This window comes from Suncus etruscus, chromosome 11, assembly GCF_024139225.1.
Source record: "Suncus etruscus isolate mSunEtr1 chromosome 11, mSunEtr1.pri.cur, whole genome shotgun sequence".
In the NCBI taxonomy this organism is placed as follows: Eukaryota; Metazoa; Chordata; class Mammalia; order Eulipotyphla; family Soricidae; genus Suncus; species Suncus etruscus.
Window position 1 is genome coordinate 76,157,125 of NC_064858.1, and position 66,134 is coordinate 76,223,258.

A 66,134-nucleotide genomic window follows, 5' to 3' on the forward strand; every position below is an offset into this window, starting at 1 on the left:
TGTGGTTTGATCCCCCAGCATCCTATATGGTCCTCCAAGCCAGGAGCAATCTGAGCACATAGCCAGGAGCATCACCGGGTGTGGCCCAAAAACAAACAAACAAAAAAAGCACTTTTTTTCTATTTCACAATAACTAGTTAGCAATAAGGCAAATTGAGGATCTCAGGATAACTTTTAATCTTCCTGACAAGCTCTGACCAAATTATGATAAAAACACTTTTGGGGGGAAGAGTTGGCCACACCTGGCAGTGTACAGGGGTTACTCCTGGCAGTTTCAGGGGACCATATGAAATGCCAAAGATCAAAGCAGTTTGACCATGTGCAAGGCACCTACCTACTCTGCTATCACTCTGGCCACCCCAGAAGTATTTTAAAAACACAGCCATTCATAGGCATTGGTTGAAAATCACCTCTGACTTTGCCTGTAGCCATGGATGAGATTCAGAACCCAGAGCCAGTGGGGCCTCCCCTTACAGTCTACTCTCCAGTGTGAGGTGAAACACAGGTCCTGACAAGCTACCAGCCCCCTCTCATCCAACCTAGTCTTCTGCCTACAAGAGTGTTTGAGCTGAGGCAACACTCCACCAAGGAGGGAGGGCGTGTGGGCCCACAGGATTACTCCTGGTTCTGTGCTCAGAAATAGCCACTGGCAGGCTTGAGGGACCATATGGAATGCAGGGAATCAAAACCAGGTTTGACCTTGGTCAGCAAGCTAAATGCCCTTCCCACTGTGCTATCTCTCTGACCCCATGCTTCTCCCCTTTTCAATAAAGTTGATGATCAGGGAGAGAAAACGAAACAAAAATGAAAGAATCAGCCATTCGGCTAATCACCTAATAGGAATCAGTACCTCAATAATATCAGTTAATAGTTAACTAGTTGATTCTTAGAATTATACTTCCTGTATTTTAATTTTCCATATATACCCGGGTATTAAGCACTCTATATTTAGTTTCTTTGTGCCAGGGATTGAACACAAAACCCACATGCTAAGTATGCAACTGACCACTGAGCCATATTCCCATGCGTCCATGTGTTAATTGGCCCAAGAGCGTATGTTTTGACAAATATGAGTAAAAACCATTGCTAAAAGAGAAAAAAATCAGTTTAGGATGATTTATTGCAATTATTTATTTTGATTTGGGGTTACACTAGGCAGTGGGGGGGGGGTTTGGGGGACAGCTACTCCTGGAAGTGGTTCAGATGGTGCCAGAGATTGAACCTGGATTCCCAGTCTATTATCTCCCTGATTCAGCTTTATTACATCCTTAAAATGGTAACTTAAAATGATGACTGTATTCTGCGAAGTGGGATATAAAGGTGTCTCAAGTCTTGGTTCTTCAGCCAGTCTTTGCTGTTTTAGTGAGATATATGGTTTTAACTGCACAGTATTTCTTGAGGTCATTATGTTTGTTTATTTTATTTTCCTTAAGCTATACACCTGATGGTGCTAAGGGCTTACTCTTCGCTCTATGTTCAGGGACCACTCTTGGTGGTTTTGGGAGGCAATAAGGGTGGCTAGAGATCAAACTCGGGTTAGTAGTGTCAAGGCAAATACCCTACCACTATACTATCACTCGGGTCCTATCACTAAAATATAACACACATAAAGACCTTAGGGACCGCAGAGATGAATCAAGGGGCTAAGCATGCAAGCTCTGTGATGCCCAAAATCAATCCCTGGCACTACACTGTCCCCCTAATATTGCCAAAAGTGATCACTGAGCACCAAGATCAGAGTAAGCCCAGAATACCATGGTGTGTGGCAGAAAAATCACAAGACAAGGGGACCCGGGCTCAATTCCTGGCATCCCATATGAACCCCCAAGCCTGCCAGGAGTGATTTCTGAGTGCAGAGCCAGGAGTAACCCCTGAGCACTGCTGAGTGTGGCCCAAAAAAAAAACCAAAAGGGAAAAAAATCACAACAAAAAAACAAACCACAAGGGGCTGGAATGATAGCATCGTGGTTAGAGCATTTGCCTTGCACTCAATTGATTTGGGTTTGATCCCTGACATCCTATATGGTCCCCCAAGCCTGTTATGAGGGATTTCTGAGCAGAGAGCCAGGAACCCCTGAATGCTGCCAGGTGTGGCCCAAAAGCCAACAAGCAAACCACCCAACCAATAAAACAAAACAAAACCCACAAAAACCCCAACTACCAATTAAAAAAGAAAAACTGTAAAGCCCTAGGATTGTGGCTCAATGGCAAAACATACATCACATGTGTGAGGCTGGATCCTCAGAATTACAAACAATAAAACAAAACAAACACAATACTCCCTCCAATCCTCCCCAGAGCCAACACAAAGTGCTAACATTTAGGGCACTCTTTTCCCAGCAGTGTTAAGAAAGAACATTTTGGTGTTTAAAAGTCTCTAGAATAGGACTCGAAAAAATTCCTTTTCCTTTGTTTCTAGGCTATACCTACAGGTGTTGCCCTTTGAGCTCTCTCTCTAGTATAAGAACTTAAAACATTTCTCTCTCTCTTTTCTTTTTTTGTTTTTTTTTTTGGCCACACCCGGTGATGCTCAGGGCTTACTCCTGGCTATGTGCTCAGAAATTGCTCCTGGCTTGGGGGACTATATAGGACACAGGGGGAATTGAACTTTGGTCTGTCCTAGGCTGGTGTGCACAAGGCACACCTACAGCTAGCACCACCACTCTGGCCCAACTTAAAACATTTCTGAGGGGATGCCTACGGTGGTGCTAGAGACAGAACCCAGATGAGGTATATGCAAGACTAGTGCCTTAACTTACTCTCTCCAGCCCTAAAGAGGTTCTTCATTAGCTCACAGATTCAGTGATTTGGTAACAGACTCACCGAAGAGGTGAGACAGGAGAGGTGGGTTGAAGCACTTTTAATCACAGAAGAGTAAACATAGTAAAAACCGTTAACAGCTCATCAGTGGCTGTTGTCCTCCTCCAGCCCTCTGCTCCGTCTCTCCCACCCTCCTCCCCTCCCTGCGTACCATAGCGTAAGGAACAGGATTTCAGCAGCTGTCCATGTCACTTCAGGTGGCAGGTAGAGGATCTAGCAAGGAACACAGTAATCCTGGCCATCCATCTTGGTTGTCTGTTTCGAATATCTTCATATGAAAGATTCCAGCACTCATGGAGAAAATGGTACAGAAACTTGGAAATGAACTTGATATGCTTCATTCAGATGGCTAGGGCCTCAAGAGCCATGGGCAATAAGGGAGGGAGATAGTCCAGAGTCAGCATGAATTAAGGTGCAGCCAAATCTGGGATTGAGATGGGTTCAAAGGTGGACCAGGCAGGACTTAGCCCAGAACTGTGCCCCAACCCAGACAATGGAACTCATGCATATGCACAAATGTACATATACATGCATAAACACAAACACACACACAGAGCAAATAACATTACTGAAAACCTGGAGACTATTAAATATAAAACGGCAAAGTTTAAAAAAAGTGAAAATATCTGTTTCTCTGATTTTTTTCTGTGCCTTGCAGACCCTCTAGTCAAATGAGTAAAGGTGGTGGTGGGCTCCAAGGGTAGGCTGCCAGTGGCCCTACAAGTTCATGTGTGCTGAAGTTCCCAGACTATTTTCTTCACTCTTCAGCCCAGTAGCTGCCTCTCACAAGACCATTCAACCGATTGGCACCATTGCTGGAGCTGCTACCACAGGGTTTTTTAGCGTTGGTGGTTGTATCTTCTTCCTCTGAGCTGCTCTCTACATCACTTCGATCATCCTTGGATACCTGATTGAGATGATGTTAAAGGCAAGAAAGGTGAGGATAGAATTTTTCTAGATTTGTAAGCAAAGTTCACAGGACCATGCTTGGGCACTGTCCCCAACCTGGTCTATAACAACTTCCTCATTATCTGCACCATGGCTAGTCTGCTATCTAGGTTTGCCTCCTATCATCTCTAATCCTTTTCTTTATGGAATAAGGAACTGCTTTGGAAGGGGTATTATCTTTTGGAATTGTCTAAGAGAGTTGAAATCATTCACTGAATAAATGTTTAGATGTGATGGAAACTCCAGATACCCTTTTTTCCTTTCTACCTCATAAAACAGGAAAGGCCAACATAAAAAATAATAAAAAACCAGGGGCCGGGCGGTGGCGCTAAAGGTAAGGTGCCTGCCTTGCCTGCGCTAACCTTGGACGGACTGCGGTTCGATCCCCCGGTGTCCCATATGGTTCCCCAAGCCAGGAGCAACTTCTGAGCACATAGCCAGGAGTAACCCCTGAGCGTTACTGGGTGTGGCCCAAAAACCAAAAAAAAATAAATAAATAAAAAATAAAAAAACAAATAAAAACAAGTACATAAATTTTATCCCTGCCAAATGCAAGAGAATATATGAGATGACAGGGATTAAACCTGGGTTAGCTGTGTGCAAGACAAATTCCGGTCCCCACTGTGCTATCATTCTGGTGCCAGTTTCATTTTTTAGGGGGCAGGAACGAGGACCCATATTATAGGCCACTAAACTAACTTCAGGAATATTAAATTAAAATTAAATTCAGGGGGCCCGGAAAGATAGCTCAGCGGCGTTTGCCTTGCAAGCAGCTGATCCAGGACCTAAGGTGGTTGGTTTGAATCCCGGTGTCCCATATGGTCCCCCGTGCCTGCGAGGAGCTATTTCTAAGCAGACAGCCAGGAGTAACCCCTTGAGCACCGCCGGGTGTGACCCAAAAACTTAAAAAAAAAAAAAAATTTAAATTCAGGAAAAGCAATGTGCAAGGCCTAATTCTGGTACACGAGTAACACCTGCCAGGGCAGTGTGAAGGGTCATGACTGCATTAGCTGTACTGCAAGACAAGTGCCCTCTTTTTTTTTGGTTTTTGGGCCACATTTGGCGGTGCTCAGGGGTTTCTCCTGGCTGTGTGTTCAGAAATAGCTCCTGGCAGGCACAGGGGACCATATAGGACACCAGGATTCGAACCAACCACCTTTGGTCCTGGATCGGCTGCTTGCAAGGCAAACACCGCTGTGCTATCTCTCCGGGCCCGCCCTAACTCTTACATTCTCTCTCTGGTCCCTTATTACTTCTGACTTAAGATAACTGTAGCCAGTGCAGTTATTTATATTAGTAACTCTTCATTTTCTTTATCCCCAAAGCTCATGCATAAGGAGGACTTTTTAGTAATTCTATTCTTTCTAGATTCAACAGTCTTTCTCCATTCTTCTTCCTTTTAGTAGCAAGAGCACTTTCTCGTGCAAGCTTCAACATCCCCAAGAAAACACTGGTATGCTGGAAATAAAAGTGGGTTGCAATCAGTGAGTAAAGGATTCTATGCCCAAAATGAGCCAGACTAGCCAATAGCACAGCAGTAGGGCATTTGCCTTGCAGGCTGCTGACCTGGGACAGACCTGGGTTCAATCCCCAGCATTCCATATGGTCCCCTGAGCCTGCCTGGAGTGATCTGTGCACACAGAGCTAGAGTAACCCCCGAGTTTGGCTGGGTGTGCCCCCCCAAAAAATCAAAACAAAACAAAACCAAAACAAACAAAAGCAAAGTGAGCCGAGAGATAGGACAGTGGGTAAGGTGCTTGCCTTGCACAGGGCCAACCTGGGTTAGATCTTCATCATCCTATATGGTTCCCTAAGCCCTTCAAGAATAAGCTATGAGCATCACCAGGTGGCCCAAAACAGAAACCAAAATCAGTTCTAAGGCCAATCATGTTTCTATCTGTAAAACTTTATATTTTAATTCTGCTTTTAAAACTACGTTTTATTTACTTTTTTAAAATAGGCCACAAATGGCAGTGCTCAAGGCATACTCCTGGCTCTATACTCAGATATCACTCCTGACAGGCTCAGAGGATCATATGGTGCCAGAGATAGAACCTGAGTAGGGCATGTACAAGGCAAGTGTCCTACCTACTACTGTACTATCTCCCCAGTACTCTAAATTATGTTTTAAAATAGTATTTGGATTAGAGCAGTATTTTGTTTTTGTTTTTTGGGTCACACCCGGCAGTGCTCAGGGGTTCCTCCTGGCTCTACGCTCAGAAATTGCTCCTGGCAGGCTCGGGGGACCATATGGGATGCCAGGATTCGTGCCACCGTCCTTCTGCATGCAAGGCAAATGCCTTACCTCCAAGCTATCTCTCCAGCCCCTAGAGCAGTATTTTATAACTTGTGGTAGAACACATGTGTGGGGTTCTGACTTAAATACCTGTTTCCCTGGAGGAATGAGATAGAAAACAAAAGAACCAATTATTGCCTCAATTAGGAAAAAGAGTCTAGCAATCTAAGCTAGTCAACAAAGGTCCCACAGGGTTAGGAAAGGACATGCTCTGAGACAAAGGGGAACAGAAAAGAAAGCAGGAAAGAAAAGAAACACACTCAGACATGCTTCACTTAATACTAGAAGCACATATTCACTTACATGCAAGAGATGAAACTGTCCAGCTCCCACCAGGAACAGAAAAAAGGAAGGAGGTGAGAAAAGAGCGGAGAATACAGAGTCTGGGTCTAATCCTTGGTAAAGGCACCTGGTCAGGAAAGAAAAGCCGGGAAAAGAAAGATGTCCAAGAGCTACAGAAAGATGCGCAGGCAAACCAAGCAAGTCACAACCATTGCTTTGGCCCTTTTCATTATTTAAAGTCAACTTCTTTCTCTGTTTCTTTTGTGAGGTGGAGGTAGATTTGTGTGTGAAGGGCATTCTCCCTGCTTAGTCTGGGCTCAGAGCTCACTCCTGGCAGTGCTAAGGGGACCACAGTGATGCTGGGAATTGAATTGGGGTTTGGTCACATACACGGCAAGCACCTTAATCCAATACTATCTCCCCAGCCCCAAATACTGAATATCTAAGGAATGGAAAGAAATCAGATTCTTACTCATGCCTAAGTCATATCTTAAAGACAACTGTCATAGCCAAAAAAGTAAGGAGCCCTAGCGTTCTTTCTGGGTCTGTTTGGTAAATGGGACTCAGCAGGATAGACAGAAAAACATAATTTATTGACCACCTGTCTCCTGGTTCTACTTTCCTTCTCAGCAATAAGAAGCCATCTCTCATCCTTACCTTTCCCCGAGCCAAAGCTTTGAAAGCAATTCGTGCGATCAGGTAGGACCAGATGACATGCAGAACCTGCAGAATCAGGAGAAGGCCATTGAAGAACCACCAAGACGGATAAGGCCCAATGATCTCCCAACTCTCAAAGAGTGTCGTGTTCAGAATCCTAGAAAAGGAAAGTCAATGATCAGATACTAGTCATCGAAGTCAGACAAACAGGATGAAGCTGTGTTCCTTGGGAAGCAGAGTTCAATGTAGTTTTTTTTTTCTTTCTCTCAGTAGAATTTCTAGGAATATTTATCCATAATAAGAAGATAAAGGAGGCCCACAGAAATCTTAATCTCTAGGAATGGGGAAACACATCAATCTAAGGAATTTGAGGCCTGGTATGTGCAAAGCCTTGGGTTGGTGCCAAAACACAAAACAACAACAAAAAACCCCAAAATAGACCTATCCATGTCCTTGCATAGCTCTGAACCTGTTTCAAATCCCTGGTACAACATATGGGTCCCTGAATAATTTGAATAATTCCAAGGGTAACTTATAAGCACAAAGCCTGGAATAGTTTCATAGTACCACTGGATGTGATCCAACAAACAAAAACTAAAAAACACAAAACAGAGCAAGGAAACAAGTGAGAAGACCACAATTTTGTAATCAGCCAAAAGAAAACAAAGGCATAAGATGAGTTTTCTTAAAAGGAAAGCAAAAGCAAAGTTAGATCCTACTTATTTTTATTTTATTTATTTATTTTTTTGGTTTTTGGGTCATATCTGGCAGCACTCAGGGGCTATTCCTGGCTCTATGCTCAGAAATTGCCCCTGGCAGGCACAGGGGACCATATGGAATGCTGGGATTCGAACCACTGTCCTTCTGCATGAAAGGCAAACGCCTTACCTCCATGCTATCTCTCTGGCCCAAGATCCTATTTCTTGTATGACAGTGTTGTTGTTTTTGTCTGTTTCTTAAATAGCCAAAAATCTGTCATTAGCAATAAACTTACCACAGCTCCAGCTACCTAATACTTACCAAAACGGATAGATTCCTAGTCGAGTGACCACAAAAACAGCACTGAAGATGATGAAAAGGGTGTCACAAAGTCGCTGATACTTGGCATAATTGGCCAGCTTGGCTGCCTAGAGAAAGTAGAATAAGAACTGCATTGGGAGAAAGCACTTTTCAGAAAGGAAGAAAGGAAGAGAAAAGAGGAAATGAGTAAAACAAGGAAAGAGGGGTTAGGTCTTACTTCTAGCAAAACGTCTGAGACATCATGTAGACACATGACCAGTGTTCCCACACGAACCATGTTATTGATGTAGGAGAAGGTGATGAGCCCAATGGTGGCCAAGTGATGCACAAACATGATCAGGAAATCCTAGGAAGGAGAATAGAAGGTAAAAACAAGGTCAAAGAGATGTTGGTTAACTCAACACCTGTTTTATTCTATCAGGTTTTTACCATTCCTAGTCCCTCGGCCCAATCCTGAATGGACCCATTCTATTTAGACCAGTGGTTCTCAAATAATGGGGCGTGTCTTGGAGGGGGGGCTCAATGCTCCGCATTTGACCTCAGCAAACACTGTCATAACAAGCTAAGCCCCGTGTTTATGTCTCTGTATGCTTCTGGAGCTGAGATTTGCTTCAAACCCCGCTTCAAAAAGTTATGCATTGCAAAATATGCTCATTGTAGCCACTCATCCAGACATCACCTCTGATTTAAAAATCAGCTCAAATTATTTTATATATATATTTTTTGCAGGTTAAAGATTTTTTTGTTTTTTTTGTTTTTGGGTCACACCCAGCAGCACTCAGGGGTTACTCCTGGCTCCACACTCAGAAATCACTCCTGGCAGGCTCGGGGGACCATATGGGATGCCGGGATTCGAACCAATGACCTGTATGAAAGGCAAATGCCTTACACCTCCATGCTATCTCTCTGGCCCTAAAGTTTTTATTTATTTTTTTAATAAAGATACTATTTACAGTCTCACGGGAGAATCGAAAAATGTTTTTTTCTCCCTAGGGGGCATGACAGAAAATAATTGAGAAGCACTGATTTAGACTGTTAAGAAGCTGCCTAAGGAGAGATAGCACAGTGGTAGTGCCTTTGCCTTGCAAGCGGCCAACCCAGGGCCAACGATGCTTTGAATCCTGGCATCCCATATAGTCCCCATGCCTTCCAGAAGTAATTTCTGAGCAGAGAGCCAGAAGTAACCCCTGAACGCTGCCAGGTGTGCCCCCCCCCAAAAAAAGGCAGCTGCCTAAGATTAACCTAAAAACCCAAAAACTCTAGGTCAATGACTAACCTATAACCTGTTAAAATTGCTCAAAAACAACAGCTAAAGTGTGAAAAAATTTCGCCATGACCACTAAGAATGACTCAGGGGTTGGACAACCTAGTATGCCTGGAGCCCAAAGTCAGTCTTATGCAAGAGAACTTCAGGGATAAGGTCTCTTTGTATTTAGGACAAGGTTTTTTTTTTTTTTTTTTCATTTTACCCATATTTTGCTGGGCTTATGCAAACAATTGCCACTCTCACACCATTATTGCTGTATTTTTTTTAACTCTTATCTTTAAAAAAAAAAAAAGAGCTAACTAAACTTTCTGCTTGTGCTTCAATGAATTCATTGTGAGTCAATAGTTTTCAAAAATATTCTTTCCTTTCTCTTCCATCTCTTTAGTTTTTTTTTTTTGGTTTTTGGGTCACACTCTGCAGCGCCCAGGGGTTACTACTGGCTTCACGCTCAGAAATCGCCCCCGGCAGGCTTGGGGGACCATATAGGATGCTGGGATTCAAACCACCGGCCTTCTCCATGTAAGGCAAACGCCTTATCGCTGTGCTATCTATCTGGCCCCTCAATTTTCTTTATTTTTTTTATTTTTATTTTTTATTTTTTTGGTTTTGGGGTCACACCCAGTGGTGCTCAGGGGTTACTCCTGGCTGTCTGCTCAGAAATAGCTCCTGGCAGGCATGGGGGAACCATATGGGACACTGGGATTCGAACCAACCACCTTTGGTCCTGGATCGGCAACTTGCAAGGAAACGCCACTGTGCTATCTCTCCGGGCCCAGATCTGGAAAATGTCTTTAAGAACCCAAGTTAGGGGCCAGAGAGATAGAATGGAGGTAAGGTGTTTGCCTTGCATACAGAAGGACAGTGGTTGGAATCCTGGCATCCCATATGGTCACTAGAGTCTGCCAGGAGCGATTTCTGAGCATAGAGCCAGGAGAGACCCCTGAGTGCTGACAGATGTGACCCAAAAACCAAAATAAATAAATAAATAAATAAACAAACAAACAAAATAAAAAGAACCCAAGTTAGGGCTGAAGCTATAGTACAATGGTAGGGCATTTATGTCTTGCACCTGGCCAACCCAAGACAGAAATGGATTTGATCCCCGGCATCCCATATGGTCCCCCAAGCCTTCCAGGAGAGAATATTTTGTTTTGTTTTGGGGTCATGCCCAGCGGCGCTCAGGGGTTACTTCTGGTTCTGTACTCAGAAATCGCTCCTGGCAGGCACGGTGGACCATACAGGATGCCGGGATTTGAACCACCGTCCATCTTACGTGAAAGGCAAACACCCTACTGCTGTGCTATCTCTATAGATGCCCACACACCCAGAAAGATTTCTAAGTTCAGAGCCAGGAGTAGCCCCGGAACGCTACTGGGTATGGCTCCAAAACAAAACAAAACAAAACAAAACAAAACAAAACAAAAGAACCCAAGTTAGCAGGCACTCATTAATAATTATTCATCCAGAGAAAGAGAGAACTGGGTAGATAAACTAGGAGCAAAGAAACTAAGATGGAAAGTCTGTTTCTTGAGCTGGAGCGACATTACAGTGAGAAAGGTGCTAACCAACTCAGGTTTGACCCTCCCCCCCCCCCCAATCTGGTACCACGACAAAAGTAAGCCCCTGAGTATGCTGGTTGTAGCCTAACACCAAACTAAAACAATTTTTTTTCTTTTCTTCACACAGACAAACCCACAGCCTGCAGTGCTCAGGATCACTCCTGGTGTGCTGGGGAACTATGCGTGGTGCTAGGAATAGAACCTGACTTTAGCCCATTGAGCTGTTTCCTGGGTTGCCTGTATGCTTTTTCTCACCATACAAAAAAAAAAACGTGAAGTTATTTCCCCTAAGAGTGTTCACCACTCTTTGTGGTGAGCTTCAAATTGTGAGCGGGTCCTTCCGACCCTTCCAGCTTAATTCTATTGTCTCTGGACCTTATTACAACAGAGTCTTTAATTTTCTAGCATGACAATGTTAAAGAATGAGAGAAGTAGAATACCTGTCGAGAATACAGGCAGGGGGGGCATTGGTGGTGGGAATGTTGCACTGGTGAAGGAGGGGTATTCTGCTTATGACTGAAACCCAACAACAAACATGCTAGTAGTCATGGTGCTTAAATATTTATTTTAGAAAATTAAATTAAAGTAAAAAAAAAAAACCAAACCATGAAGAGGCCAGAGCGATAGCACAGCAGACAGGGCATAATGCCTCAAACCGGCCAACCTGGGTTTGGTTCCCAGCATCCCAAATAGTTCCCTCGGCCTGCCACAAAGTCAGAAATAACCCTTGAGCAGAATAACCCTTGAGTGCTGCCGGGTATGGCCCAAAAAACAAAAAATTAAAAACAATGAGAGGGGACCGGAGAGATAGCATGGAGGTAAGGACGATGCAGAAGGACGATGGTTCAAAACCAGGACTCCCATATGTTTCCCTGTGCCTGCCAGGGGCGATTTCTGAGCATAGAGCCAGGAATAACCCCTGAGCTCTGCCAGGTGTGACCCAAAAACCAAAAAAACAAAACAAAACAAACAAACAAAAAAACAATGAGAGGCTGGAATGATAATACAATAAATGGATAAGGGTTTGATTTTCAGCATCCTATATGGTCCCTAGAGCCTCGCCAGGAGTTACCTCTAAGCAAGGAGCCAGAACTAAGCCCTGACCGTTGCTATGTGTGCCCAACCCTTGGGGGAAGGGCAAGGAAGGTGACTATGAATTAGGGTGAAAGCCACTGAAACCTATTATGTCAGATAGGTACAACAAGTAAGTGAAGATTCTGGGTTTTTTTTTCCTGTCTGATTTATACTAACAGTAAGATATTCCCAACTTCATCACTATGTGGCAAGTTAATTCACTTCTTTAAATCTGTTTCTGATCAGTAATGAGGAAAAATTAAGCAATCTAAAAGTCTCCCAGGCCCCACTTTCTTCCAGTGGACTGTCTTTAGTGGGATAATTAAGCAGGAAGAATATAGAGATAACAAGGTCTAATAATGTCAAACAGAAACCAAACCAGCTTTTCTGGAATTAGGCCTTTTCCTGGGTCAGGCTTATAAAATGTAAGGCCAGGGTCTCAAACTCAATTTACCTGGGGGCCGCAGGGGGCAAAGTCGAGGTGAGGCAGGGCTGCATAAGGGAACACTTACCGAATATTGGCAATAAAAAAATTGCATTAGTAAGAAAAAAAATCGCATTAAACATTTGCATACCCCGAACGGAACTGCTCGGGGTATGCGAATGTTTAATGTGATTTTTTTCTTACTAATGCGGTTTTTATTGCGATTATTCGGTAAGTAAATAATCGCGAATACTGAGATATTTGAAGGCCGGCCGCGGGCCACAAAATGTTGTACGGAGAACCCTGATGTAAGGTCAATTAATCTTCTATATGTAAACACTGGAAAAACGTAAGGAAAGGGCACCTTCCCCACCCCTATCCTTGAATTTTTTAGATTTTAACAGGCTATATTCAGGCTTTCTTTCTAGCTGCCTGTGCTCAGAGACTGTTACTGGCAATGCTCAAGGGACCATATGCAGTACCAGGGACAAGTCAGAGTCAATCACAAGCAAAGTTAGCATCCTTATGCCTATAGTAACTCTACGGTTAAAGGGTATGCTTTTTATTTACTTATTTGAAGATACAGGGCTCCTAGAGATCCTTAGAAGCCATCAGTATACAGTGGTACTGAATGTGGGGTTGGGGCTACTGGTAACACGGAGATCAGGGGCCGGAGAGATAGCACAGTGGCATTTGCCTTGCAAGCAGCCGATCCAGGACCTAAGGTGGTTGGTTCGAATCCCGGCGTCCCATATGGTCCCCCGTGCCTGCCAGGAGCGATTTCTGAGCAGATAGCCAGGAGTAACCCCTGAGCACCGCTGGGTGTGGCCCAAAAACAAAAACAAAACAAAAAACATGGAGATCAAATCAGGGCCACTTTGGTCATAAGGGTTCATTTCTAGGGTGGTTAGCTGTTCCAACCTGAGATGTCCTACATCTCAAATATATTACATCGCTTTAGTCAAACTTCATTATAAAAAGCTTCATTATAAAAGTTCATGGGTCTGGATGGGGGCCAGAAAGATAGCACAGTGCATTTGCCTTGCAAGCAGCTGACCCAGGATCAATGGTGGTTTGAATCCCGGCACCCCATATGGTCCCAAGTCCTGCCAGGAGCGATTTCGGAGCACAGAGCCAAGAGTAACCCCTGAGCACAGCCAGGTGTGGCCCAAAAACAAACATAAAGTTCATGGGTCTGGAGCTTCATTATAAAAATTCATGTGGCCGAAGAGAGCACAGCAGTAGGGCATTTGCCTTGCAAGCGGCCGAACCAGGACCAACGGTGGTTCAAATCCCAGCATCCCATATGGTCCCCCATGCCTACTATGAGGGATTTCTGAGTGTAGAGCCAGGAGTAACTTCAGAGCACCACCAGGTGTGGCCCCAAAACACAACCCCCACAAAAAAATACGGGGCTGGAGCGATAGCACTGTGCTAAGGTGTTTGCCTTGCACGCGGCCAATACAGAACAGACTACAGTTCAAATCCTGGCATCCCATATGGTCCCTGGAGCCTATCAGGAATGACTTCTGAGCACAGAACAAGTAGCACCCTGAGCACCAATGGGTGTGACCTAGAAACCAAAAACAAACAACAAAAGATAAAAACAAAAAGAAAAAAAATTCTAACCATTGTAGTACTGCTCCAGCCCCCTTTCTTGCTCTTTTGTAGCTCAAGTTAAAGCAAAGAATCCATCAGAACTCAATAAAAGTAGCTTAAAAATGAAGGATTAAAAAAAAAAAAAAAAAATAGGGGCCGGGCGGTGGCACTGGAGGTAAGGTGCCTTCCTTGCCTGCGCTAGCCTTGGACGGACCGAGGTTCGATCCCCCGGCATCCCATATGGTCCCCCAAGCCAGGAGCAACTTCTGAGCACATAGCCAGGAGTAACCCCTGAGCGTTACCGGGTGTGGCCCAAAAACTAAAAAAAAAAAAAAAAAAAAAAACAAAAAAAAAAAAAAAAAAAATAAGGGGCGGAGAGATAAGCATGGAGGTAAGGTGTTTGCCTTGCATGCAGAAGGATGGTGGTTCAAATCCTGGCATCCCATATGGTCCCCCGAGCATGCCAGGGAGCGATTTCTAAGCATAGAACCAGAAGTAACCCCTGAGCGATGCTGGGTGTGACCCAACACCCCCCCACCCCCAGTAACAAAATAAGGAAATAGGCTGGAGAGATAGCATGGAGATAGGGTGTTTGCCTTGCATGTAGAAGGACTGGGTGCTTAGAGTTTTTATTTTGACCCCAAAAACAGAAACAAAAACAAACAAACAAAAAACGGGTTGAGAGAACAAAAATTCTTACCTTTCTCTTAATGTCTGTAAACTGAGAAAACATAAGAGACCAATAAAAGGCCAATTCCATGATATAATAGTAATAAAGTCCACTTGTGAGAGGCTGGAAGAAGAGAAAGTAGTAGTTAGAAAATCAACTGGTCGCCTGGAGAGATAGCACAGTGGTGTTTGCCTTGCAAGCAGTCGATCCAGGACCTAAGGTTGTTGGTTCGAATCCCGATGTCCCATATGGTCCCCCGTGCCTGCCAGGAGCTATTTATGAGCACACAGCCAGGAGTAACCCCTGAGCAACACTGGGTGTGGCCCAAAATCCAAGAAAAAAAAAAAAAAAGGAAAAAAGAAAAAGAAAAAGAAAATCAACTGGTCAAAGATTTCTTTAATTTTTGTAACTCTGGAAGGATCAATATCGAAAATTGTTAGATGTCTTCCTTTTTTTTTTTTTTTGGTTTTTGGTTTTTGGTTCACACCCGGCAGTGCTCAGAGGTTACTCCTGGCTCCATGCTTAGAAATCACTCCTGGCAGGTTCGGGGGACCATATGGGATGCCGGGATTTGAACCAATGACCTTCTGCATGAAAGGCAAATGCCTTACCTCCATGCTATCTCTCCGGCCCCTAGATGTCTTTCTTTCCCCAAGTCTGAGATGCAAAATACGTAGCAAACTTGGGGTTGATATGAAGACTTAAATCTTTATCCTCTACACATACAATCATCTTTTTAAAAAATTAGAAAAGAGGGCCCCAAGAGATAGTACAGTGGTGTTTGCCTTGCAAGCAGCCAATCCAGGACCTAATGTGGTTGGTTTGAATCCCGGTGTCCCATATGGTCCTCCGTGCCTGCCAGGAGCTATTTCTGAGCAGACAGCCAGGAGTAAACCCTGAGCACCGCCGGGTGTGGCCCAAAAACAAAAACAAAAACAAAAGATAAAAAAGAAAAGAAAAGATTAATACACTCAATATGCCTAGAATTCTGAGTTATTAGGGCTCTCAGAGACTTATATATAAAGCCTTTTGTTATTCAATTTATCAGAATCCTAATTTACTTTTTTTTTTTTTTTTTTTGGTTTTTTTTGGGTCACACCAGGCAGTGCTCAGGGGTTATTCCTGGCTCCAGGCTCAGAAATTGCTCCTGGCAGGCACGGGGGACCATATGGGACGCCGGGATTCGAACCGATGACCTCCTGCATGAAAGGCAAACGCTTTACCTCCATGCTATCTCTCCGGCCCTAATTTACTTATTTTTAGTATGTATTAAAACCAAGGTGTTCAAGAGACTTGAATAATAAAAGGAACATCTGGGGCCGGGCGGTGGCACTAGAGGTAAGGTGTCTGCCTTGCCTGCACTAGCCTTGGATGGACCGCGGTTCGATCCCCTGGTGTCCCATATGGTCCCCCAAGCCAGGAGCGACTTCTGAGCGCATAGCCAGGAGTAACCCCTGAGCATCACTGGGTGTGGCCCAAAAACCCAACCCCCCCCCAAAAAAAAAAGAACATCTGAAAAAGAAAGTACCTCATTTAGTGCCAGGAAGCAATTTTTGCTTTCCAGCCCAATTAGGAATAATATGACGGGAGAGTTTAGAACAAAAAAGCTCACTGGATTTTACTGCTGAGCAGACCCCAGAAGCAGACATCCTAAATGTAAGATTTATGGGAATTCAGGCCCTAATATCTCAAAAATTCCAAGGAAATGTGTCATTTTTTCCAGGACTGGCAATGTGCTCCCCTCCCTAACCCCATGTCTTGAAAATCAGATCCTACCTGATATGGATAGCTATGCCAGCACTGTCGAGTGTCCCATAACCAAGAAGACTAAGAGAAAATACATAATCCTTGTGTTAGTCTTCAGGATTCTCTTTTGGTTTATTTACATAGCACCCTCTCTCTGGGCTAGAGGCAAAAGAGATGGGGAAGAAAAGGAAATCTCCCTTGGCAGGATTAGGATTAAAGAATAATGAATGCTATGTTTTTCTTTTATAATAACAAACAAAAAAGATAAATACAAAGAGAAAAATCATGCTCTAAGGTAAACAAGAGAAGACAGTCTAGTAAATATCACTACTCTGATATAAGAATTAAGGCAGTAGGAAGATAATACTCTCATATTGGTAACAGAAATTTCTATGCCAAAAATTCAAAGTCATACATAATAATTTCTAATAAAACTTCCAAAGTATGTCCTTTAATTTCATCTAAGTGCTGATTATCAGTAAACTGTTCATGATATTGTCTTATTTTCTCATTTTTGGAAGGTGGGGGCAGGATGGATTTGCGTCATACCCAGTTCTGCTCAGGTGCTATTTCTGGCTCTGTGTTCAAAAGTGACCCCTGAGGTGCTGAGGGATCATTTGCTCTAAGGGGGCCTAAAGTTGGATTATATACAAGGCAAAGCTCCTTTATTCTTGTCTCATCTCCCTGGGACCTATTTTATATTTTTAAAGGAAAAACAGGTTTTGTTTGGAGCTACTGAAGAAAGAGAGGGAAAGGATAAGAAAATGAGAGTGTGTGGGCCAGAGTGATAGCACAGTGGTAGGGAGTTTGCCTTGGATGCCACAGACCCAAGATGGAGTCAGGTTCAATTCCCAGCATCCCATATGGTCTTCCCAGTCTGCCAGGGGTGATTTCTGAGTGCAGAGCCAGGAATGACCTCTAAGCACCACTGTATGTGGCCCTAACACTCCTCCCAAAATAAAAAGAAAGAAAAAAGAAGAAGAAAAGGAGACAGTGAAGCTAGAGATAATACAGTGGGTAAGGTGTGTTTGCCTTGCATGCTGTTGACCTGGGTTCAATCCCCAGCATAATCATATGGTCCCTTCAGCATTGCCAGGAGTGATTTTGAGTGTAGATAGGTGTGGTCCAAAAGAAAAAAAAAATGGAGAGAGTAACATGCTCAATAGAGAATGTGAGCTTTTCCAAAAAAAGTAGGAAAGTACACATCGCAAGATGGGAGATGTGGGGCCGGAGAAATAGCATGGAGGTAAGGCATTTGCCTTGTATGCAGAAAGACAGTGGTTCAAATCCCGACATCCCATATGGTTCCTGAGCCTGCCAGGAACAATTTCTAAGCAGAGAGCCAGGAGGAACCCCTAAGTGAGCACTGCCGGGTGTGACCCAAAAACCAAAAACCAAAAAAAAAAAAAAAAAAAAAGAGAGGGAGATGTGGGTGACATGTGCATGTGCCCTTATTTTCCTTTCAATGGTACAGGACTGGTAGAACCAGAAAAAAAGCTCAAAGGGTTTGAGTACATGCATGAATCTCTGAGGGTTTTTTGGCTACATCAAGCTGTACTTAGGGCTTACTCCTGGTTCTGTGCTCAAGGATCACTTCTAATGAGGCTCAGGGATGCTGGAGATCAAATGAAAGTAAGATGCTTGATGTGAGGATCAGTAAAACAATAAAAAAGAATAAAAAAAAAAAGAGAGAATCAGTAAAACAAACAAACAAAAACCAAACAAACCCGAAAGAACCAGGAATATTCCTTGAACACCACCAGGTCCAGTCCAACAATTCCTACTCTACTCCCAGCCCCAAATTCTACCATAAAGATAAAAAGAGGGGGCCGGCGAAATGGCGCTAGAGGTAAGGTGTCTGCCTTGCAAGCGCTAGCCAATAGCCAAGGAAGGACTGCGGTTCGATCCCCCAGCATCCCATATGGTCCCCCCAAGGCAGGGGCAATTTTTGAGTACTTAGCCAGGAGTAATCCCTGAGCGTTTGGGTGTGGACTAAAACAACAACAACAAAAAAAAGATAAAAAGAGTATGGTAAAGTAAAAATAAACATGCATGCATACATGAAAAATGAAATCAAAAGCTAACATATTTCTGTTCTGACAATTAAAGGAAAGAGGGAATACCTGTTTTATCTACTTTAAAGGATTACCGACTTTTTCTGTAACATTTCTTCCATTGAAAAGCAAAATTGGGGGCCGGCGAGATAGCATGGAGGTAAGACGTTTGCCTTCCATGCAGGAAGACGGTGGTTCGAATCCCGGCATCCCACATGGTCCCCCGTGCCTGCCAGGGGCGATTTCTGAGACTAGAGCTAGGAGTAACCCCTGAGCGCTGCCGGGTGTGACCAAAAAAAAAAAAAAAAAAAAAAAGAAAAGCAAGATCGAAGGATGGTGGTAGTGAGGTGGTGATGTGTTGGTGGGGGGAGCAGGAGGGAGAATACAGCAGGTAAAGCACTTCTATCCCATGTAGCTGAGCACATTTCATCCCTAGCACTTTATGTGGTCCCAAGGACAATATGGAGGAAAGTCCTGAACAGGTGGATGTGGCCTTTCTATTTATCTATTTAGCATACATCTGAATTATGGATGACAGAGAGAATAGAAATCTAAAGGAATTAAAAATCTAAAGGAATTTATACCTACAATTCTAGAGATGTAGGCACCATTACCAATAGAGACCAGAGATGTTCAGACTCACCAACCAGAGAAATCTAATTCCGTAGCAAAACATACATAAATAAAAAGTGAGTCTCCACCTAGAGGGGGGCGAACACAAAGAATAGAAGTTAAATGAATATCCTTTTAAAGGACAATCTTTGAGTCTAGGGAGATCAAAAGAGCAAATCTGTGAATTACAACTAGTGAGAAACAGAATATGAACAAATACTGGTACCTAAAATGCAAAGATAGAGATAGCTTCTAGACTCTGGTTAAAAGAGATTCCCACGAGTGTTTACTGATCTAAAATTCCCATATACCAGGCTCCTGATGACAGAGCCTGCTATATAATAAATACTCTCAGAATTCTGTTTCTAAAGGACAATTAGTAAAAACCCAGAGAAATTATCATATGTCCAGAAAAAGAATGCTTCCCACCAAAATGTACATTTAGGGTAAGCTGGCATTATGTATATAAAAACAAAGATGTATATATTTATCTATATAAGTTCAGACAGTTATAGAAATTTATTCCCATATACTTGGGAAAGGAAAACTACATCTGATCGACTGGCAAACACCTGGGATTTTTGCCAGTAAGTTAGAAACAGGTTTTGTTTTGTTTTGTTTTGTTTTGGTTACTGGGTCACAACCGGCATCGCTCAGGGGTTACTCCTGGCTCTAAGCTCAGAAATCACTCCTGGCAGGCTCGGGGACCATATGGGATGCCGGGATTCGAACCACCAACCTTCTGCATGCAAGGCAAACACCTTACTTCCATGCTACTTACTTCTCCAGCCCCAGAAACAAGTTTTTTAAAATCAGTTTTCCAGTTCTCTTTTTCAAAGAATTAAGCCATATTTGCTATATAAATTAGCCCATAACACCCACTGACTATTGTCCTAAAAACAGAAGAGATTTCCACCAAGAGATTTCTCAAAACAAAACAAAAAAACAAACAAAAAAACCCCCTCTGTCTGGCCATTTTCCACCCCTTCTCACTCCCCACCTTCTTCTGCACACCTACATGCTTTCACAGAATTTAGTGAGCGTTGGAGGCTTTTCCTGATTCCTCCGGTGACGAAACCAGCACTGGATTTTTCGAACATCCCAGTCCAGTTGCTTTGACAGGCCCTCCAGCCTTTTCTCATCAGGATACTGTAGATGTATGACCAGAGTCAGAACAACCTTTACTCTTTATACCTCTCATTAAATTCCTTTGACTAACTGAGTAGAAAATGGGGGTTAACCAGTGATGTTTATTTTTCCAGTTTCCACTGCAAAATCATTTTTAGACAGAAATTTTTACACATTTGGACATTTACCATTCAACCTACACATATCTTGCTTGGTTTTCTCTCTTTAGCCCAAGATGTGTGTTTAGGTAGATACTAAAAAATCCTAAACAGCAAAAGCTATCAGTAATAACTTTGTGATCTCGGTTATGTTACTAGGTTATGTTACATTCTAGTATGAAAAAATAAAGATATGCCAGGTGTCAGGGAGAGATGAGGAGAAGGTGGCTCAGGAGTCTAAAATATAAAATTTATGTTGACCCAAAAAAACTGCTTAAAAGTTTATGGGAACATGAGAGAGAAAGGAGAGAGAGAGGGAGAGAGGGAGAGTGAGGGAGGAGAGAGGTTCTGAATCAAAGGTATTTCTTTAAGGACATAAAGTTCTCCTTAAGCTACTCTGACTAGCCCCAAATGTGAAAAATCATTCTACCCTATCGTTAACTCTTATGAGCAAATTGCTCTTGATCTTCCTCTGCCCTACAAGGGAACTCATGATTTTTCCTGTTTCTTTGCCTACTTACCTTGGTAACAGATATGAACACCTTCTCAAGGATAGCATTGGGCTGGACCAAATATGGAACACTGTCCTGGATGCCAACATGGAGTGCACAAGGTTTGGCAATAAACCTGCAATGGAAAAACCAAAAGTATATTCTAAGTATAGTTTGCTAAGTATGAAAGATACATGATTAAGGAACTGATGAGAAGAAAAGGGGTGAAGAAAATGGGTAAATACCTGGCTAGAAGGCAAACCTTTTTCATATTCTGGACTTACTTAAGAGGTAACCCATTTAAATAAATATTGGAACATGGCACACAGTATATAAACCCCCCCGCCCAGTCTCACAAAAGGGAGGGAGGATGGAAATATAACTGCTATTCCTATTTTTCCCTGGCTTTCCTGATCACACCTATTTAGAACCAAAAAAATTTCTATCCAGGTGGGGGCCCGAGTGGTGGCGCAAGTGGTAGGGTGTTTGCCTTGCACACAGCTAACCCAAGGAGGAACCACAGTTTGATCCCCCAGCGTCCAATATGGTCCCCAAAGCCAGGGGCAATTTCTGAGTGCATAGCCAGGAGTAACGAGGTTACCAGATGTGGTCCAAAAACAATAACAACAACAACAAAACATCTATCAGAGTAAGAGACAGCACACAATGAGGAGTAAATGGTACATATTCAGGAAATCCAGGTTCAATATCTGCCACCTCAGGGTCTCCTCAGCACCATTAGAAATGATCCCTGAGCACTGAGTCTCATTGGGTGAGGCTCAAACACGTCTTGTTTTCCCCTATCTATAAAATCTGCTATTCAGGGGCCGGCGAGGTGACACTAGAGGTAAGGTGTCTGCCTTGCAAACGCTAGCCAAGGAAGGACACACGGTTTGATCCCTCGGCGTCCCATATGGTCCCATGTCAGGGGCAATTTCTGAGCGCTTAGCCAGGAGTAACCCCTGAGTATCAAACGGGTGTGGCCCGAAAAACAGAAAAACAAAACAAAACAAAAATCTGCTATTCAAAGTATGGCACACAAGACCAAATGTGTCAAGACCAAAACTTTTTTCTTGAAACTTTTTTTTTTTGTTTTTGTTTTGGGCCACACCCGGCAGTGCTCAGGGGTTACTCCTGGCTCTACGCTCAGGAATAGCTCCTGGCAGGCACAGGGGACCATATGGGACGCCAGGATTCGAACCAACCACCTTAGATCCTGGATCAGCTGCTTGCAAGGCAAACACCGCTGTGCTATCTCCCCGGTCCCTTTAAAGCTTTTTTTATTTTCATTTATATTTATTTATTTTTGGTTTTTGGGCCACACCCGGTGGTGCTCAGGGGTTACTCCTGGCTATCTGCTCAGAAACAGCTCCTGGCAGGCACGGGGGACCATAATGGGATGCCGGGATTCGAACCAACCACGTTAGATCCTGGATCAGCTGCTTGCAAGGCAAACGCCACTGTGCTATCTCTCCGGCCCCGCTTTTTTATTTTTATTTTTTGGAGCCAGCAATGTTTGAGTTTATTCCTTTTTTTTTTTTTTTTTTTTTTTTTTTTTTGTTTTTGGGCCACACCCGGTGACGCTCAGGGGTTACTCCTGGCTATGCGCTCAGAAGTCGCTCCTGGCTTGGGGGACCATATGGGACGCCGGGGGATCGAACCGCGGTCCGTCTCCTAGGCTAGCGCAGGTAAGGCAGGCACCTTACCTCGAGCGCCACCGCCCGGCCCCGGGTTTATTCCTTTTTATGATGCTTCAGGACCACTTGATGCTGGCACCTCCATCAGGCAAAACATGCCTTTAGTCCATTGAGCTAACCCTCTTTGAGCTTTGGACCCTCCCAGAAATGTATAATCTTGAGATTGTATATCCCAGATGTACAAAGTTGGAATTGTCATTAACAAAATCCCTATGTGATCTCAGGAGGTGTACCTCCACATCTCCTAAACCTCTGCTTACTCCTTCAACCCTTCCAGTTGACATCCCAGAAGTGGATTCCCCTTCCCTTCCACATGGGTACCAGCAGTTTTTACGCTTGACATCTGCCATCTATGTCTCCAGACCCATCTCCACATCTTCTGAAGCAGTAACTCTACTCACTACACCTCATAGTACATACTTACACTTCCACACTGGAGGAAGACAGGTATGGAAGGAAAAGATGAATACCCAACCTAATCTCTTAGAGACTTCCAGGAGCTAACTGCAAAGATTCACCCTTAGTTGCAGCAGGAACACAGAAAACACAATGGACTCAAAGAAGCCCAACAAACTAAATAAGCAAAAATAATGACACGGAAGGGTCTTATAGTACCAACCAGCTCAGTTAGCTCTCAAAGAAAGACTAGTGACATGTTGAAGATGTTTAAAGCTCAAAGAAACAATGGCGCGGGGGCCAGAGCAATAGCACAGCAGTAGGACATTTCCCTTGCACGTGGCTAACCCATGACAGACCCTGGTTCGATTTCCGGCATCCCATATGGTCCTCCGAGACTGCCAAGAGCAATTTCTGAGTGCAGAGTCAGGAGTAAACCCTGAGTGCCACCAGGTGTGACACACATCCCTCCAAAAAGAAACAATGGCGGAGATAGTACAGTGGGTAAAGCACTGGCCTTGCATGTGACCAACTCAGATCAATCCCTGGCACCGCTGATTCCTGCATACAGAACCAGGAGTAACACCTGAGCAATGCCAGGTGTGACCTCAAAACAAATAAACAGAACAAGAAAAAAGAGAGAAACAATGGCATATGAGGTCAGCAAAGCAAAAGGAAGTATGAAAGGACAATAGAACAGCAGGTAGGGCACTACCTTTACATGTGGTAGTTAGAGGTTTGTTCCCAGCATCACATATGGCCCTGTAGGAGTGATCACTGAGCATCACCAGGATAGGATGGAGGATTCTCCCATCCCCAAGTATAACAGCAGAAATGAGAAACTACAATCAGAAGTCCCTGTGTATTGTTTTTAAAAGGAATTTAAACATTGGGGCCAGAGAGATAGCATGGAGGTGGGGTGTTTGCGATGCATGCAGAAGGACGGTGGTTCAAATCCTGGCATCCCATATGGTCCCCCGAGCCTACCAGGAGCAATTTCTGAGCGTAGAGCCAGAAGTAACCTGAGTGCTGCCAGGTGTGACCACCCAAAAACCGAAAAAAAAAAAAAAAAATTAAAGAGTTCAAACATGACTAAAATGTTTGTACATATGAATCAGAATAATTCAAAGAATTGAGACACGGGCCCGGAGAGATAGCACAGCGGTGTTTGCCTTGCAAGCAGCCGATCCAGGACCAAAGGTGATTGGTTCGAATCCCGGTGTCCCATATGGTCCCCCGTGCCTGCCAGGAGCTATTTCTGAGCAGACAGCCAGGAGTAATTCCTGAGCACTGCCGGGTGTGACCCAAAAACAAAAACAAAAAACAAAAAAGGGCCCGGGCGGTGGCGCTAAAGGTAAGGTGCCTGCCTTGCCTGCGCTAGCCTTGGACGGACCACGGTTCGATCCCCCGGTGTCCCATATGGTCCCCCAAGCCAGGAGCAACTTCTGAGCACATAGCCAGGAGTAACCCCTGAGCGTTACCGGGTGTGGCCCAAAAACCAAAAAAAAAAAAAAAAAAAAAAAAAAAGAATTGAGACACATGCTTTGCAGGCAGGAGACTCAAGTACCTCATATAGACCCCCAAGTGTGAGAAGCCCGAGTATATAACCAGGTGCAAACCTCCCCAAAATAAATTAATATAAAATGAAATATTAGTACACAGAAGAGTTTCCACAAATACAAAGTATCTAGCAACAGTGATCTATGAATAAAATTCTTTTTGTAACTTTGTGTTATGAATAATGGTTTCCTCATGCTCAGGGACTTTGGTCATAGGGTAAAAAGTTTTCAAAAGACAACCAGGTGTTGGGGCCGGCGAGATGGCGCTAGAGGTAAGGTGTCTGCCTTGCAAGCGCTAGCCAAGGAAGGACCGTGGTTCTATCCCCTGGCGACCCATATGGTCCCCCATACCAGGGGCAATTTTTGAGCGCTTAACGAGGAGTAACCCCTGAGTGTCAAATGGATGTGGCCCGAAAAACCAAAAAAAAAGACAACCAGGTGCCAGAGAGAAAGCATGGAGGTAGGGCATTTGGCTTGCATGCAGAAGGACAGTGGTTCGAATCCCGGCATCCCATGTGGTCCCCCGAGCTTGCCAGGAGCGATTTCTGAACCTAGAGCCAAAGAGTAACCCCTGAGCGCTGCCAGGTGTGACCCAAAAACCAAAAACCAAAAAAAAAAAAAAAAAAAAAAAAAAAAAAAGGCAAACACCCTTCTGCTTTGCTATCTCTCCAGTCCATAATCCCAATTTTTTAAATCCATATTAGAACTAAGTAGCCATAGTACAGTGGGTAGGGACTGACCTTTCACCCAGCCAACCCAAGTTTAAGACCTGGCATCCAATGTGGTCCCCCAAGTCCTGCCAAGAATGACCCCCCAGAGCACGAACTAGAAGTAATCTTTAAGCACTACTGGATGTAAGATTACCACCCTCACCAAGAAAAGAATTGAGATCTATTTGGTGGGGTGTTTGGGCCACACCCAACAGTGCTCAAGGGTTACTCTTGGCTCTGTGCTCAGAAATCACTCTTTGGGGGCCAGAGAGATAGGGTGGAGGTAGGACGTTTGCCTTCCATGCAGAAGGATGGTGGTTCGAATTCCCACATCCCATATGGTCCCCCAAGCCAGCCAGGAGCAATTTCTGAGCAGAGAGCCAGCAGTAACCCCTGAGTGCTGTTGGGTGTGACCCAAAAAAAGGAAGGAAGGAAGGAAGGAAGGAAGGAAGGAAGGAAGGAAGGAAGGAAGGAAGGAAGGAAGGAAGGAAGGAAGGAAGGAAATCTTTGCCAGGCCCGGGGGACCATATGGGATGGGATGCCGGGGATTGAATCCGGGTCTGTCCCAGGTGGGCCACGTGCAAGACTCTGAGCAGAGAGCCAGCAGTAACCCCTGAGTGCTGTTGGGTGTGACCCAAAAGAAGAAAGGAAGGAAGGAAGGAAGGAAGGAAGGAAGGAAGGAAGGAAGGAAGGAAGGAAGGAAGGAAGGAAGGAAGGAAGGAAGGAAGGAAGGAAGGAAGGAAGGAAGGAAGGAAATCTTTGCCAGGCCCGGGGGACCATATGGGATGGGATGCCGGGGATTGAATCCGGGTCTGTCCCAGGTGGGCCACGTGCAAGACAAACATCCTACTGCTGTAACACTCAAACCCCGAGATCTAATTTTTCCCCAATGTTAAAAAAAACTTTAAATCCCAGTGCATACTCTAACCTTATAGTTGCATTTGAAAGTTGAAAAACCTAATAGTCACACTGACTGGACTCTATAACAGAGCACAGTTCTTGAGTAATCAGCTCCTCTTATCTAGGAAAACTGCCTTCCTATTCAGAAAAAAGGTTTCAGGGCGGGAGAGAAAGCACAGCAGTAGGACATTTGCCTTGTATGTGATCAACTGGGGGGACGGGGGGACCTGTTTGATTCCGGCATCCCATATGGTCCCCCAGCCTGCCATGGGTGATTTCTGAGTGCAGAGCCAGGAATAGCCTCTGAGCACTGCCAGGTGTGGCCCAGAAACCAACCAATCAATCAATAATAAATTTTTTTCTTTGTTTTGGTTTTTGGGTCACAACCAGCAGTGCTTAGGGGTTACTCCTGGCTCTACACTCAGAAATCGCTCCTGGCAGGCTCAGGGGACCATATGGAAAGCTGGGATTCGAACCACCAGCTTTCTGCATGCAAGGCAAACACTTTACCTCCATGCTATCACTCCAGCCCCAATAATAGTTTTAAAAAAATTTTTTTTAAAAGAAAAACTGGGGCCAGCGAGGTGGCGCTAGAGGCAAGGTGTCTGCCTTGCCAGCGCTAGCCTAGGACAGACCACGGTTCGATCCCCAGTGTCCCATATGGTACCCCAAGCCAGGAGCGACTTCTGAGCGCATAGCCAGGAGAAACCCCTGAGCGTCACCGGGTGTGACCTAAAAACCAAAAAGAAAAAAGAAAAACTGATTTCAAATTTTTGTTTTTGTTTTTGTTTTTTTGTTTTGTTTTGTTTTGGTTTGGTTTTAGGGCTACAACCAGCTTTGCTCAGGGGTTACTCCTGGCTGTCTGCTCAGAAATAGCTCCTGGCAGGCACGGAGGGACCATATGGGACACCTGGATTCGAACCAACCACCTTTGGTCCTGGATCGGCTATTTGCAAGGCAAACACCACTGTGCTATCTCTCCGGGCCCTGATTTCAAATTTTTGTATTCAAATTATAGTAGTTATCTCCTTTTGTAAAAACTCCTCATTTACCTTCAAGATAAAGTAGAAACAAGATAAATAGATTCAGGCACAAAGAGGTCAAATTCACTGAATTCCTTAGAAGCAGTTTTCACCTGCCTAAAATTACTTCTGAGAGAGGAAATCTTAATAGGTATATGTCCTCCTTCCAACTCTAAAGGATACAAATTTCATTTGCTGACTCCTTTCATTAATTTCTTTATCCATTCAGGAGACAGCCTAGTTTTGTTTCGTTTTGTTTTGTTTTTGGGTCACACCTGGCAGTGCTCAGGGGTTACTCCTGGTTCTGCTCAGAAATCGCTGTCAGGCTCTGGAGACCACATGGGATGCTTGGAATCTAACCAGGTCCATCCTAGGCTGGCTGCATACTAGGCAAAGGAACTAGCACTCAGGCCCAATAGGAAGTGCCGAAAGAAAAAAGTATTTCAGGAGCCTAAGCAATAGCACAGCGGTAGGAGTAGGGCGTTTGCTTTACATGCAGCCTATCCAGAACTGCAGTTTGGTTCCCCGAGCCAGGAGCGATTTCTGAGTGCATAGCCAGGAGTAAACCCTGAGCGTCATGGTCATGGGATGTTGCCCAAAAAGAAAAAAGTATTTCAGAATGTTTCTTTTCTGTGAGGAAAACATTGTCTCCATTTCAGACCTCAGGCATGAGGATTCAGGGTTGTCTGAAAAGCATCAACACCCACTGTGAAGAAAGCCTAGATGTAACAAGTTTTCCCAGAGAAGAGGAACACATAAATCTGGATCATCTGGAGCGGATTAAGATTCTTAGATTAGAAAAAAAAAAAAAGATTCTTAGATAAGAACAGAACCATGTGACCATTTTTTCAATCTTGCTCTGCTGGCTCTGCAAACCTGATTTAATTTTATCATTTACAATTTACATCCAACAGAATACTTTTTTTTCCCTTCGGTTTTTGGGCCACACCCTTTGACGCTCAAGGGGTTACTCCTGGTTATGCGCTCAGAAATCGGTCCTGTGTTAGCATACGCCCTATCACTTGCGCCACTGCTGCAGCCCATCAGAATACTTTTAAGGAGACAAAGGAATAAGCAGTTTCCCTTAATAAAGTCTGGTTACTAATTTAGTCCATACTTTGGCAAATTTTTTTTAAACTTTGTGTGTATATATAACATATCATATATATGTGTCATTTGCTTATAGCCACTGTATTTATCTATATAATAATTTTTTTGATCTATTCTTTTTTTTGGGGGGGGGGGCACACCCGGCAGTGCTCAGGGGTTACTCCTGGCTGTCTGCTCAGAAATAGCTCCTGGCAGGCAGGGGGGACCATATGGGACACCGGGACTCGAACCAACCACCTTAGGTCCTGGATCCGCTGCTTGCGCTTATCTCTCCAGGCCCTTTTGATCTATTCTTAAAGCCTCTCTTCACATCTTGATGACCTCTAATACTATCAGGCTCTGTGTGACATGAGAGATCAGGGAGGAGTCAGTTGGTTTATGAGGAAGAGAAAAAATGTTCTTCATCTCCTTTACGGAAGTGGGTGTGAATAGAAAAAAAAATCAGCATGCAGTGAGTGGATTTAACAGGGCTTACAAGAGGAAGATGAAATGAGAGGTTAAAGACTGAAGCTATCATACAGTAAATAGGTAGAGAGCAAATGCTTTGTATGCAGCTGACCCAGGTTTGATCCTCTGGTATCTCTGGCACCCCATATGAACCCCAGCCTTACTAAGAGTGATTCCTGAGCACAGTCATGAGTAAGCCCTGAGTACAGCTATTTACAGCCCAAACTACACCCCCACCAAGAAATGAGTGCTAAGAAACGTGAAGCACATCTGCTTCAATTTTTCATGTTCTTCTAAAGGCTTTGCCCATAGAACTAAGTTTATGTGAAAGGAGTGGGGGGACAGATAAGAGGGGCTCTTGGACTTCTGGTAAAAGGACACATGTTCCAGGCCCGGAGAGATAGCACAGCGGTGTTTGCCTGGCAAGCAGCCGATCCAGGACCAAAGGTGGTTGGTTCGAATCCCGGTGTCCCATATGGTCCCCCGTGCCTGCCAGGAGCTATTTCTGAGCAGACAGCCAGGAGTAACCCTTGAGCGGCGCCGGGTGTGGCCCAAAAACCAAAAAAAAAAAAAAAAAAAAAGGACACATGTTCCTCTAGAGCAGGGGTCTCAAACTCACGGCCCTTCATACAACATTCTGTGGCCCTGTCCTAGAGGAATCTTGTTTTGTTTTGTTTTAGTTTGGGTCACACCCCCCAATATTCAAGGCTTACTACTAACTTTGCACTCAAGGATCACCCCGACTTTGCCTCCTGCGGCCCCCAGGTAAATTGAGTTTGAGACCCCTGCAGTCTAGAGGTAGGTGTGGTGTTGGAGTGATGTATACATGAAAATATAATTAACAGTACTGCAAAGCTCAGTACCTCAATAAAATAGTTAAAAAGAAATGGGGCCGGAGAGATAGCACGGAGGCAAGGCATTTGCCTTTCATGCAGAAGGTCATTGGTTCGAATCCCAGCATCTCCTATGGTCCCCCGAGCGCTGCTGGGTGTGACCCAAAAAACCAAAAAAAATAAAATAAAAAGAAATAAAAAGGGGGCCAGAGAGATAGCAGAGTGGTAGGGTGTTTGCCTTGCACAGAGCAAACCCAGGTGGAACCTAGGTTTCCAGGCATCCCATATGGTCCCCCAGCATGCCAGGAGCGATTTCTCAGCACAGAGCCACTGCTGGGTGTGGCCAAAAAAAAACCCTAAAACATAAAGAAAAAGGGACCAGAGCAATAGAACAGTGGGTAGGGTATTTGCCTCGCATGCGACCTACCAAGGGTTTAATTCCCAACATCCCATATGGTCCCCTGAACCTGCCAGGAGTAATTTCTGAGTGTGGAGCCAGGAGTAATCCCTGAACATTGCTGGGTGTGCCCCCCCCCGCAAAAAAAAAACCTAAATAAAGAAATGTTAACAAAAAGTGAATTGGCAATTACACTTGCCAATTATACTAGAGGCTAGCAAACAAATACATTCAGTTCCTGATAAGAATGGTACAGAGAAGGCTCTTCAGAACTCCCAGTGAAAAAGCTGGCAGGCTCAGGGGACTATATGGATGCTGGGATTCAAACTACTGTCCTTCTGCATGCAAAGCAAATTACCTACCTCCATGCTATCTCTCTGGCCTGTCTTTTCTCATTTTTGTGGTTTGAATCCCGGCATCCCATATAGTCCCCTGAGCCTGCCAGCTTTTTCTGAGCATAGAGCCAGGAGTAATCCATGAGCGCTGCCAGGTGTGACCCAAAAGCAAACAAAATAAAAAGAGAGAAGAGTGGGGCGGAGTGATAACACAGCCATAGGGCGTTTACCTTGCAGGCAGCCAAGCCTGGATGGACACCGGATTGATTCCTGATTTCCCATATAGTCCCCCAAGCCTGTCAGGAGGGATTTCTAAGTGCAGAGCCAGGAGTAATCCCTGAGAGCCCCTGACCATGCCCCCCCCCCAAAAAAAAGAGAAAAAGTATTAAAATGAGCTAGCAGAATAACAGTACTTGTCTATCTCCAGCATTATTCACAAAACAATTTTCTTCTGGCAACATAAAATTCATTTTGCAATACTTATTCAAAATAAATGAGCCTATGATGATGTCCCATTTAATCTCAAGAAACTAGATGCTAGACTTCTTTTTTTTAATGGGTCACACTCACCAGCACTCAGGGGTTACTCCTGGATCTATGCTCAGAAATAGCTCCTGGCAGGCCCGGGGGACCATATGGGATTTGAACCACAGTCCTTCTGTATGCAAAGCAAACGCCCTATCTCCATGCTATCTCTCCAGCCCCACATACTAGACTTCTAACAATTTTATGTTTAAAGTACCATTAAGGGGGCTGGAGAGATAGCACAGAGGTAGGGCGTTTGCCTTGCAAGTAGCCCACCCAGGACCAATGGTGGTTTGAATCCTGGCATCCCATATGGTCCCCTATGCCTGCCAGAAGGGATTTCTGAACACAGAGCCAGGAGTAACCCCTGAGTGCTGCCGAGTGTGGCCCAAAAGAAAAAAAAGTAGCATTAAAAGTTGACCCAGGGGCCGGGCGGTGGCGCTGGAGGTAAGGTGCCTGCCTTGCCTGCGCTAGCCTAGGACGGACCGCGGTTCGATCCCCCGGCGTCCCATATGGTCCCCCAAGAAGCCAGGAGCAACTTCTGAGCACATAGCCAGGAGTAACCCCTGAGCGTCACAGGGTGTGGCCCAAAAACCAAAAAAAAAAAAAAAAAAAGTTGACCCAGCAGGGCCAGAGAGATAGCATGTAGGTAAAGTGGTTGCCTTCCATGCAGAAGGTCAGTGGTTCAAATCTTGGCATCCCATATGGTCCCCTGAGCCTGCCAGGAGCTATTTCTGAGCACAGAGCCAGGAGCAACCCCTGAGCACTGCCGGGTGTGACCCAAAAAACAAAAACAAAAACAAAATAAAGTTGACCAGCAGACCTGGGTGACCAACTCCTCCCCCTAAAAAGGAAAAGTGCTCCCTGGATCCATGTGTAGGTAACTGCACACATAATGTTGCTGGCTCAAACACAAGGTGCATGAATAACTCTCGTCTGCATCACACTTGAGACGTGTACTTTTATTCTTTCAAATTGGATGTGTACTGCAACATCAACAAGAGCATGTTACTCTTTCCTATTCTTTATCTTTGGGGGGCGAAGGGGGTTGGGTCACAGTTGGCAGCACTCAGGGATTACTCCTGGCTCTGTGCTCAGAAATCGCTCCTGGCAGGCATAGGAGAACCATATGGAATGCAAGGATTCGAGCCAGTCTGTCCTGGAATGGCTGTATGCAAGGCAAATGCCCTACAGCTGTGCTCTCTCCAGCTCCTCTTTCCTAGCGGTTGAACGGTTGAACGTAGGTTAGATCCCATGACATCCCATATGGTCCCCCAAGCCAGAAGCAATTTCTGAGCGCATAGCCAGGAGTAAACCCTGAGATTCATAGGGTGTGGCTAAAACAAACGAACGAAAAAAGGCAGATTAAAAAAAAATTTTTTTTTTGGTTTTTGGGTCACACTCCGCAGCTACTCCTGGCTCTATGCCCAGAAATCGCTCCTGGCAGGCTCAGGGGACCATAAGGGACACCGGAATTCGAACCACCATCCTGGATGCAAGGCAAATGCCCTACCTCCATGCTATCTCTCCACCCTCCAAACTTTAAATAAAAAAAGGATAGAGTGCAATATCTATTGCCCACGTCACAGCTTGTGTTCTTTCTCTCTCCTTTTATTTATCAAAATAAAACTATTTTCTTAATTTTCCTTTTCCTTTTTTGAGGGGGTGGGGCCTACACCCAACAGTGCTCAGGGTTCACTCTAGCAGTATTCAGGGGACTATATACTAGGGTGCCTTGCATAGGCTGTATGAAAGGCCATATCCCTGTACTATACTACTATACTAATCCCCCTTTGCTTTTTTTTTTTTTTCTGCTTTTGCACCACACCTGGCAATGTGTTCAGGAATTATCCCTGGTAGTACTTGACCCTGGGTCAACTGCATGAAAGGAAAATGCTATACCTGCTATACTATAGCTCTGGCCCCACCCTTCTTTTTTTGTTTGCTTGTTTGGGTCACACCCGGCAGCGCTCTATGCTCAGAAATTGCTCCTGGCAGGCTCAGGGGACCATATGGGATGCTGGGATTCGAACCACCTACCTTCTGCATGCAAGGCAAACGCCTTACCTCCATGCTATCTCTCAGGCCTGGCCCCACCCTTCTTTATTTAATATTGCTGTTTGTTGTTGTTGTTGGGGAGGAGGGGTACATCAAATCAAGCTCTGCTGTTGACTTATTCTTGGTTCTGTTCAAGGATCACTCTAGGTAGAGAGTGACAGGGGAATTAGAGCATATTTCTGGGATGGAGGGGAAATATGTATTTGGGATGGAAAAGAGGAAGAAACTGTACAAAGGTACAGAGCATACAAATATAGTGTGAAATTTATCAAAAGAAACAAAAACTTATTGTTCTCTCGCTGAAGGAAACCAAACTCCTAGTTCAGATTGACGATCAAGTTCTCAATGATTTCTCTTGTGCATTCCAGCAGAAGAAAGTGAACTCAGGGTCCAGAGAGACAGCACAGTGGTAGGGTCTTGTCACAGCCGAACCAGGACAGACGGTGGTTCGAATCCCGGCATCCCACATAGTCCCCCATGCATACCAGGAGCAATTTCTGAGTGCAGAGCCAGAAGTAACCCCTGAAGCATCACAGGTGAGACCCAAACCCCCCTAAAACAAAACAACAACACAAAAAAGTGAACTCAATCACATGCTCATATTTTTACTTATATTCATTTTGCAAGATACAGGCTACTACAATAAAATCAATCAGCAGTAGGCACACAAAGGTATATATGTCTTATCTGCAGTTCAAGTACAAGATTAAAGACACTCTATGACCAAATACCTTTTCAAATCATTCCTATCACATGAGCTACAATTCTCTAAGAAGTTTAGCCAATGTGGCTATGGAAAAAAAAAAAAAAAAAAGAAGAAGGCTAAGGGGCCTGAGAGATAGCACAGCACTAGGGCGTTTGTCTTGCACACGGCAGACCCAAGACAGACCTGGGTTCGATTCCCAGTATCCCATATGGTCCCCCAAACCTGCCAGGAGCGATATCTGAGCACAGAGCCAAGAGTAACCCCTCAGCACTGCTGGGTGTGGCCCAAAAACAAAATATAAACAAGACTGTAAATTGTAAATTCTAATTTTTGAAAGAGTAAATAGAGTTTATCAAGGGGCAGAGTGTAATACCTCACTAAATTAAGTAAAATAATTTGAAGCAAACAAAAAAGCTAAATCCAAGTCAAATACATTAAATAACCAAGAAAAAATTATACGAAGATTTTGGAAAGGTGATTTAAGGAACACGAAAAGATGTCATATCACATAGTGGAAAAAAAGAGCTGGGGAAATGATCTTCGTCTTGAGTTTAGCTTTTCCCGTAAGTGAATATGCAACCTCTGAAAAGCCTCAAGATGTGAGGCTGGAGAGATAGCACAGTGGTAGGGCTGCCTTTCACGCAGCAGACCTGGGACAGACTCAGGTTCAATCCCCAGTATCCCGTATGGTCCCCGAGCCTGCCAGGAGTAATTTCTGAGCCCAGAGCCAGTAACCTCTGTGTACTTTCGAGTGTGGCCCAAAAACCAAAAACAAAATATAAAACAAAACAAAAAGCCTCAAAATGTTTCTAAGTCTTAGTTTCTAAATCTTAGAATGGAATTCTAACTTTAGCTCTTCGGTTTATAATCCTTTTCCCCCATTACAGGTGCTAAGTATGGAAACCAGGGCCTAACATGTGTAAGGGATGTACTCTATCACTGAGCCACACTCATGGCTTATTGTCTATACATGAATCACATCTAGAAAATGAGAATGGGGTAGGAGAAATAAAATGTAGGAAAGACTAATGAACCATTATATGAATACTATACCCTGAGTGTCTTGATATATTTTTTTTTTTTTTGGTTTTTGGTTTTTGGGCCACACCCTGTGATGCTCAGGGGTTACTCCTGGCTATGCGCTCAGAAGTTGCTCCTGGCTTCTTGGGGGACCATATGGGACGCCGGGGGATCGAACCGTGGTCCGTCCTAGGCTAGCGCAGGCACCTTACCTCCAGCGCCACCGCCCGGCCCCGATATATTTTTTTAATTATATGGAGTCTTCTGTTAACTTTACAGTAAGAGGAATTAATTTGGTAATTTAGAAGTCAGCTACATTGCTAAGTTTTTTTTGGTTTTTTTTTTTTTTGTGTTTGTTTGTTTGTTTGGGTCACACCCAAACACCCGGCAGTGCTCAGGGTTATAGAAATCGCTTCTGGCAGGCTAGAAGGACCATATGGGATGCCAGGATTCATAACACTGTCCTCCTGCATGCAAGGCAAACACCCTACCTCCATGCTATCTCTCTGGCCTGCTAATTTTTTTTTTTTTTTTTTTGGTTTTTGGGCCACACCCGGCGGTGCTCAGGGGTTACTCCTGGCTGTCTGCTCAGAAATAGCTCCTGGCTAGCTCCTGGCAGGCATGGGGGACCATATGGGATACCGGGATTCAAACCAACCACCATTGGTCCTGGACCGGCTGCTTGCAAGGCAAACGCGGCTGTGCTATCTCTCTGGGACCTGGCCTGCTAAGTTTTTAAAGAAAAACAAAATAACAAGCCTGCCTCCAGCGTTAAACTTTCCCAAGGTCAAATATGCGATTAACAAAGTGTCAGTCTTAGTACCAAAGAAACATCATACCTGATACATTCAACTTGGTATTCCCATTCAATTACTCCCCTGACACTAGAGCACCATAGAAACAGTCAGATAGAATTCCCACTGGTAAAGAAGCCTTTCCAGTGCCTTTGCCAAGAGATACATGCCTTCAGTTATCGGGCAAAACTCATCGGAAATCTAAGTTAATATAAAATGGGTGTTTTTAAACAAGTTATTTCTTCTTAGCACTACTATGAGAAAATTTACATATTGGCATACAGACATATGTATGTATACTTGTGTTTTGTATATATACATATTTCAGAGAGAGAGTGAGTGAGTGTTGGTTTTTGGACCACACCTAGTGGTGCTCAGGGGTCACTCCTAACTCTGTGCTCAGAAATTACTCCTGGGTGGCTCAGCCGGAGTTCAAACCTGGACTGGCCACATGCAAAGTAAACCCCCTACCTGCTGAGCTATCATTCTGGCCCAGAAAGAAAATCTTTTCTAGACAATGAATCTTTTTCTGTGTCTTAAGTAATTGGTTTTCCTTCTTAGTCATGAAGTTGTCTTTTTCTTTTATCAGCACTCGTATACAGAAGCTAAAATGAAGGACAAAAGCCAGAGAGGTAATACTACTAGTTAGGTGCTTGATTTGCACATGGTCAAGCTGGATTCTATTTAGGTATTCCATATAGTCAGTCCCCTGAGCCTGCCAGGATTGGAGTAATTCCTAAACACTGCTGGGTGTGGCCCCAAAACAATAATAATAAAAAAGCTTAAAGTGAAGAATATCTGAATCTAGATTGCTACTAAGAAAGACAAGAGGTTTTTGTTCACCCCAGGAATATTGGATCTAATAACTACTTTAAAAAGTGTAATACTGGTGTCAAAGTGATAGTACAGTGTGTACTATCTTGTGTACTACACTTCCCTTACATGCAGCTAAGCGGATTCAATCCCTGGCATCCCATATGGTTCCTTAACCAAGAGTGATTCCTGAGGGCAGAGCCAGGAGTAACCCCTGAGCACTGCTAGTGTGGCCCAAATACCAAAACCAACCAAAGAAAAAAAAAAAAAAAACATAAATAGTAGAACACTGGGAAAAGGGGAACTAGTACAGTACAGTTCAACAGTACAGGGGGTGAACTAGATGTCTGTCACTCAGCAAAAGAGCTTTTGATTTGAATGTGTGAGGTGCTTCAAAGCAAAGAATGTTTGATTCTTAAAATAAAAAAGGACAACACCGAGGACCAGAGCACTAGTACAGTTGCAAGTAGCTGACCCAAGTGCAATCACCAGCACCACCAAGCTACCAGGTGTAATTCCTGAGTTCAGAGCCAGGAGCCCTGAGGATAGACAGGTGTGGTCCAAAGGAAAATAAAAAGGGGGAGGGGCTGGAGCAATAGCACAACAGATAGGTCGTTTGCCTTGCACATGGCTGATCTGACATTTGATCCCCGGCATCCCATATAGTCCCCTGAGCCTGCCAGGAGCGATTTCTGAGCACTGAGCCAGAAGTAACCCCTGAGTGCAGCTGGATGTGGTCCAAAAACCAAAAAATAAAATAAGGGGGGGCTACTAAAATTTTTTTAATAAAAGGTCAACAATGACATTCCAAATACTGTATGGCATAAGTGTAGTGTGAGGCTCTGGGTTCAACCCTTGGCATGGAAAACAAACAAAATGAACACTAAGTTCTTGACAACCCAGAAAAGACATTGTATCTTTGGGATTTATTTGCTTAAGTAAATGTTATCTTTATTTTTGCACTTGAATGTCTGGCAAAGCACCTTCATGACAATGCACTAACAGAATAAATAAATAAATAAATAAATAAATAACTACATACATAAATGTTTTTACGAGGGCCGAAGAAATAGCATGGATATAGGGCGTTTGCCTTGCATGCAGAAGGAAGGTGGTTCGAATCCCGGCATCCCATATGGTTCCCCGAGCTTGCCAGGAGCAATTTCTGAGCTTAGAGCCAGGTGTGACCCCAAAAAACAAAAACAAAAAAATAATAATAAAAATGTTTTTACGGGACAGAGAGAGTACAACAGGTTAGGTACCTGCCTTGCACATAGCTGACCTCGGTTCAATCTCCATCTCTCCAGAGGTTTCCCTGGGCCACTCAGGAGTGATCCCTGAGCAGAGATAAGATTCATTTCTGAGCACTTGAGGTGTGGTTCAAAAAATAAATTATATTGCAAAGTTTCAGGCCCATAACATTATGCAAATCAAAGGAGCAATCTATAAGTTAATATTAAATTTCCAAAAAATAAAAACTTTTTTTCCAGAGTTACACTCCACTTTTGCTGTTTTTCAACCACACCTTGCTCAATGCTAGGGGGTTTAACTCCCTGTGATCCAGTCCTCCAATATATTACCCTAGCCCTAATAGGCAATTTGATCTAGAACTTATTCACATTGTAGAAAGGGCATTCTTTTTTGTTTTGTTTTTGGGCCACACCGGGCTGCACTCAGGGGTTATTCCTGGCTATCTGCTCAAAAATCGCTCCTAACCGGCTCGGGGAACCATATGGATGCCGGGATTCGAATCATCTTTGGTCCTGGGTCGGCTGCTTTCAAGGCAAATGCCCTACCGCTGTGCTATCCGGCCTGAAAGGGCATTCTTACTTTAGGTGAAGCCAAATGAACAAAAGATGTCAGCCTTACCCATGGAATGGGGGGGGGGGGGGGAGTGGGAAGTAGTGAAGTGTGGATCAGTAAAAGAACATCTGCTGCCAATGTACTTGAAATCCTAGCTTTGATCCTGGGATCAAAATCAAAACCCCACCCAGTCCTGTCAAAGTTCAGTGTCACCTTCATTACCTGAACCATGAAATGTCCTTACAAGAGTCTGAACAGCCTTGATCAAAATTACCTACAGAGCTGCAAAGATAGTAAAAATGGCTAGTGCACAGATTTGCATGTGGGACGCCAAGCCGCCCCCCCCCCCCCACCCAATCCCTCCGCCAAAGCAAACAAGCCTGCTGGGGACAAGCCCCTAAGTACCACCAAAACAAACAAAACTATCCTATTAAATACATATTATAAAAATCACATCAAGGGGCCGGAAGGATAGCAGAGCGTTGGACTTGCACGCGGCTGACCCAGAACGGACCTGGGTTCAATTCCCGGCATCCCAGAGCCCCGCCAGGAGTGATTTCAGAGCAAAGAGCCAGGAGTAAAACCCCTGAGGCTCAAAAACGTGTCTCTCTTCTTTCTCTTCTCCTCCTTTCTCCTCTCTCTCTCTCTGTCTCTGTCTGTCTCTGTCTCTGTGTCTGTCTCTCTCTCATCAAGTCCTCCTTGAAAATATCTGCTGTTAGCAGATTCTAGCTGCTCCACTCCAAGAAAACGGAAATCATGAATAACTTTTCGAAACTAAGACCAGAGATGGGCAAAGTATGTGGGGATTCTGCAAAATTCACCCCTAAGATGACTCAAAAACCAACGTTGAGCCCTCTCCGAAGTAAGGCCCAGCACCTGCATTCCATGCGGGGTGATCACGCCCCTCCAGTTCTAGCCTCCAAGGCCAGTTAGTTGTGTGCCATCAACAGGAACACTCATCGTGCCTTGGGGGGGGGGGGGGAAAGCCTTGGACTGCAGGACACCAAGCTTTCCCTACAGACTGGTCCACTCTGGTCGAAGCCGGGCATGCTTTTAGTGAAATCAAGACACACACACGCCTAAAGGGGACGAGTGATGCGACAGGTGAGCGCGTGGTCCGTCCGGGTCTGGAGCTTCTCTTCCCATCTCGCCATCAGCTTGTGTGTGTGTGTGTGTGTGTGTGTGTGTGTGTGTGTGTGTGTGTGTGTGTGTGTGTGTGTGTGTGTGTGTGTCTCGATCCGATCGGTTCCTCATTGCGGGCCTCGGTCTGGTCTGGGCCGCACCTCGCTCCGCAGACCCGGGGCCTACCTGCCCGCGTTCCCCGCAGCGCCCCCGAACGGCGCCCCGGCCTGTCCCGCACGCCCCCCGCGCCACGCGCCGGGCCCGGAGGCTCCACGAGCGGCGCGGCCCCCGCCCGGCGCGGCCCGGCCCGGCCCAGCATCCGCGAGGGGCCTCCGCTCCTCGGCCCCGCTTCCGGGCTCCCCGCGCCGCGCCGCGCCGCGCCTCGCCTCGCTTCCGGCCGCCGGCCCCGGCCCGAGCCCCGCGCCCCCCGGCCCCCGCGATCTCGCGCCGGCGCCTCTCACCGCTCGAAGAGCAGCCGCACGGAGAACACGCCCGCCGCCAGCGGGAACACCGCCAGGATGTGGCGGGCCTGCGGGTAGCCCAGGCCGTCGCCGCCGTCCGGCCCGGCGTCCAGGTCGGCCCAGCTCACGTTGCGCGGCAGCCAGAAGCGCTCGCTCCACAGCCAGCCCCACCACAGGCGCAGCTGCGCGCCCGCCGCCGCCGTCGCCATCTTACGCGCCGCGGCCGCCGCCGCCGCTCCAGCCTGCCCGCGCCGCGGCCACGGCCAACGGATCGCCGCCCGGCCCGGGGGAGGGAGCGAGCGAGCGAGCGCAGGGAGGGGCGGGGCCGGGCCGGGCCGCGCCTCCGGGCACACCCTTCCGGCCCCTTGCTGGAGTCCCAGGGTGGACCCGCCCGGCTCGGAGCCACGCCCCCGCCGAGCAGGCCCCGCCCCGCCGAGCAGGCCCCGCCCCGCCCAAGGCCCTGTCCTCTGCTTTGGGGCTTTGGGCCACACCCGGCAGCGCTCACTTAGGGGTTCCTCCTGGCTCGACGCTCAGAAATCGCCCCTGGCAGGCTCGCTCGGGGACCCTGTGGGACGCCGGGATTCAAACCACCGACCTTCCGCGCGCAAGGCAAACTCGCTGCCTCCATGCTAGCTCTCCGCCCCGCCCCAATTTTTGTATTTAGTTAAAGAACCATGATTTATAAAGTGATTGATAGTTGCACTTTAAGCATATAATGTTTCTTTCCCTTTTTTTTTTTTTTTGTTTTGTTTGTTTTGTTTTTGGGTCACACCCGGCAGCGCTGAATTACGGATTCCACGCTCAGAAATCGCTCCTGGCAGGCTCGCTCGGGAGACCCTATGGGACGCCGGGATTCGAACCACCGTCCTTCTGCACGCAAGGCAAACGCCTTACCTGCGTGCTAGCTCTCCGGCCCCAATTTGGAGTTCTTAACTCAGATGCCCTAATGATGCATACTAATGATAACCTAATTTATAATCTCTTAGAAATACATTAAATTATGATGATTTATGTTTAAAGCTAAGTTTTAATTTTCCCTTCCATATCTTTTTTTTTGGAGTCTCTCCTGGCAGGCTCGGGGCACTCTGTGGGATGCCGGGATTCGAACCAGCGCCCTTCCCTTCTGCATGCAACGCGAACGCTCCGCCTCCATGCTATCTCCCCCGTCCCCCAGCCCCTCCTGCCCTCTTTTGCTCCAGGTTTCAGCCACGCTCCTTTCCAAGGATCCACCTCTCCAGTAGGGCCACGCCCTCACCCGGTTTTGCTCTTCCCGGGACGCGCTCTCTTAGCCTGTCTGCCTGTCCCTCGGCCCCACCCACCCACCCCCACCCCGGCTTAGGCTCGTGAGGGCCACCTGTCTGTCTTCGGCTGCACCCACCATCATGTCCTTAGAATGGACCTACCTCTTCGGGGCCGGAGGGAGCGAGCACAGCGGTGGGTGCTTGCCTTGCAAGCAGCCGATCCAGGATGGCTGTGAGCTCAGGAATGACTCGTGGTCCTCGGGGAGATGGATGTCGGAGATCAGCCGCGTGCAAGCCATGCTTCCTAGCCGCTGTACTAGCGCTTCAGCCCCAAAATGGACTTTCAAAAAATCCTTTGATTGGGGGCCGGATATATAGCACAGAAGTAGGGCGTTTGCTTTGCACGTGGTCGACCCGGGACAGACTTGGGTTCGATTCCCGGCATCCATATGGTCCTCTGAGCCTTCCAGGAGCGATTTTTTTCTCTTTTTCTTTTTGGTTTTATTTTGTTTTGTTTTGTTTTGTTTTTGAGCCACACCCGGTGACGCTCAGGGGTTACTCTTGGCAATGCGTTCAGAAATCGCTCCTGACTCGGGTGACCATATGGGACGCCGGAGCATCAAGCCAAGGTCCGTCCTAGGTATGCCGCTTGCAAGGCAAAGGCCCTACCTCTGCACCACCGCTCCAGCCCCAGGAGCGATTTCTGAATAACCCCTGAGCCCCAGGAATAACCCCTGAGCCCCGCCGGGTGTGGCACAAAATCCAACCCCCCACACCCCCAAATTTTCTTTAATTAAAGTTTTAGCGATAGTACAGTGGGTAGAGCTTGGACGCGGTAGACACCCAGGTTTAATGCCAGGCATCCCATGGGGTCCCCGAGACTAACAGGGGTGATACCTGAGCCCAGATCCTGGAGTAAGCTCCGAGTAACACAGGGTGTGGCAAAACAAACAAACAAACAAACAAACAAAATTGTCTTCTGAAGCTATCCAAAGGAAAATATAAAGAAAAAAATATAAATGATAGCCAAGGGTTGCTGAGCGATAGCACAGCAGGTAGGGCATTTGCCTTGCACGTGTTCGACCAGAGTTCGATCCCCAGCGTCTCATTAGGTCCTTCGAGCACCGCCACCAATGACCCCTGATCACAGAGCTAGGAGTAACCTCTAAGCACGGCTGAGTGTGACCCTAAAATAAACCAAACACAAACAGCCAACTATTTAATGAAGTTTACTACATGCTGGCACTGTACTGTAATTTCAGACAGGCTAATTGCATCAGCCTATAAAATAAGCATTGCTTTACATACTGGTTTTTTATTTTACTTTTTTTTATTTTTTATTTTTACTTTGTTTTATTTTACTTTGTTTTGTTTGTTTTGGGGGAACTACACCCAGCAGTCTTCAAGGTTTAGTCTTGACAGGCTCAGGGGACCATGTGGGATGCATGCCGGAACAAGGTCATTTGGATACAAGGCTATGCCCTAACAGCTATATTATCACTCTGACCTCAACTGTATGTACTTACTATTTTATGAATGACTACATTGAGGTCAGGAGAGGTGAAACAATTTGCCAAGTTTATATAGAAGTTGTAAGAACCTCTGGGCTACAGTCCTTAAGCTCCAAGACATTAATTAAGGCTTTTATCCTATAAATCACCTTAATTACTTTTCTTTGTGGTTTGGAAGGGATGAAAACTGGAAGGCAAGTGCTCTGATCACTAAATCACTCACCTTAATTTTTGCCTTTGGGCCACACCCAACGATGCTCTGGGATTCCTCCTGGCTCTGTTTTCAGGATTTACTCCTGTTGGTGCTTAGATACCATATTGGATGCTGGAGATCAAACCTGGTCAGCCTCGTGCAAGGCAAACCATACAGGATGCTAGAGATGAAATCCAGGTGTGACCCCCCCCCCAAAAAAAAAAAGATGATAAAAGAGAATTGCTAAATGATATTGCTTAAAATGCTAAAAGAGAACCTGAGTACTGCAGTTAAGCTACACATGTCTTTCCTGGGTTTAATCCTCAACATCACATAAATTCCTTGAGCCTTATTAGGATTGTATCCCTGAGCACAGAGCTGAGAGTAAGCCCTGAGTACCAATGGGTGTGTCTCCCCAACAACAACAACAAAAAAGATAATCATGCCCATGCCAAGAGACAGCTTCAACAGAATTAGCAAATGCTTGGCATAAGGGAGGCCTGATTTGATAATATTTGGCATCTCGTGCCTGGCATCTCCCACCTAGCAACACCTGAAATGTCCCTCTAACTACTATATTTAGAACCACTGAATGTGGCCCCAAAAGTATAACCACCAAAAACTGCACTAAAATGTTTCTCAACTGCCATAAAATCCTGAATGTGCTATTTGTTAACACCTAGAAGTTGCCTGATATGATGGTGGTGGTGGAAACTATGAAAAGAACTTACATCTTGTCAAAAGAGAGATTAAATAACCTAACTTGTAATGTTTGGTTACACCAAAAGTTTAAGTGTTTCAGGGGGCCAAAGGGATAGCACAGCAGTAGGGCGTTTACCTTGCATGTGGCAGGCCCTGGATGGACTTGGTCTGATCCCCAGCATCCCATATGGATCCCTGAGCCTGCCAGGAGCAATTTCTGAACACAGAGCCAGGTGTAACTCCAGAGCAGGTGTGGTATTGTAAAATCACCTTATGCGCCTTATCTCCAACCCCAGGTGAAAGAGTCTGATAGCACAAGCAGTAGAGTAGGGCATTGGCCTTCCATGAAGCTGACCCAGGACTGATGGTGGTTTGAATCCCGGCATCCGATATGGTCCCCCTAGCCTGCCGGGAGTGATTTCTGAGTGCAGAGCCAGAAGAAACCCCTGAACGCCACCAGGTGTGGATCCCCCCACCCAAAAAAAGTCTAAATCAGGGTCATGCATGAAATAATCCAAACCAGGCTGAGGGTGAAACACATATAGCCTGGCAGTCTTCTACCTCATATCTCCCACAAGCTGTTTGCCAGAACTACTGTTTTTATTGAGTACAGAGATCACATCTGGGGCAGTATTGACAGTAAGGACAGATAGCTTAGACTATTCTGAGCCAGTCCCACCCAAGTTTACAAGTAAGACAATCTCTGTTTTGGGGTAAATCCAAGTTGTAAGCAAACATACAAAGGAACCAGGGATGATCTTTATTTTAGGTAAATAAAATAAGGTGAAGCCTAACAAGCTGTCAATCAAAGGCAAATATGCCCTTCCAGTCCTGCTACTGCTCTGGTCCCTCATTTCAACTGATTTTTAAAATACCGATTTTGTTTAACAGCAACCTTCTCAGTTTGCTGTCATCACTTATTGTTTCTAATATTTATTCAGTGTGGTCTTTAGGGGTTTGTGTATATAATCATCACTCTATATACATCTATATTACTTAAAAGTAATCATAATGTTGGGGCCGGAGAGATAGCATGGAGGTAAAGCGTTTGCCTTTCATGCAGGAGGTCATCGGTTCGAATCCCGGCGTCCCATATGGTCCCCCGTGCCTGCCAGGAGCAATTTCTGAGCCTGGAGCCAGGAATAACCCCTGAGCACTGCCTGGTGTGACCCAAAAACCAAAAAAAAAAAAGTAATCATAATGTCACTTTATTTCCAATTTGAACGATTTTTATTTCTTATTCTGCCAAATTTTAAGACCTAGAATACTAAATAAAATAGAAGTTGTGAGAGTTCACAATCTTGTCTTGACTTTACTTTTTGGTTTTTGGTTCACACGCGGTAGCGCCTAGGGGTTAATTCTGGCTCTGCACTCAGAAGTCACTCCTGGCAGACTTGGAGGACCATATGAGATGCTGGGATTCAAACCGGGGTCCATCCTGTGTTGGCCATGTGCAAGGCAAACACCTTACCTCGTGTTACCTGATGCAATTAGCCTGTGTAAAATTACAGTACAGTGCCAGCATGTAGTAAACTTCATTAAATAGTTGGCTGTTTGTGTTTGGTTTATTTTAGGGTCACACTCAGCCGTGCTTAGAGGTTACTCCTAGCTCTGTGATCAGGGGTCATTGGTGGCGGTGCTCGAAGGACCTAATGAGACGCTGGGGATCGAACTCTGGTCGAACACGTGCAAGGCAAATGCCCTACCTGCTGTGCTATCGCTCAGCAACCCTTGGCTATCATTTATATTTTTTTCTTTATATTTTCCTTTGGATAGCTTCAGAAGACAATTTTTTTGTTTGTTTGTTTTGCCACACCCTGTTTGTCCCCCGTTATCTTGACTTTAAAGAAAAAAAATTTCAGGTTTTTATCACTGAGTATGATATTAAAATTAATTTATACTAACTATAACTTAATGGTTACTAAATATAAATTCATATTTAATATTATAAGGCACAAAACTATTATTTTACTCTATTAAAATTTGTTCTTTCTAGCCCTATCATAAGTGTATATTGTCAAATACTTTCTCTCACCTATTGATATAATCATGACTTTTTTTCCTGGTCTCAAACCTAATCATATGATTTTCGCCTTTAATTGATGTACAGCTAGCTTTATTCCAGTTGTTACTTTGTTGGAGAATAGACCATTGCACTTATTGATTTAATACATAACATTGATTTGATATAAATCAATATCAATAGAGTAAAACCTCCTTAGAGTATGATCCTTCAATTTTTAATAATTACTATAATTACTTATTTAAAGTGTAAAGGAAAAGTTTCCCCTGAGTTTGCTAACTGCCCTGATCACCTACCCCCCTTCACAATTCTGGGAACTTAAGTTTCCCCTGAGTTTCCTGACTGCCCTGATCACTCACCCCCTTTCACAATTGTGGGAACGTGTAGACCCAGTTATAGTTTAACTTTCTTTATGTTCCTACATGGTTTTAACCTGGTCATGTTAACCCTGTAAGCTTGCACCTGCACCTTGCAAAAATGTGATTGAGCAAATGCCAGATGTCATGTACTTCCTAAAGCAAATCAATCTACTGTACTTTTCTATTGTTTGAAATACTATATACAGCTTGTAAGCTCATGGCTCAGGGCTGGGAGTTTCTGGCTTATGCTGGATTCTAGCACAGCCCCTGCATGCTTGTAAGAAAATAAACCCCCTGTTTTTGCATGAGACTGTGGTCTTGGTGTCTTTGAACAGCGCATCATTCTCCTGGACTTAACATTGGAGGTCCCACCGAGATATTCACGCCTGTTCAGGGACATCAACGCTTCACCTCGGGGTTTTGAGAACACCGGCGCCTAGGAGGTAAAATGTGCACTTGGTGTGGGCAGTGTGACTGCTGTACGAGCCCGTGAGGGTTCTCGGTGGCGGCTGACGGGCCGCAGGTCACAGATCTGAGGGACGCCTCAGTGAGGTTTGGGGATCCCGAGGACTCTCGGAAGCCCTTCTGTATGTATGACCCTTAGTGGGGTATACATTTGTAAACTGCCCAAGTATCGGGACCTAGGTCAGATTCTGTTTGTCTGTCTGTTACTGTTTTGTGTGAGTTGTTTCTCCTTGTCTTGTGTGACTTGGTTTTATTGAGGAGCCCTAGGGAGAAGTGGCCAGAGGGGCCCTTCTCATCAGGGAGGAGGTTGGGTGAGGCCTCCTCGGCAGGAAACTGAAATCTTGGCTCCAATGAAGGAGACTCCACTGAGCTCCAAGGATCAATGCAAGTCCCGGCCGGGCTTTCCAAAGTGGGCGTGAGCCCTTCGCAGATCCTTCAGGTTGGTTTGATTTCATTTTGATCTCATTTTTAGTTTTGGTTTTATTTTCTTGGCTTTCCACTTCTCTGGTTCATTTTCTCCTGTCTCTCTCTTCAAAAACTGGAAGTTACTCAGTGAGGGAAAAATCCCTCCCAGTCCTGGAGAGATGTGGAGTTCATTGGGCATGGCCCAGAGAGCAAAAGAAATTTGTAAATTTTAAAGTGAGAGTGAAGACCAGTCAGTGTGAGTGGTGAAGTGCTTGGCAGAATGTGTGGGGAATTTGTGTGATAACTGATTTCTTGATTGTTATTATCTATTGCCTTTTCTCAGTCAACCATGGAGCAGGCTCAGACTGCTCAGTCCAAGGTCTCTTGCTGGCGAACTTCCCAAAGGTGCAAAAATTGGTGTTAAGTGGCAATTTCTATACTTCCTTGTTATTTTCTGTTTCGTTGTGTTTTTGTATTTCAAGGCAGGCTCTGTTAGGGACAGGGCAAGGTGGTGGTCGCAAACTCTGCCTCTTTGCTGGCCAGCAGGACTTAAATTTGTCCTGGAGGGGCTGGACTTTGTGACTAAACACCTCAGCCAAAAAGTAAAAATCAGAAAAATCTTGAGAGCTGCCGTCTTGTTGCTTCTGACTGGGAAGCTAAGAAATTAGTCAGTTAAAAAAATTCTTTACTAGAGCTTATCCAAGAAAGGGAAACTTACCAAACTCCCTCCCCTCCCTGGTTTACATATTGAAGAAGAAATTGGGAGTGGTTGGAAGTCCAGAAGAAAAAATTGGGTCTTTAAATCTCTTTGAGAAATTCCTCTGACTTAAAGGTTTCTTAGAATGAATAATTTGGTGGGAAATGTTGCAAATTATTGTAATTAACTTTTCTAATGAAACTGAGTTCTAATACTGACTGGAAAATGCCACCTGCCATAAGGAATTTCACCAACTCTAAGAAATTATCAATCAGTTCAGAGACAGGTTCCAACAGCATTGTAATGTGGGAATAATACAAATTTTTATATTTCTATTTCTGTTAAAAATAATATTAATTTTAAGAGGCCAAAACTGTGTGAAAAATGTTGTGGTTAGCATTTTGATAATATTGTTAATCTTATGAACGCTTAAATATTGTTGAGATAACTAAATCTAAATAACAATATAAAATTTAATGTGGTTTTAAGGTCTTAGTGTAAAAATGCCTAGATTGTCTTTACTAAGTGTAACAAAAAAAACTTGGTCCTCTCAGATAAAAGTAATTCTAGCAATTTGTTTTCAAATTGAGAAAAATAAAAGAAATAAAAGTTTCAAGTATTTGTATAAAGTGCAGACCTTTTAAAATTGAAGTAAAATTAGTCATATTTAATATCTCTAAGGTTTTTATAACTTAAGTTATACTGTAGTGCTTGGATGGTTACAATACCTACCTCTCATTTGCTAAAGTTGCATTTTTTTTTTTTGGGCCACACCCTGTGACGCTCAGGGGTTACTCCTGGCTATGCGCTCAGAAGTTGCTCCTGGCTTCTTGGGGGACCATATGGGACGCCGGGGGATCGAACCGCGGTCCGTCCTAGGCTAGCGCAGGCAAGGCAGGCACCTTACCTCCAGCGCCACCACCCGGCCCGCTAAAGTTGCATTTTGTAAAGCTTAAGTAACTTGGTAACTGGAATTTAAGATATAACATGTCTGAACACTCATAAATTTGTCATTTTGATCAATAAACAGGATAAATTTGTAGTAAACTCATTTGGACCTATAATTAGTTATAAAGCAGTAAGAAATTGTAAAATAAATTTTTAGAAACTGCAAAATGCTATGTTTGAAATAGTTAAAGAAAAAGAACCATTTTAAATAATGTACTAAGTTGTTCAGAAAAGTAAAGTAATTAAAATTGAGTGAGAAAAATCAGACTTTAAGAACTATAACTTAGGGGCCGGGCGGTGGCGCTGGAGGTAAGGTGCCTGCCTTACCTGCGCTAGCCTAGGAGACGGACCGCGGTTCGATCCTCCGGCGTCCCATATGGTCCCCCAAGCCAGGAGCGACTTCTGAGCGCATAGCCAGGAGTAACCCCTGAGCGTCACCGGGTGTGGCCCAAAAACCAAAAAAAAAAAAAAAAAAGAACTATAACTTGGGGGCCGGGCGGTGGCGCTGGAGGTAAGGTGCCTGCGCTAGCCTAGGACGAACCACGGTTCGATCCCCCGGCGTCCCATATGGTCCCCCAAGAAGCCAGGAGCAACTTCTGAGCGCATAGCCAGGAGTAACCCCTGAGCATCACAGGGTGTGGCCCAAAAACCAAAAAAAAAAAGAACTATAACTTGGGGCCGGAGAGATGGCATGGAGATAAGGCGTTTGCCTTTCATGCAAAAGGTCATCAGTTCGAATCCCGGGGTCCCATATGGTCCCCCGTGCTTGCCAGGAGCAATTTCTGAGCATGGAGCCAGGAGTAACCCCTGAGCACTGCCGGGTGAGACCCAAAAACCAAAAAAAAAAAAAAAAAAAAAAGAACTATAACTTCTCTAGATTGTAAATTTAAAATACTTTTATAAAATTTATGTTTTGCTTTGGTCTAAAGCATAGCTTTTAAAAATTTGTTTAATGTTTTAATTAAAAGTCTTATCAAATATTATTTATGTAGGAGAATATGTGGTTATGCAAAATAAAAAATATATAAATTTAATACTGGAAAAAAAAAAAAAACTCTGAGAAAGAGTAGCCAGTTAAAAAAACTGAAGGAGGGGCCCGGAAGGTGGTGCTGGAGATTAGGTGTCTGCCTTGTAAGCGCTACCAAGGAACGGACCGCGGTTCGATCCCCCGGCGTCCCATATGGTCCCCCCAAGCCAGGGGCAATTTCTGAGCACATAGCCAGGAGTAACCCCTGAGCGTCAAACGGGTGTGGCCCAAAAACCAAAAAAAAAAAAAAAAAAAAACTGAAGGAAATTTGTAGGGTGAATTTAGAAAGGAAAAATTTAAGAATGTGTAAAAGGAACTAAAGTGTACTAAAAAAAAAACCTATCAGATTAAGTTGGATTATTATTATTATTATTGTTATTAAAATGCCTCTAACTCAGAAATTAGCCAATGTTTTGTGCAAAAGAATTTTCAATGTTTTAAACCATGTTATAGTATTCATATGTTGTTGGGTAAAAATGGAATAATAATAAGGTATTATGAACACCTAAAAATATATATAAGGTATTAAAAGGAAATAATCAAGAATTTAAAATATTAAAGTTCAGTTTAAAGGTTTTTTAAAAAAAATAGTAATTGTTAATTGTAAATTTTTTAAAAGTCTAAAGTCTGCCAGAAAATTTTGTAAAATATAAATTGCTGGTGTCTAATATGTTTTCTGCTTTAAGCTGAGTCCAGAAGAATAAGCAAACTTCTACTCTCTGTATGTAAATTTATTTGCTGCCAAGAATATTAATAAGTGTATCACAAGGAACTTTGTGAATATAGTCATGGTTCAAAGAATTAAAAATATGAAAAATTTTATTGTAAAAGCCTCCAAACAATAATCAGGTTTAGAATTTTCTGTGCAAAATTAAGTAACATTTGCTTTTCCTCTCTTCCTAGCACCTTTTAATATCATTTTTATGTCATGGCATCAGTTTGCTTTGCATGAAATACAAACAGGTAAATTTCCTCTCTGCATGAAGAGTAATCCCCGTGCAAACAGGAAATCTTAAAATTAGTAAGGGAACCCCAAAGCCCTCTTTTGGGGAAATAATCAGGCTTGAGGTGGTGTGACGAGCAGGCACCTTTAGGCATCTGGCTAACAAAAGCATCTGGCTAACAAAGCCTGAAAAAGGAAATGGGAAATTTCCTAGGAGTTTCTGGACTAACTGCACTAACTGGCCACGGCCACTCTCACCTTCCACCCTCAGTCTCAAGAAAAAAGGACTTGAGGTCAGAGTCTCTTCCAAGCCTGAAGAGGAGTGGAACAGGCTACCTCTAGGAAAATCCTGCAGTGGGTGAGAAGACAACAGCCATCCTCGAACCAACTCGTTCTTACATCAGCCTAGCCTAAGTAATTGTGACGTGACAAACCTGCTGTGTCCCCATCCTATCCTCAAAAATTCTCTGTGAGTATTGGGGGTGCCCCAAATGGAGATTTCTCCAGTAGTATTGTGTTTATGCAAAGGAAAGAGCCAAAATTTTTTCAAATATCTGGTAAAGTGCAGGGTGGAGGTGGAGAGAAAAATAATTTTTATAATTAAAGTAAAGTAACCTATGTGTGGAAGCATTCTCATTAATTGTACTGGAACAGATCATAAATTATAAATGCAAGCATAAGTCTAACTAAAAATAATTCAGAGCTGTTTGTTAATAATGCTATGATGCTTTTAATTTCTGTTGTTTAACTTGTGTTATCATTAATTGTTACACACTAGGTGTAAAAGACCTTAAATACAGAACAAGTGAGAAACCCCCCAGGGAACCTCTTCATAAGTCTTTTTCAGATACTTCTCAGAAGCCCACAGCCGGTCAGTAGCCTGGACAGACTATCTGGTGACCTCAAAGGACCCCCCTGCATATCCATCTGACTCAACTTCCTGGACCGGGGCAAAATGAAGATCACCTACTATACCAGATGACAGCATCGGACTGTGAAACCACTGGTCAGGCATACTGGAAGCTCCCTTCCAGTTGGGACTGGATCGTGATAACCAGATTTGTAGTGAATCACACTTTTTGAAGAGCAGCTGGGGAAGGGGGCATAAAAAGAAATGCCTTGCATTGCCCTTAAAGTTTTTAATCTGGCTTCCCATTATTGTGTGCTAATTCAGAAACTGCCCAGAGTGCTATATTATAATTCTGATTTCGTTAAGGCAAGGTTTAGTAGCTGCTCTACCCTCAAGAACTGGTTTCCCTCACCCTGGCAGTCATCCTAGGGATGGGGTTAGCTGCTGAAATTAAAACAGGAACAACTGCGCTCTTAAGGGGGGCCGATCAAATCAGTAAGCTTGAAACAGCCGTCAGGCAAGACCTAAAAGAAATAAAAACCTCAGTTCGAGCTCTCAAGGACTCGCTAACTACCCTGTCAGAAGTTGTGCTCCAGAATAGAAGAGGGTTAAATCTCCTCTTTGAACAAGAAAGCGGGCTATGCGTGGCCCTAAAAGAAGAATGTTGTTATTATACAGATTACACTGGGGTCGTACAGGCATCTATGAACAGACTTAAAAAGAGGCTAGATGAAAGGGAACAAAAATCCCAGGTTCAAAACAATTGGTTTCACTCCTGGTTCAAGTAGTCCCCCTGGCTAACAACTCTAATGTCTGCCATTACAGGCCTGCTTGTGCTCCTGCTGCTATTACTGACTATAGGACCTTTTGATTATTAGGCAGCAATATGAGGCACTCAATCAAATAGCCCAAGATCTCTAGGATTAGAGATCAAACAAAAGAAAAGGGGGGGAATCATTCTCCTGGACTTAACAAAAGCACTGTGATTACAAAATTGTTCTTGACGACTGTCTGTTATAGAATATACACCACCTTTTTGCCAATGGACTTTTCTGGGGACACCAGTGTCCCCAGTTTCCTTCCTACCCTGTGTGCCTTTAGAACAGGCATATTACTTCTCTGTCTCTCTCTCTCTCTGTCTCTCTCTCTCTGTCTCTGTCTCTGTCTCTCTCTCTCTCTCTCTCTCGCTCTTTTTCCATTTGACACTGTGGTTTGCAGTATTGTTAATGAAGGAGCAGAAAAATGCCTGCAGTCAGGCAGGTTGGAGGGGAGGACAGAAGGAAAACTGGGGGTAATGGTTGTGGAAAATGTGTAGTGGTGAAGGAATGGGTGTCAGAAAATTGTCTGACTGAAACCCAATTATGAAAAACTTTGTATTATGTATTTCATGGTAATCCTATTAAAATGTTAAGAAAATTAATTTTAATTTAAAAATTAAAATTAAACAGATCAATAATACAACAGGCAAAGTGTTTGCCTTACACGTGACCAGCCTGGGTTTAATCCCTATTCCCACATGATCCCTCAAGCACCACTAGGAGTAATTCCTGAGCAAAGAGCCAGGAGTAAGCCCTGAGCACTACTAGGTGTGACCAAAAGATAATTTAAAAAATTCATCCGCATATTTTTTTGGATACTAGTCCTTTATCTGATGGGTGTTGAGTGAATAATTTCTCCCACTCAGTGGGTGGCTTTTGTATTCTGGGCACTATCTCTTTTGAGGTACAGAAGCTTCTCAGCTTAATATAGTCCCATCTGTTTATCTCTGCTGAGACTTCTTTGGAGAGTGCTGTCTCCTCCTTAAAGATGCCTTTAGTCTCAATGTCCTGGAGTGTTTTACCTACATGTTGTTCTATATACTTTATGGTTTCAGATCTGATATCTAGGTCTTTAATCCATTTGGATTTTACCTTCATACATGGTGTTAGTTGGGGATCTGAGTTCGCTTTTTTGCAAGTGGCTAACCAGTTGTGGCAATACCACTTTCTTACTCCATTTAGGATTTTTTTTTTTTTTTTTTTTTGGTTTTTGGTTTTTGGGCCACACCCGGCGGTGCTCAGGGGTTACTCCTGGCTGTCTGCTCAGAAATAGCTCCTGGCAGGCACAAGGGACCAAATGGGATGCTGGGATTCAAACCACCATCCTTCTGTGTCTAAGGCAAATGCCCTACCGCTGAGCTATCTCTCCAGCCCGATATTTTTTTTTTTGGGGGGGCCACACTCGGCGTTGCTCAGGGGTTACTCCTGGCTGTCTGCTCAGAAATAGCTCCTGGCAGGCACGGAGGACCATATGGGACACCAGGATTCGAACCAACCACCTTTGGTCCTGGATCAGCTGCTTGCAAGGCAAACACCGCTGTGCTATCTCTCCGGGCCCCCATTTAGGATTTCTTGCTCCTTTATCAAAAACTAGGTGGTTGTATGTCTGGGGAACATTCTCTGAGTACTCAAGCCTATTCCACTGATCTGAGGGTCTGTCTTTATTCCAATACATGCTGTTTTGATAATTATTGCTTTGTAATACAGCTTAAAATTGGGGAAAGTAAAAGAACAAAAACAAAAAAAAAAAAAGAAAAAAAAATTGGGGAAAGTAATGGCTCCCATATTCCTTTTCCCAAGAAGTGTGTTAGCTATTCAAGTGTATTTATTGTTTCAAATGAATTTCAGCAGTGTTTGACCCACTTCTTTGAAGAATGTCATGGGTATCTTTAGAGGAATCACGTTAAACCTGTATAATGCTTTTGGGAGTATTGCCATTTTAATTATGTTGATCCTGCCAATCCATGAGCAGGGTATGTGTTTCCATTTCTGCATGTCCTCTCTTATTTCTTGGAGCAGTGTTTTACAAGGTACTGACAAAACTTTACAAGAAAAAAACATCTAACCCCATCAAAAAATGGGGGGAAATGAACATTTTGTAGAAGAAGAAATGTACCTGGCCAAAAGGCACATGAAAAGATGTTCCACATCATTAATTGTCAAGGAGATGCAAATCAAAACAACTATGAGGTACCATCTCACACCACTGAGACTGGCACACATCACAAAGAAGAAAAACAAGCAGTGCTGACGTGGATGTGGAGAGAAAGGAACTCTCTTTCACTGCTGGTGGGAATGCTGTCTAGTCCAACCTTTATGGAAAGCAATATGGAAATTTCTCCAAAAACTGGAAATTGAGCTCCCATACAATCCAGCTATACCACTCCTAGGAATATACCCTAGGAACACAAAAATAGAATACAAAAATCCCTTCCTTACACCTATATTCATTGCAGCACTATTTACCATAGCAAGACTCTGGAAACAACCAAGATGCCCTTCAACAGATGAATGGCTAAAGAAACTGTGGTACATATACACAATGGAATCTTATGTTGCCGTCAGGAGAGATTAAGTCATGAAATTTGGAGCCGAGCGGTGGCGCTAAAGGTAAGATGCCTGCCTTGCCTGCGCTAGCCTTGGACGGACCGCGGTTCGATCCCCCGGTGTCCCATATGGTCCCCCAAGCCAGGAGCAACTTCTGAGCGCATGGCCAGGAGTAACCCCTGAGCGTTACTGGGTGTGGCCCAAAAACAAAACAAAAAAAAAAACAAAAAAAAAGTCATGAAATTTTCCTATATATGGATGTACATGGAATCTATTATGCTGAGTGAAATAAGTCAGAGAGAGAAAGACGCAGAATGGTCTCACTCATCTATGGGTTTTAAGAAAAATGAAAGATTCTTGCGATAATTTTCAGAGACAAAAGAAATAAGGGATAGAAGATGCAGCTCACAACATGAACCTCACCACAAAGAGCGATGAGTGCTGTTAAAGAAATGACTACATTGAGAACTATCCTAACAATATGAATGAATGAGGGAGGTAGAAAGCCTGTCTTGAGTACAGGTGTGGGTGTGGTGGGGAGGAGAAAGATTTGGGACATTGGTGGTGGGAATGTTGCACTGGTGAAGGGGGGTGTTCTTTACATGACTGAAATCATACAACTACAAACAGATTTGTAATCACAGTGTTTATGATTAAAAATAAAAATAAAAAATTCATACACATGTAGGTGTCAACGTATTTCAAAACAAGGAGTAGGCATGCTCTGGGTACAGAGAAATCATAAGAACTGCTTCCTTCTCCCCAGTGCACACTGATTTCATTTATTCCACATCCACATTGATTTCATCCTGACTTCACATTTAAGCAAGATGTTGAGAATGGCCCCTCTGGGAGAAAGACTAGCTGAGGATTTTCCTGTGGAAGCAATCAATTCATCTATTTACGATCAATACAGAGATCAAATCATAAGCCCTCAAGCTCTTCTTCTAAAGCTTGAAAGGTTGGGTTTTTTGTTTTGTTTTGGTTTTGGTTTTGGTTTTGGTTTTTGGGCCATACCTGGTGATGTTCAGGAATTACTCCTGGCTCTATGTTCATAAATTGCTACTGGCTTGGGGGATCATATTGGATACTGGGGGATCGAAGCGTAGTCCATCCTAGGTCAGAGTGTGCAAGGCTTGTGCCACCACTTTGGCATCTTGAAAGGTTGTTAGACCCAAGACTATGAAAACTCTTCCTGGTCTGAAGATACCAGGAAATGGGCATAACCGATGCAAAGTCACAGGTTTTTGGTAGGAAGCAAATTAAATGGCACACGTAAAAGAAGTGTAATCAAGAGCTCTCCACTACCCCAACCCACAATGAGACCATCCCAGGCTGAATCTAAGACATTAAACAAGAAATGTAACTGTTTATCGCAGACAAATCAAATCAAAGATGTGGGTAGGATGAAATCTCAGGATTTCCACAACTCAGTTAACCTAACCTTGCTTCAAGATTCTTTAAGAGGTAATGGTAAGGGGCCAGAGAGATAGTAGCATGAGGTAAAGCATTTGCCTTGTATGCCGAAGGATGGTGGTTTGAACCCCGACATCCCATATGGTCCCCCAAGCCTGCCAGGAGCGATTTCTGAGCATAGAGCCAGGAGTGACCCCTGAGCGCTGCTGGGTGTGACCCCCACCCTCGGCAAAAAAAAAAAAAAAAAAGAGGTAACGGTAAGTGCTATACAGGGAGATGCCCAAGCCAAACAGTATGGTGATGAAGGAGAAACCAATGAACTTGTAGATGGCCTTCTGCTTATCCATTTTCCCACTTACCTGGCAGTGATAGGGCCCAAGGCAGTAATCAGTACTGCAGTGAATGGTAGACTGTTTCAGCAGGGACAGATGTTGGTACAAGAGAAAATATGAAAGCAAACACTGTGCGGCCATCATCCGGAGTAAGTAGAAAAGGTGTTGTGTTGGTAGTTCAGCAAAGACTTTGGACAAGGAGCCCACTCCTGAATTGCCACTTCACTTCCCATTGTTTCTACCGACTTGTCATTGCTATTATTAGGTTGAATACCAGCCATGATGTCGTTTGAAAAAGCATAAAGAGGCCTGGGCATACTGAGAAAAAATAGCGCCAAATTCCTGTCACAGGACCACGAAAAACATTTTCAAAACACGCAGTTACACAGAAGTCAGTTATGTTTCCATGGCACTCGAAATCTTCCAGGATGGTGGTCCAGGGCATTAGGACCACATGCATCACAAACGCATAGACAGCAAAGAAGCCGAACCACAGATGTTGCCTTAAGTAGCAAGATGTGTCTCGAGCTAAGTAAAACAACGGGATCAGGGCTACCACTGCAGGCAGAACCATCTCTGTTAGACTGACGGGTCCTGGAGGAAAAAGAGGGAAGCAGTGTTAGAAGGCGAGAGCAGCCGAGACCGAAGAGATAGCGCTGAGATAAGGCGTTTGCCTTGCATGCAGAAGGTTGGTGGTTCAAATCCCTGTGATGACTGAGCGGTGGTGACAGCAGCTCCTCGCCTTCTCCTGGATCTCAAGGATGCTCGGAGCCTCAGTCTGCGTGACTCAAGAAGGACCAAAGGATCTTCATCAACCGCCACTTCCCGCCTCGCTGCCCCATAGGCCAGGACTCCTACCTATCTTCGATGGTGTACAACTCTTAGAAAGCAAATGGCAAAGAATCTTAAGATCAACTGCCGTGGGCCGGAGAGATAGCATGAAAGTAAGGCGTTTTCCTTTTATGCAGAAGGACTGTGGTTCGAATCCTGGCATCCCGTATGATCTCCAGAGCCTGCCAGCAGCGATTTCTGAGCGTAGAACCAGGAGTAACCCCTGAACACTGCCGGGTGTGACCAAAAACGAAAAAACAAACAAACAAAAACAAAAAAAAGTTACTCCTGGTTCTGCACTCAGAATTATTCCTAGCAGACTTGGGGGCTATATGGGATGCCAGGGATCAGACCCAGGTTGGCTGCGTGCAAGGCAAACTCCCTACTGGCTTGTATTATCATTCTAGCTCCCTCTCAAACTATCAATTGATATCCAGATGAACCTAGGTGTTAGAGAGCAAATGGCTTCGTGACCAAGGAAATACCAGGAGCCCACAGAACTCAGGCAAGCAGACTTTATTTCTGACGCGCCAGAGCCGTCTCCTTAGAGAGATCAACCCTGGCCAAACTTTCAAGCAGCGTTTTTACTTTTCAGATCATTCCATTACATTTTATGTCAGTTACACAAAACTACAAAGGGTGATATTTCAACATTCCACAGGTCTACATAAATTTTAGTCCACACCATTCAGTAGGAAACACTACAATCCCCCTGACCTTTCCCTGACGCCACTGTATCTCAGCTTACATTCCAGTTGTCTGTTTGTTTCTCCTTGAGAATGTTTTAACCCACCAGGATGGAGGTCTTTGGGAGAAGTCTGGCCCGTCAGGGTCTCAAAACTATTTTATAGCCTAGAGCCAGCAACATGTTGCTAAAAGCAACATCAATCTTTACCTGACTATTTCCTATATTTCACAAGCACATACTGCTCTCTCTTATCTTTTTGGGCCAATCTGTAGCTCACTGACATCAGTGAATTGTTTTATTGAATTGTTTTACTGCCTAGCTGATGGGGTCATCAGAGCTGAGAGGCCTGAGAACCTGGGAACAGTAGGACAGTGAATTTAGAAATTCGAAGCTAACAGCATGGCTAAATCTAATAAAACTATGAGAATACCTATACAAGTTTTTTTATTTTCCTTCACTAGGTAGGCTAATTCTGGAAAGAAAAGGAAAATCTAAAGGACTGAGGTTAGATAGTACAGAGACATTATCTTGCATGCATCTAGCCCCAGTTTAATCCCCACAAGTACTTGTGATTTCTTCTTTGAACACCTTCAGGAGTGCCCCTTGAGTACAAAGTTAAGAGTATTTCCTTGGGGCTGGAGTGATAGCATAGCAGTGGGGGGTTGTCTTGCATGCTGTCGGCCCAGGATGGACCCTGTTCAATCCCCAGCATCCCATATGGTCCCCCAAGCCTACCAGGAGCAATTTTTGAGTGCTGAGCTGGCAGTAACCCCTGAACCCCTGAACCGTGTGTGGCCCCAAAACAAAACAAAACAAGAGTATTTTCCAAGTATCACTAGGTATGGACTAAATACTCACCTCCAAAAAATAAAATCTAAAGAACTGAGCTTGGGACTATTTATTCAAATAATTTCCTTGCTTTGATTTCCTTTATATGTTAAGTTTTAATATACAAATTTTAAAAGAGGAGGGCTGGGGCGATATTGCCTGGCATACGACCAACACAGGACAGTGGTTCAAATCCCGGCATCCCATACGGTCCCTTGTGCCTGCCAGGGGCAATTTCTGAGCACAGAGCCAGAAGTACCACCTGAGCACCGCCGGGTTTGACCCAAACCTCCCCCCGCACGCGCGCGCACACACACACACACACACACACACACACACACACACACACACACACACACACACACACACAGAGAGAGAATTAAAAAGAGGGGTTGGATAGTACAGAGGTAGAGCCTTTGCCTTGCACGTGCTGACTCAGGACGGACCTGGATTCGATCCCCGGTGTCCCATGTGGCGGTGCTCAGAGGTGACTCCTGGCTGTCTGCTCAGAAATAGCTCCTGGCAGGCACGGAGGACCATATGGGACACTGGGATTCGAACCAACCCTGGTCCTGGACCGGCTGCTTGCAAGGCAAACGCCGCTGTGCTATCTCTCCGGGCCCAACCAGGAGCGATTTCTGAGCTCATAGCCAGGTGTAATTAACCCCTGAGTGTCACCGGATGTGGCTCAAAAAACCATATAAATAAATAAATAAAAATAGAATGGTGTGAGGATAAGAAACTTAAAAAGCACTGATATGACTAACCTTTGTCCCATTCCTCTGGTGAGTGAGTAACTTCAGAGCAGCAATTATGACTGGAAATCATGCATCAACATATAGTTTTTCCTACTGTTTGAAAGTATAATATTTCTGTTTGGTATAATTTTGTAAGTTCTTTTTGGTCTGTAAATGGTCAACTTTTTCATATAAATTGATGATAATGATGTTCCAAGACACAAAAATCATTTACCAAGCACAACAAATATTCTTCTTTTGCAGAGGCAGAAATGAGCTCAGGACATTGCTCCCTTACTTCCTGCTGTACTTATAGACCTGTACCCATTTGAAAAGCCCAAGAAAAAACAGAGATAATATTGTGGTATCTGGAACTCTTCTTCCTTAAAAATATAAAATTAAAATAGAAAAACATTTATTTCTCACTTTTTTTTTTTGTTTCATTGGTAACACTTTAATGGTGTAATTGTTAGAGAAAAAAATACATTACCTTAGCCTCTGGAGTTTCCATTTTTTCTTTATGTTCCCTTTATTCTATATGATTGCGTACAAAGAGTCATGACTCAGGAACTCTGTTTTCTGATGTTTGAAAGGTCTGAGGTACTACTACTATTATTACTCCCTGAGTAATTTTAGCATCCTCAGCAGCTGCCTGTCTCAGAGATAAGCATTAATGAGCATTTGCACTATTCAGCCCTTTGTGATTTTTTTGTTTTGTTGTTGTTGTTTTTGTTTTTTTGGGTCACACCTGGCAGCGCTCAGGGGTTACTCCTGACTCTACACTCAGAAATTGCCCCTGACAGGTTCAGGGGATCATATGGGATGCTGGAATTCGAGCCACCATTCTTCTGCATGCAAGGTAAATGCTCTACCTTCATGCTATCTCTCCAGCCCTATTTTATTTTGTTTTGTTTTGTTTTGTTTTTGTTTTAGGCCACAGCCATTGATGCTCAGCAGTTTCTCCTTGTTAAATAAAGTGCTAACATGGTTGTGGGGAAAAAGGGACTCTCATTCACTACTGGTGGGAATATAGACTGGTTCAGCCTTTTTGGAAAACAATATGAATATTCCTATAAAATAAATCAGAAATTGAGCTTCCATATGACCCAGCAATATCATTCCTAGGAATATGCCTTAAGAGCCCAAAAACATAATACAGAAAAGCCCTCTGCATTCCTGTGTTCACTGCAGCACTCACTATTCATGATAGCCAGTATCTAGAAACAACCCAGGTACCCAAGAACAGATGAGTGGATAAAGAAACTACGGTATGACTACACAATCAAATACTATGTAGCTGTTGGGAAAGTGAAATCATGAAACTTGCTTACACTGGATGGATATAAAGAGTATTATGTTGAGTGAAATGAGTCAGAAGGAAAGGGCTAGATATAGAATAATCACATTCATATGTGGAATAGAAAAGATAAGATAGTATAGTCATGATATCCAGAGACAATAGAAACAAGGGCCTGAAGAACCAGTCCATGGTAGGAAGCTTGTCATAAATAACAGGGACAGACAAATAGATAGGACAGAGAAGGAACCACTATGACAATGATAGTTGAAATAATCACTCTGGACAAGAACTGAGTGCTGAAAGGAGATAAGATGATATGCATGATACCTCAGTAACAATATTGAAAAAAACTGGCCCGGAGAGATAGCACAGCGGCGTTTGCCTTGCAAGGAGCCGATCCAGGATCAAAGGTTGTTGGTTCAAATCCTGGTGTCCCATATGGTCCCCCATGCCTGCCAGGAGCTATTTCTGAGCAGACAGCCAGGAGTAACCCCTGAGCACTGCCTGGTGTGGCCCAAAAACCAAAAAAAAAAAAAACAAACCAATATTGAAAAACATACTATCTAGACTCAGAGGGAGGGAGAGGGAGGAGGAGGGGGGGGAGAGAGAGAGAGAGAGAGAGAGAGAGAGAGAGAGAGAGAGAGAGAGAGAGAGAGAGAGAGAGAGAGAGAGAGAGAATGTCTGCCCCAGAGGCAGGTGAGAGAGAAATTAATCATTGGTGGCAGGAAATGTGCACTGATGAAGAGATGGGTATTGTACATTGTATAATTGAAACTCAGTCATGAGCAACATTGTAATTGTGAAAAAAAATAAGCCAGGGCCAGAGCTATAGCACAAAGGTAGGGCGTTTGACTTGCACGCAGCCAATCTGGGTTCGATTCCCGGCATCTCATATGATCCCCTGAACCTACCAGGGTGATTTATTTTTTTCTGTTTGTTTTGTTTTGTTTTGGGGCCACAACCGTTAATGCTCAGGGGTTACTCCTCGCTATGAGCTTAGAAATCACTCCTGGCTTGGGGGGGACCATATGGGATGCCAGGAGATTGAAACACAGTCCATCCTAGGCTAGCACTAGCAAGGCAGACGCCTTACCTCTAGCACCAACACTTCGGCCCCTACTGGGGGTGATTTATGAGCCCAGAGCCAGGAGTAACCCCTGAGCGTCGCCAGGTGTGCCTCCCCCACCAAAAAAAAAAAAAAAGGCCGGGCGGTGGCGCAAGAGGTAAGGTGCCTGCCTTGCCTGCGCTAGCCTTGGACGGACCGCGGTTCGATCCCCCGGTGTCCCATATGGTCCCCCAAGCCAGGAGCAACTTCTTTTTTTTTTTTTTTTTTTTTTTGGTTTTTGGGCCACACCCTGTGACACTCAGGGGTTACTCCTGGCTATGCGCTCAGAAGTTGCTCCTGGCTTCTTGGGGGACCATATGGGACGCCGGGGGATCGAACTGCGGTCCGTCCTAGGCTAGTGCAGGCAAGGCAAGCACCTTACCTTCAGCGCCACCGCCCAGCCCCAGGAGCAACTTCTGAGCGCATAGCCAGGAGTAACCCTTGAGCGTCAACGGGTGTGGCCCAAAAACCAAAAAAAAAAAAAAAAAGCCAAATGAAAAACGTTGTTGTAATCAAAGTGTTTAAATAAAGTAAAAAAAAATACTCCTAACAGGTTTAGGGGAGCATATGGCATGTAGGGGACAAAACCTGGACTAACCTATATGCAAGGCAATGCCCTGCCCATTGTTCAAGTCCCTATTTAGTCTTTTATAAAACACAGGGAAGATGAGAGAACAAGAATATCTGAAAAAGGGGTCAATAAAGGGGACCTAGAAACAGTAATAGAGGGATGCTGGTATTCTGGTGGCAGGCATAATGTAACTTTTTTTTTGGGGGGGGCCACACCCGGCGTGCTCAGGGGTTACTCCTGGCTGTCTGCTCAGAAATAGCTCCTGGCAGGCACGGGGGACCATATGGGACACCGGGATTCGAACCAACCACCTTTGGTCCTGGATCGGCTGCTTGCAAGGCAAAGGCCGCTGTGCTATCTCTCCGGGCCCATAAGTAACATTTTATGCCTAAAATTGTAATATCAATTATAGTCAAAGTTTCCAAAAGTTTTTTTTTTTTTTTTAAAAAGTAGAGTGGGGCTTGAAAGATAGTATAGTGGATAGGTGCTAGCTTTGCGTTCTACCCTGGCATCCCATATGGCCTCCTGAGCAATGCTAGGAATGATCCTTGCAGACTATAGGAAATAACCCTGAGAACCACCGGATGTGGCATTAAAAAAAGTGGGGTAGGGGCCGGAGAGATAGCATGGAGGTAAGGCGTTTGCCTTTCATGCAGAAGGTCATTGGTTCAAATCCCGGCATCCCATATGGTCCCCTGAGTGTGCCAGGAGCGATTTCTGAGCATGGAGCCATGAGTAACCCCTGAGCGCTGCCGGTGTGTCCCCAAAAAACAAAAATCAAAACAAACAAAAAAAAGTGGGGTAGGGGGAACCTGAAAAAAGAAGTGGGATGAAATTTTAATTAATGAAATCTCATGGCAAATACTCTCCCCCTCAAATTCTGATCTTCTCTCCCCAAAATCAGTGGCCTTTTTTGTTCTTTTCTGGTTGTTGTTGTTGGTTTTTTTTTTTTTTTTTTTTTGATTGTTTGTTTTGGTTTGATTTTGGTTTTGGTTTTTGGGTCACACCTGGTGGCACTCAGGAATTACTCCTGGCTATGCACTCAGAAATGCTCCTGGCAGCTCAGGGGACCTTATGGGACACCGGGAGTCAGAATTGAACCTAGGTCTGTCCTGGGTCAGCTGCGTGCAAGGCAAATGATCTACCACTACGCTATCTCTCTGGCCCCTCTTCTTTTTATTTTTGTCATAAAAATGTTCTTTGCTGTCTGTCAGTGCATTTGAGTGAAGTTTGAGGCCTGAATCCTAGCCTCATTCTGCATTACAAAGAATTGTGCATTTGCATCCCTTAGTATTCTGAGAGTACAACATGAAAAAGTACCAAGAACCTGCTGGAAGAAAAGCAGTGGGGTGTGTACATTGCTGTCAGTACTTGCTACTATTTAGCAAGTACTTTCTTACAAATATAGGGTGGGGATATTTAAGAGGGAGTTTTTTTTAAAAAACCTTGGACAGCCACCTAAGATCTACAGTTGTTCATTGCTGGAAAGGACAATAAAAGTTGAATATTGATTTCATCTTCTTTCTTTCATCTGTTTTTGTTAAAATTGTAACAGGCTGGAGTGGTGGTGCAAGCAGTAAGGCGTCTGCTTTGCCCTCGCTAGCCTAGGTTGGACCAAGGTTCGATCTCCCGCATCCCACATGGTCCCCCAAGCCAGGAGCGATTTCTGAGTTAACAGCCAGAAGTAACTCCAGAGCGTCACTGGGTGTGGCCCAATAAACCAAAAAAAAAAAAAAATAACAGGTCATTTACTCAACTAACCACAGTGCAAATACCTTGCCTATACAACTATTGAGCAAGAATAATTGCTGATTAGAATAATTGCTTGCTCTGATTTTCACATGCTGTTATTGCTGTAATATGCTGTAGGCAATATCTAATTTATATGGAAACATAAGTTCAAGGCCAGATCTAAATTCTTTTCTAGTTATAATCTTTTGCATTTCTACATTCACGTTTTGGGGGATTGTTTCAGACCAAAGGGGAAAATACATGTATAAGGAAGGTCATTAACAAAACATTCTTTGTAATGATGGAAACTTTGAGATAAGGAAAATCCATAAAGGAGTATGAGTAAATCACATATATAATAGAATCGATTGTTAAGGTTACCAAAGCCTCTGTGTTGCTAAATCAAAAAGATGTTTGTTGGTCTTTGTCTCATGATTTCTTATCACTTCTTCCCCACATCTTTGCTTTTCTTGGCTTCCCTTGGCTTCCTTTGTCTTCTCTGGCTTCTCCCCACCTTTCTTCTTGTCATTTGGGTCATAGCACTTTCATCTTTTTTTTTTTTTTTTTTTGGGGTCACAGCTGGCAGTGCTCAGAGGTTACTCCTGGATCTACACTCAGAAATCACCACTGGCAAGCTCAGGGGACCATATGGGATGCCGGAATTTGAACCACCGTCCTTCTGCATGCAAGGCAAATGCCCTACCTCCATGCTATCCCTTCGGTCTTTAAATTCTTATCAGAAATACTTTGACTATATTGAAATAACTCTTCATTTCATTAATTTATTTGTTTTTATACCAATACCATTCTTTTTTGCTTTTGTTTTGCCTTTTTTTTTTTTTTTTTTAGGTTACAGCCTCTGGTACTCAAGGACTAATTTACTTCCTACCCTGTGCTGGGGGTTGAATGCAGGCCACCTGCCTGCAAAACATTTACTTGACATATTGAGTCATCTCACTTGCTCTTTATCTATCTATCTATTTATCTATCTATCTATCTATCTATCTATTATATATAATGTATAAATTAAATGAATTTAGTTAATTGATTTTTTTTGTTTTGTTTTTGTTTTTGGGCCACACCCGGCAGTGCTCAGGGGTTACTCCTGGCTGTCTGCTCAGAAATAGCTCCTGGCAGGCACGGGGGACCATATGGGACACCGGGATTCGGGATTCGAACCAACCACCTTTGGTCCTGGATCGGCTGCTTGCAAGGCAAACACCGCTGTGCTATCTCTCCGGGCCCTAATTAATTTTTTTTAAAAATAATAAAGTTTTCATATTTTGTAAAATATAATTATGTATTATTTTGTCTCCTTTGGGGGGAGGAGTTTGGGCCACACTTGGTGCTCAGGGGTTACAGCTATCAGGAATTATTCCTGGCAGGGTCCAGGGACAACCTGGGTTGCTGGGGATCGAACTTGGGTCGACTGTATCAAGGCAACTGCCCTACCACTGTGCTATCACTCAGGTCTATATTTTTTTTCAGCACCCTATTCTTGTCAGAGTGATCATTTTTTGGAAGTACTTTTAAACTATTCTGTTAGAAATCTGCTTAATTGTAGAGCAAAACTAAACAAAACAGAAAGTTCTGGACTTACAAAGACTTTATCTTTTTTAATTTCATTTTTTTTAATTTAAGCATCATATTTACAAGGTTGTTCATACTACAGGGATTTCCCCCCCCCCACACACACACACAGATAAAGTTGTTCATGATTGAGTTATAGTTATACAATGTGGATTTACAAAGACTTTTTTTTTTGAGGGGGTCACACCTAGCTTCACTCAGGGGTCACCGGGGACCATATGGGATGCTGGGATTCAAACCAGGGTCCATCCTGGATTGGCTGCGTGCAAGGCAAACGCTCTACCACTAGGCTATTTCTTCTGCCCAACAAAGACTTTTTTTTAATGAAAGTTGGTTTTGTGAAGTAGGAAAAGCACATGCCTAGTTAAGTGAGACCCTGAATGCCATCCCTATATCACTCAGCTGTTGGACACCACAGCAGTAGCTCTGGTAGCCCCAAACAACTCCAAAATTGCCCCTAGTCCTGCTGGGGTGGTTCGGATAGAAAAATAGTAACAGTTGGCTTGACATGTTTTCTTTTTCTTTTTTCTTCTTCTTTTTTTTTTTTTTTTTTTTGGTTTTTCGGGCCTAGCGCTTGCAAGGCAGACACCTTACCTCTAGCGCCACCTCGCCGGCCCCAGACACGTTTTCTTTATGGTTTTGTGTTGTTAAATTTCTCCATAGAATGTTTTCCAAAATGACATCGTTATACATTTAATGTTAGTTTTTTTTAACTTTTATTGAGATTCTTCAGTTTATAATGCTGATAATGATGGTTTTTCTT

The 66,134-nt window shown here is 44.1% G+C and overlaps 1 protein-coding gene and 1 non-coding gene across 4 annotated transcripts; one reads left to right on the forward strand and one right to left on the reverse strand.

Annotated features, from left to right (window-relative positions):
• The first annotated feature begins 394 nt into the window (after positions 1–394).
• LOC126023295 (small nucleolar RNA ACA64) lies at positions 395–517 on the forward strand. The gene has a single exon (XR_007500469.1). It is a non-coding gene; the product is annotated as a small nucleolar RNA ACA64 (small nucleolar RNA).
• Positions 518–2,845: 2,328 nt separating this feature from the next.
• Positions 2,846–39,780, reverse strand: CERS5 (ceramide synthase 5). Of its 3 annotated transcripts, XM_049783508.1 has the most exons (11): positions 39,514–39,780; positions 20,836–20,941; positions 20,047–20,177; positions 19,060–19,117; positions 16,393–16,443; positions 14,647–14,739; positions 8,241–8,369; positions 8,024–8,130; positions 7,004–7,160; positions 6,368–6,473; positions 2,846–3,727 (listed from the first exon to the last, which is right to left on the reverse strand). In XM_049783508.1, the coding sequence occupies exons 1-11, from the start codon at positions 39,720–39,722 to the stop codon at positions 3,714–3,716; spliced, it is 1,161 nt and encodes a 386-aa protein (XP_049639465.1). In that variant the 5' UTR covers positions 39,723–39,780; the 3' UTR covers positions 2,846–3,713. The 3 variants fall into 3 exon arrangements, with proteins under 3 accessions (XP_049639465.1, XP_049639467.1, XP_049639466.1); XM_049783510.1 differs by lacking the exon at positions 6,368–6,473; XM_049783509.1 differs by lacking the exons at positions 20,047–20,177; positions 39,514–39,780 and having other exon boundaries at positions 20,836–20,907.
• Positions 39,781–66,134: the final 26,354 nt, after the last annotated feature.

Excerpts from the sequence above, each read along its gene's own strand:
- CERS5 (XM_049783510.1), bottom strand. The coding sequence starts at position 39,722 with ATGGCGACGGCGGCGGCGGGCGCGCAGCTGCGCCTGTGGTGGGGCTGG. Across the intron at positions 20,178-20,835 it reads TGTTCATATCTGTTACCAAG|TATCCTGATGAGAAAAGGCT; the intron begins GTAAGTAGGCAA and ends ATACATCTACAG. Across the intron at positions 8,370-14,646 it reads TTACAGACATTAAGAGAAAG|GATTTCCTGATCATGTTTGT; the intron begins GTAAGAATTTTT and ends TCTCCTTCCTAG.